The sequence below is a fragment of the Ambystoma mexicanum genome, chromosome 5q (assembly GCF_040938575.1).
Source record: "Ambystoma mexicanum isolate Mex_15411 chromosome 5q, UKY_AmexF1_1, whole genome shotgun sequence".
NCBI classification, from domain to species: domain Eukaryota; kingdom Metazoa; phylum Chordata; class Amphibia; order Caudata; family Ambystomatidae; genus Ambystoma; species Ambystoma mexicanum.
The window spans coordinates 863,450,807-863,522,895 of record NC_090933.1 but is presented as its reverse complement, the minus strand read 5'-3'; positions in this window follow the sequence as shown (position 1 = coordinate 863,522,895).

Here is a 72,089-nt window from a genome sequence, read left to right as displayed (position 1 = left end):
ATCAACGCATAAAGGAAGTAGTCAAAAGGCCCTCGGAGGAGAGTTGTTATGTTTATGCTCTCCTACCTTATGCATTGGGGAATTCTAAGATATTCATAGCTATAGAAATAGATGTCCAGACAGCTAATTGCCAAACACATCTTGCACTCTGTCATACAAGAGGTCAACTCCAGGGTCAAAAAGCATCCTTAGTATGGGTAACAGAAATGTCAGCCTCAGAAGATGATGATTATGTACAAGATTTGAAAACAAGAGAAAGACCACACACCAGAGATCATGTGATAAGATACGAACAGCCTGGAATGAAAGGAGTGGGAAATAGGTGGGAGATAAATAAAAGGCTTAGTTGCCAAGGAAAGACTGAAGAAGAAATCTGAAGATGCAAATAGGGAGGACAGATGCAGATTCGGGGAACAGTACTTTCATCAGATGGATGGGAAGAAGGCATAGTCGTGTGCACAGCAGTGGCAGTAACTGGACATCGCAAACCAGTTATAGATCATGTGGAGGCAGGATCTCTCTGGCCAAGACGTGTCAAGATACAGACCTGGGTTGAAGATAAAGGAGGCCCAGTGCAGATAGTGCCCTTAGCAAGTGCAGAACTGTTCTTCAGAAATAATGGCACAAGAAAAGTTGGAGAGAATAAACAATGCATGCACATTTTTGATGTGCCAGGAATGAAGGATGGGACAGTAGTGATAATGGACCGATACTGGGCTTGTGGACCCAGAGTTTATATGAAGCTAACTAGAGATTGGGGAGGACTATATTCTAAAGTGATTATTTATGTTCCAGAATTAGTGATTCCGAAAACGACTTGAACATTGGAGAGTTTCCAAAGGCTGACGCTCATCTAATGAAGAAGAGGTCACTTGGATTTCTCAATCGAACAAAGAGGGAGAACTATTTCTCAGCCAAGTCAATAGAAGCTTTCAATGCTATTCCATATGAGCACAGGTTGTTCAGCAAGACTGTGTCAGTATTCACGACTATCTTTATGCCAGGGATTCAGACGATGGCGAATGCTAAATAGTTACAAATAACCAGATGGGAACTTTTGCAGACGATCAGCACTACCTTAAAGGGATTCAATGTGATCAAAGAAGAGCTGAGAGCTATGAGACTGATGACACTCCAGAATATATATGTCTTGCACATGATCCAGCAATGGATGGAGGTGTTTTTACCAAAATCAGAGAATGATGTTGCACATTCATACCTTCTCGCGATGACGAGAATGGAACCTTGATCACACCAGGGCAGCCCTCTGCTTGGCAGCCCCACCGGCTAAGGACCCCGAGGCAAAGGACGGCTCCAATCAGACGGCTCCAGATCGTATCTGCAGGTATCCCCAGGAGAAGCAACAAGCCAGTAGCCAGCCGTCAACCAGCACCAACAAAAGTGCACGTGTGTTAAGGGTTGGGACTGAAGCAATCACTGCATGCCAGAAAGCCCTACCACTCTTACCCAAAAAGTCTTACTTTGTTACATCATACAGTCTCATATTAAGGTCCAACGATTATCCGCACCCTATTAGCGTCACTGTTAAAATTGAATTAAGATGGCATTCCCAACATCGTTGATTGTGCCCTAATAGCGTCAAAGTGTTAGAGTTGAATTAAGGTGGTATTCCAACATCATTGAGTGTGCCCCAATAGAGTCACTGTCCTAATGTTGAATTAAGATGGTATTCCCAACATCATTGAGTGTGCCCCAATAGCGTCACTGTGATAATGTTGGATTTAGAAGTGTGCCCTAGTTGCATCACTGTGTTAGAGTTGAATTAAGATGGTATTCCAAACATCATTGAGTGGGCCCTAATAGCGTCACTGTAATAATGTTGAATTGAGATGGTATTCCCAATATCATTGAGTGTGCAATAGCGTCACTGTGTTAATGTTGGATTTAGAAAGTGTGTCCTATTATCGTCACTGTGTTAGAGTTGAATTAAGATGGTATTCCCAACATCATTGAGTTGGCCCTAATAGCGTCACTGTGTTAATGTTGAATTAAGATGGTATTCCCAATATCATTGAGTGTGCAATAGCGTCACTGTGTTAATGTTGGATTTAGAAAGTGTGCCCTATTAGCGTCACTGTGTTAGAGTTGAATTAAGATGGTATTCCTAATAAACATTGAGTGTGCCTTAATAGCGTCACTGTGTTAATGTTGAATTAAGATGGTATTCCCAACATCATTGAGTGTGCCCCAATAGCGTCACTGTATTAATGTTGAATTTAGAAAGTGTGCCCTAATAGCGTCACTGTGTTAATGTTGAATCTAGAAAGTACTCCCAACATCATTGAGTGTGCCCTAATGGCGTCACTGTTAAAGTTGAACTTAGAAAGTATGCCTAATAGCGTCACAGTGTCAGATGAATTAAGAAAGTACCCCCTACATAATTGAGCATGCCCTAATAGCGTCACTGTGTTAATGTTGAACTAAAATGGTATTCCCAACATCATTGAGTGGTGTGCCCTAATAGTGTCACTGTGTTAAAATTTAATTTAGAAAGTGTGCCCTAATAGCATCACTGTGTTAATGTTGAATCTAGAAGGTATTCCCAACATCATTGAGTGTGACCTAGTAGCGTCACTGTGTTAGAGTTAAATTAAGATGGTATTCCCAAAATCATTGAGTGTGCCCCAATAGCGTCACTGTGCTAATGGTGAATTAAGATGGTATTCCCAACATCATTGAGTGTGCCCTAATAGCGTAACTGTGTTAATGTTGGATTTAGAAATGTGCCCTAATAGCGTAAATGTGTTAGAGTTGAATTAAGATGGTATTCCCAACATCGAGTGGGCCCTAATAGCGTCACTGTTTTAGTGTTGAATTAAGATAGTATTCCCAATATCATTGAGTGTGCAATAGAGTCACTGTGTTAATGTTGGATTTAGAAAGTGTGCCCTATTAGCGTCACTGTGTTAGAGTTGAATTAATATGGTATTCCCAACATCATTGAGTGTGCCCTAATACCGTCACTGTGTTAATGTTGAATTAAGATGTTATTCCCAACATCATTGAGTGTGCCCCAATAGCGTCACTGTATTAATGTTGAATTTAGAAAGTGTGCCCAAATAGCGTCACTGTGTTAATGTTGACCTAGAAAGTGCTCCCAACATCATTGAATGTTCCCTAATGGCGTTACTGTTAAAGGTGAACTTAGAAAGTATGCCTAATAACGTCACGGTGTCAGACAAATTAAGAAGGTATTCCCTACATCATTGAGCATGCCCTAATAGCGTCACTGTGTTAATGTTGAACTAAGATGGTATTCCCAACATCATTGAGTGTGCCCTAATAGCGTCACTGTGTTAAAATTAAGTGTGCCCTAATAGCGTCAGCGTGTTAAAATTTAATTTAGAAAGTGTGCCCTAATAGCATCACTGTGTTAATGTTGAATCTAAAAGGGATTCTCAACATCATTGAGTGTGTCCTAATAGCGTCACTGTGTTAATGTTAATTTAGAAAGTGTGCCCTAATAGCGTCACTGTGTTAATGTTGAATCTAAAAGGGATTCTCAACATCATTGAGTGTGTCCTAATAGCGTCACTGTGTTAATGTTAATTTAGAAAGTGTGTCCTAATAGCGTCACTGTGTTAATGTTAAATTTAGAAAATGTGCCCTAATAGCGTCACTGTGTTAATGTTAAATTTAGAAAATGTGCCCTAATAGCGTCACTGTGTTGAAGTTGAATTTAGAAGGTATTCCCAACATCATTGAGTGTGCCTGGTCTCATGCACTTCACTGATTACCACAATATCACACTACTATGCTTACTTTCTCCTATACACCACCACTCAACTAGAACACAGCTGTACTATGACACATTCGGTATAGCTGTTCTCATACTAACATGACCCGTCAAACTACCCATCATCCTAATAAAACATAGCTAGTTGAGCACATACCGGCTAGCTTAGACGTCTCCTCAGGCCTAACTCAGCCAGAACTCAGTCTGGGTGTCCACCCTCCAGACTAAACACATTCAACTGATCTCCTCAGCACCACACCTACCACTAAGAAGCAGCTATCATGCTACAACCACACCAGCTGCACATATACCCGGTGCGCTCACGCACTTTACGACTCTCTCTCTCTCTCTCTCTCTCTCTCTCGACTGACTTGAACTGCGGTTCTCGAGGGCATTCAACCTACCACACACCAAGATGGAAGATGAAGTAGAAGACACTGCAGATGACAGCTGGTTTGCATCGATCTTCTCATGGGTTCCACAGTGGATGGCAAACATTTCAAGTTTCTTGGAGCATTACTGGTGTTCTTGGAGCATTACCGGTGATGATAATGCTTGGATTCTGTGTGATCAGGATGATAATCACGCAATGCAAGAAGACAAGGAATAAAGCAGTAGGAATGAAGATTATGATCAATATTGAATCTGGGCTGGAACACAAAGAACTGACTTATGAAGAGATCAGAAATTGTATAAAGACCAGCATCCATGCACCTGAAGGATCAAAGTTACGCAATCCAAGTGACCACAAGAAGTATGTGGGAAGATGGATCTACTGCAGTCCAAGTGGACAATGCAAGCGTATGACCTGGGGTGTTGATGACCATGTAAAATCAGCAAGATCTTTGAAGGGTGTGATGAAGTTATGAACCCCAAAGAAGCACTTCTTAAAGAGAGGATGTCTAGATATGGAGACAGGTGAGAGAGTGGTTGATGAATCAACCAGAGGGGGGAATGTAGAGGATGAGCCAAACGCCTCTACCAGAAGTCCCGTCCCTAAATTGCCTATATGTTGGGAACCAGAAATAGCGATAAGCAAGACACCTGTAATGATACCAATAACACAAGCAGCCTTTGAAGCAAGGTATCCATTCAGAAAACCATTATTTATGTATCCACAAAGAGCTTACAGTCTCTTGGGGAAGATTCCTGAAGAGCGAGAGAAGATGGGCAGAAGAGCTGACTGGTGAGGTGACATGAAGTAAAGTGACACACCGAGAAGAAGATAACAGAAGAGAAAGAAAAGAGAACATATAGAATTTGATGACGAAGTAAGAATCGAGTACACATTCACATGCAAAATGTAGATTACACAAGTGAAGAGTACGGCAGAAAATGCAAACCATTTCATAACTGTACAGATTCTGTAAACGCAAATAGACTAAGTAATCATAAAGGCTTGCTATACGTAGTGAATCGATTGCAGCGATGCGCCAAGGTATATATATATATGCATAGGAAATCTGGATGTTCCACATCATGGTTTAGCAAACGGAGACCCCATAAGCAGAGAAGTCGAAAGTGTGGTGCAGTTAATAAAAGTAGCTGATGAGCAAGAAAGAATCCAAGAGGGCATCGTTGACCCAGTGTCAAAAGGCCAGTGCACTTGAGAACTGGTTGTCAAGTTTTATGTGATACAATGAATTCAAGAGACGGGCTTGGCTCCTGCCAAGGTACAGCAAAAAGACAATGAGTGGCAAAGTTTGATTCATTTCAAATCCATTAAATACAGAGAAGAAGTTCGAAACCTGGTATCCAGTCACGTGACCTAGATGGAAATAGACTTGGGCAGACGACATCGAGGCGAGAAGATGAGAGCATGCTCACACTGCCTTTTTGTTCCGAGGAGTTGTGAGGCTTGCAAGGCCATGTTTAAAGGCTAATTGAATGACTGAAAGTAAGAGTGATGATAGATGTTGGGTTAATTGGGTGGGGAGGCATAGTCAAGCCCAACCCACCAACACCTGGGGTTCCAGCTTGCGTGCTGCTAGCAAGTGGAATATTCCAGAAGGGTACAAATGCCAACCAATTAGAGAGGGCCACTTATCAAAGTGCCCTATATTTTGTGAACCAATAAATTGGCATGTATTTTATGACGATGAAGATGATTTGCACTAGAGGAGGGCTTAGTTGCCCACCTGACAATAGAGACCCAATCACAACCACACACCCCATAGAAAGTATATGTAGATGTTTAACATAGACCAACCACAATCCAGTTTAAGTTTTACAGTTTGCCACATAGTGTGATGTCAGTGATGACAAAGTTTTACTATAAAAGTATGTTTCTTATGTAAATCATTGAGAGACCTTGCTATGAGACATCCGTTGTTGTCCGTTGTACTCCCTGTTTTAGATAATTGTTAATAAAACGGTGTACCTTTTGCCAACTTCCTGAGTCAATCTTTTTATTGATGTTTGAGTAACTTCTGCATCTACATCCATCCCATAAGAGTGCCACCTTGTCTTAGAGGGCCCACATGGGTTCACTACAGGCCCATCTCTAACGCGCCATTCTTACTTAAGATTCTGGATCGGGCTGCCTACTTACAAGTGCAAGATCATTTGGAGAAACATCAGATACTTGATTAGAGGCAGTCAGGTTCAGTGGCATAACACAAAATGTGGGGGCCCCCCTGGAGGCCTCCACACCACCACTGCCCCCAGCTGGGCATGGGCAGCATGTGCCCCCCCTCCCCGACACCCACAGCACAGAATCCACATTGCTCGATCTTAAAGCCAACATGCTGGAAGTCGTGGATAGATGAAGCACGGAATGTCTTATGCTCATTGATTTATCCGCAGCTTTTGATCTGCTGCACCATAATATGCTGACCACCAGGCTCATCCGCTCAGCCCATTTCTCAACTTCAGCAGCAAGATGGGTGAAATCCTTTTTAACAGGTTGCATGGCGAGGGTCTTTGCTGATAATCAGAAGGCTAATGACGTTATGGTGACATGTAGAGAAGAGGGGTCTTGTTCGTCCCCTGTTCTGTTCAACATGTTCACCATGCCTCTGTTTAAACTATGCAATGCCAAAGGGGTGATATACACACGCTATGCTGACGATACTCGGTGTCTCATCTTACTTATGGGAGAATACACCAGGGACACTGAGGCTGTCATCACGGTTATCTCCCTTATTCAAAACTGGATGATGGACAATGGCTTAGCGCTAAATGATGCTAAAACAGAGACAATGAGTGTGGGCACAGCCACACGATTAAAGAGACTTCATCCGGAGTACAGGTAGTTTCATATAGCTAGCTGTGTCATCACTACCCTCCCCAAAGTTAAGACACTAGGCATGGTGATTGACCAGGACCTTGGCATGAAAGCCCATGTAAGCTACCTGGTGTCAGTCACCTTGTACTACTTAAAGCTTCTTGCTGAGCTAAGGCCTTTTCTTTCCCGCAAATATTGGGCTACCATTAACTGGGCTATTATTGGAGCCAAACTTGACTATGACTCCAATATGCTACAAGGGGCAAGCAATGGGGAAATTATGCGCTTCCAGGTCATCCTAGGTAACGCTGTCAGAGTTGTAGAAGGCCTAAGGTGGAAAAATCACATCTCAGAGGCCAGAAAAGCATTGCACTGGCTTCCCATAACCAGCATGTCTCTTTTCGTAGTCTGTGTATTATGCACAAATGTTTGTATGGAACTAGCCCTGCTAACTTGTCCAATCGCCTATCCTGGCTACTGACACAAATGACTCTGAGGTCCAATAACATAGGCCTCCTACAAACCCCCAGGGCCGAGCTCGATGCTGAGGCTCAGGGTTCAAACACATATGGTGTCCTCAAAAGCTGGAATGCACTACCCCCTGACACGAGACTGTGCAAGTCTTTATCTAAATTCAAACACGGATTAAAAAACCATTTTGTTCCACTGAACACTGGTTTAATTCTGGATATGATGCTATATTACTGAACCATTCTGTTCTGTGTTATGATGTTATGTCTGCGCTATTACGCCTACAGGACTGTGATCATGCGCAATATAAATAAATAAATATAAATAAATCAATAGTGATCAGAGATGAGGGCACTACCAGAGTTTCACTGGTAACTAAATTGAATATTGCTCACATGCTCAAAGGTTTACACCAAGAAATTGGGAAATACATCACCTCTTGTAACCAAGATCAGGCCCGCCCCTTTTCCGACCCAAATAAGACTTTGAGGCAGTAGAGCAAGGGATGTATGTGGCTGAAGACTTCATATGTGACCGGGCATACAAGCACTCATAACTGGGTCAGTCCTTCCAGATACTTGAAGAGCACCATACAACAATGACCGACACACTGGAGGACTGGGAAAGAAGAAAAGATGTTCGAATTAGAAGACTATCACAGGATATTAATCATGAGAATCGGGAGGATTGTGTCTGAGTACTGTTCCATGAGGTTGCTGGAGATGACAACACACCTGATCTTTCCCTGGAGAGACTTTTCCACCAGTGTAAGGGGCCTACTCCTGATGTGCAATCCAGGGTTAATTTCAAGTTAAGAAAGCGATTTTGGACAAAAATGTAATAGAATTTTGTGTTTCTGATTTATGGGGATCTTGCCCCCATGATGACTTAAAGCATCGCCAGATGAAGCATGTCACAACTTTGCTGCAGCAACCAGAGATCCAGTACTGTTGGGCATTCACAATTAAGTTCATATTTTCTCTTGATTATATGCAACATCACTCTTTCACCTTCGTGGCAGCTGCAAAAAGTGTTAACATTCCATCCAGTAATCTCGATTGAAGGGAAGGTACCACGAATCAGCATCTCACGCTCAGCAAGATAATATGACAAGCCAAAGAAAACAAAGACAACTCTGTTTTTCTTTAGAACCTTACCTAACCTGAATATTCTGTTGCCCATAGTTTTGTTTCTATGTCTAGACTTGCTGATGTTGCATGTTTACTTTTCCCCAAATTGACCAGTTCAAGTTGAATACTGTCCACTAGGAGAATGGGACTGTTAACATTTATTTTAGGACTTCAATTCTTAAGTTTGCCGGGGTCACTCACTGTATTATTGTCCATAAATGGACGATCACATGCTTGTTATATGAGCTTTTACATTTTAAGACTTTTACTCTCATTGTGAAATACAAGAGACTTACAAGTTAGTATGTTTATGTCAGTTAAGGGAATTGGTACAAGGTTTATACATTGGCTTTGATAGTTCCATGCTTACCTACATGTTCTCAGGTCCCAGGAGTATGTGGTAAAAACTTGACTATGGGATCTAATGAAAAAATGGTGATTTACATCTCCATAATGACTGGTTAAACTGGTCCCATTTGGGGAGACCATTTTTAAATGATTCTTATTGCATTTTTATTGCAGTCTGTCTTTTGGATCTATAAACAGGTATTACTCTGCTCCAAGAGACACATCCTCTTTTTAACTTTTTAAGAGTTCTCTAAAATGTATCCCCAATAATCCCTTTCATCCTATGAGGCCAAGAAGAGGGGAATGGCAATTGATATGTTGGTACCAGTTGGGTCTAAAGCCAGGGCCATTAGGGAAGATATTTGGTATTACAACTAAACCCTAGTCAGCAAGAGCTAACAATTCTTTTCTGTTTATGGAGGGAGACTTGACCTTGGGGTGGATGGGGGGATGTTTGAATGAGGTTTGAGACCATCATTTAGACTGGTTTCAAATCAATATTGCAGTCCCTCCGCCTCACTCCTCGGGCTCTGAAAGAGGCAATTGTAGATTTTGACTTAACCTTTTGTGACACATGCACTTGCCTACTAGTTATTCCATACATGACTCTTACAGCCACAAGATTTCACCTAGACTAGATCGCTTTTTTTGCCTCAAGATCCCTTCGTTCACTTATTCCATCCACTCAGATGGACAATTACATTTTGTCTGATCGCTCCCCTATTCCTGTGGTTTTAGGATAATTCCTTCTGGCAAGGAGACTATCTAGGCTTGGAAGTTGAATGACTCACATCTTTCTGAGCATGTAGCAGTGGCAGAGAGTGAAATGGCCGTGGCAAATTATTTTACAGAAAATAGTAATTCAGACATTGCAGGGTGTGCTTTGAAGGACATGTAAACCTTTTACTAGAGGGATCCTTATATGCTTGGTTACAAGTAGGCATAGGGTAAAATATGCTTCTCACTGAACATTATAGACTGAAGAGGATGACATAGAAGCCTTGTACAAAGAATCACAAACAAACAAAGCACTAAGCTGGCTAAGCTCAGCCAGGGCAAATAACACACTGTATGTGCTGGAGATACAGTATATTGCCCCCTTAGAACAAAACAATTTCACTTAACAAATTCTGATAAAGATAATCATTTATTGGCCTATGAATTATGCAAGCAAAACTCCCGACATGTTAAAGATTTGCATAATGATAAATTAATTCAAGTGGGTTCTGAGGAAGTTTAAGTAGAAGTAGTAATTTTATCTTAATATTTTACTTCCTTGTTTACAGAGCAGTGGTCAAACCCTGAACTTATTGAAACATTTTAACAAAAGGGCTCTCTAGATGCTGTTTCTCCCCCCACCTCCGAAGAGAAACCTTGCCTGGATAGACCAATTAATGTAGAGGCGGTATCTGTGATAATTAAGCAAAGGCCCATCAGCAATCCCAAGGTCTTGACAGATTCTCCAAGCTTTTTTATGAGAAGGCTTTCAACTGTCTTGATTGGCATTACAATCAAGATGGTCTTACCGCTAAAATGTGCTCGAAAAATGTAATTTTGGACTTAACTATGAAAAATAGATCTTAACTACAAACATCCTTTGGCATCCTGCTTGACTGAAGATCAATGCATTCCTAGATTCTGAGTAACTCTTCAAAGCTGGCCCTTGTCTGCATTCATTTTTGCATTGGTGATGGAGCTCTTACTCAATCTATATGTCAAAATGCAAATATTGAGGGAGTCACAATTGGTAATTGGAGTTTGAAACTGGCTTTTTTCACTGATGATTACATCTTTATTATGAAAATCTGTAACTGAGCCCTCCAGCAGACAGTACAAGTGCTCATATACTTTAAAGATATTTCAGGCTATAAAGTCGATCCATTGAAATCAAAACTGTTGAATATATCATAAAGGCATGCATTAGATTTGGCCTTACAATCAATATTAGAGAGACCAAGGGATATTTTTGACAAAATCATATTAAAATGTATATCATATCAGTGAAATATCCCTGGGCCGGCGGCTTCCCTTTTCCATCATTAGACGTGGTGCGGGAAGCTTGAGATATCTTGAGATGGCAGAATTCATGCAATTAGTATGAATTTCCTTCATTGACTGTGACTTAAATTGCAATCTCTCTATTCATTAATTTCCCAGTGTAAACAATCCAACAGATTTGTATTTGTATTTTGTATTTATTTTAATTGTATAGCGCAACCAGGCCCGACAACAGATTTATTATTTTTATTTGGCAAATAAAATTCCAGGAGTACCTAATAGGATGCATATGGCTTCTATAATGAAAGATTGTCTGCACATCAAAAACAGAGCTCATTTGCAATGTGATGCAAACCTTAGTGCAGCATTTGATTTGGACCTTACGCAGCAGGGACAATAACAGGCTTGCAATTGAAACATGCAACAATATGAGTTTTCCATGTCAACTAACAATCTGTTATGGGTATCTCCTCATTAAAGTCTTCTGCCGAGGGCACATTCAATCCACCTTCACTACTCTGCATTACTGGGCCATAGCCATAAAAAGTCACCCTGCACCATCCTTTCCATCCCTATTGACACCTCTACTTTGGTTTGCTTCTAGTACAAGATGGGGTCTGTAAAACTTGGGCCAACCCTTCGACTTTGATCACTGCATGTGTTGAGTTGAAATACATGATGCAGGTATTGCACTGGATAGGCATTGACCCTGTCATGAAGAAAGCAAATTTGCTCCTAGACCACCAGTCTCGGTCAGAGTACCAATTCCAAGACTTTTAAACGTACTAACTGTACCCGCCAACTCTGCAAATTATTGCTGTTTCTTTTACCTTCATGCTTGAGCCCTTGCTTTTGAAAATTGGGAGTGTGCTTGCATCTCTGGGCTGACAGTCAAAGGGTCACGTTTTAAATGATCTGCCTGTGCAGATTATTTTTTAGAATACCTTACCCATCCCAAAAAATACTTTTTAAACGTAGCTGCTCTACTGATGGCTATGCCACTAATACCAGTGGCTCAACTTTAAACAAACTGTGCTCCAAGGGTATGTTTGAGGGATGCTATGTATCATGGGAGCCTAAGGTGCTCAAATACCGTGTTGTTCTATTTGCATCATCCTTAGAAGTCAATGCCTTCATTACTGATGAAAGGATGCTGGAATCAGCTGATGAGGCCATCCATTGATGCAATCCAGTATTTATTTTGGGGCAGAGACATCTAGAAGGTATTAAAATGACTTTGGTCCCCAAGATTCTCTACCATCCATCTCATTTGGATTTGCACTCTCCAAATCCATTTTCTCTTTACTTTAGCAAGATTCTACCAGGCTGCTCATGGTATTTGTGATGTCATCAGTGTGCTTATGGGCTGTGCAATGAAGGGCTCATATTTAAGGTGACATAGCCTCCAACACCTGCTGAATTTCGTGGGATTTGTTGCATTAAACTGGCACCTTAATGTCACTTCTACTAAAGAGCTTTCACTGAATTCTTAAGGGATTTGTTGCATTGAGCTGTTTCACCTTAACTCTGACTTAACTAAATAAATGACTGAATTTCAAGGGTTTGTGATGCTTGTGAGGCATTTGTAGCCCTTCCATTTCTCAGTTCAAAGGCAGTGCCTGATCAATATTAATATTCTTGCTGCGTCACACAATGTGTGGACTAAGCACTGTGATATGGTCATTAGTCTGACCTTTTCAAGTGGCAAGGCAAACTCCTCTGGGCCTTGGGTAGGAAGCCTTCCATGGTGGAAGCAAGAGCCAGTATTACCCCTGAGTGGGAAGGTAGCAGGTGAGAGAGGTCCTGTCCCCTCTCTACATGTACATGAGCAGCACTACTTTCAATCAATCCATCATACTTTCACAAAATACTTGCCAGTCTTTTCTTCGTTATTCCAGCAGCCACGAAAATCAATAGCCTAGAAATATTGCCTGCGTGATTGCAATCCATCACAGCTTCCTATAGACTATTCCAGTTGTCTGATACCTCCATTTAGCGGAACATGAGAGAGTCGCCAAGTAGAGCAGCAGAGGATCCACATGGCTATGGAGAGCCTGCCATGCCATGCCACCAGATGTCATGAAGTTCATTCCGTGCTCCGGCAGTCACCAGCAACCTCCACAAGAGTGACTATTATAACCGTGCCAGAGATCGGCTTTATGAAAACCCCAAATCCTTCCCCACACTTATCTCAGACATAGCAACGACGCTGCGCCCTGACATGAATTGTAACATTTTCCCAATGCCACCATCTTTTCATTTACGGTGGAACCACATGGCAAAAATGAAAACGTGGAAGGCGGTGGGCTTAGCCCCCTTGTTATGCATTCAGGTGATTGTAACTCCAACAGGGTGAGAGGTTATTGTATGCTTTTTTAGGATAAGACCAATGGGAGAAGGAGGATAAGAAGATATACAGGAAACACAAAGGTGTCGGTTGTTCAGATGATGTCAGAAGAGGAGGTGGCAGACCAAGAGACCAGTAGGTAAAAGGATGGTGGAGTGGAGTTGAAGAGTTGCAGTGGAGTGGAGAGGGGATATTATTAGTGGAGAGGGGAGAGAGTATTAGTTGGGTGGAGAGGGTAGAGAAGTGGTGGGGTGGCAAGGGTAGAGTAGAACTAGAGCGGAGAGTGAAGAGGGGCAGATGTGAGAGTAGAAGAGGGTAACATCGTAGGGCGGAAGTAGAGCATAGAGGGAGAGAGAAACATTGGAGAGTCAGAAAGAGGAAGTCCTATGATAGAAGGTGGATTGGAGTATAAAGGAAGAGAGTAGTGGTAGAAGGCGAGACTAGTGGTGAGAGGTGCACATGCACATCCAGTCAACCACACATTTAAGTGTGCACCCTTTCACCATACACTCACACAGACAGCCACCTAGACATTTACGTGTGCACCATTTCACCATACACTCACACACAAACACACACACACACACACACACACACACACACACACACACACACAGACACACACCCACACACACAGCCACCCATACGTTTAAGTGTGCACCCTTGTACCAAAGACTCATACAGGCACACCCAGGAAGCCACCCATACATCATGCACTCACACATTCATGCACATTACATTATATACTTATATACACACAAACTTACATGCATGCACACACATTTAAAGAAAATATATTTTCTTACCATTTATCTGTTGGTCCAGGGAATGAGGCCTTCAGCTCCCTGCAGCAGCAGGAACGCTTGTTCCGGTCATCTGCACAGGATCTAGCAGCATCCATGTCATGGGGTGGAGGGGAGCCCTATTACTTAAAAAAGAAATGGCTTCTCTTTGAATTCACTCTGACTTCATAAAGACATTATTTCTGTTAAAGGACTGAACCGTAACAGAAATAATGACCCCCAGAACGATGGTCACTTTATTGTGTGCAGGGAAATGGGCTATAAATCCTTTCATAACTGGATTGATTAGTGGGATACTAAGTTCACTCTTGGGCTGGAGGAACTGATGAAGAGGAAAGCAGAACAACATGATCTATGTTTTGTGCCAGAGAGCGATAAGAATGATGCCTATGAGGTTACTAAGTCATTATGGGGTGTCAATGTGTCTAAGATGAGAAAAGGGCTGCTTTGTCTGTAAGGACGAGGCTGACCTCAGAGTCCCACAGAGTTCACATTGATAACCAGTTGCATGTCACATGGTTAGGATAAATGGTAGGGTGGTGCCCATTGATATTAACCAATTGCTTTACAGCATTTCATGATGGACAAGGCTGATACCCACGTGTGGTGAAGATGAGCAAGTAGACAACAGAGCCAATTGGTGAATGGGCTATATGTAATCATTAGCATGTATATAGGCAGTAGCCAATGAGGGTGGGGGATTATAGTGATTACGTCATGAGTGACGATTTGTGTATTTATAATCTGAATCTTGTACGAAAGATGTCAGAGAGCTCTGTGGCGGGTGACTTATAATACCCTGTTGCCGTTTTTCTTTTGTATTCAAAATAAAACTGTTGTCTTTCTCAAAAGGGGGTTAACCTAGTCTTTTTCCCTAGCGGGTTGTATTTGCTTGGTCTGATCGCTGGTAGTTGCCCTAAACCAGTCATCTCTGGATCACAGAAACAGAATGAAACTCATTAGTATTCTGTTTCTCTCACATTCAACATAATATCATACATATCCATTATGAACGGTTTACACTGCCAATATTAGAAAATGTCTGATATCAGCTATGGACCCCAGCAAAATACTAGGGGATATTAAACCTCCATTAACATACCATGCTTCTTTGTCAAAATGGTTCTAAAAGTCTGAGTAGGCCAAACAGATTTCTAGGGAACTCTACGGTAGCTTTAGATTTACTATTTCTGACAGAGGTGTTTGCTATACAACCTATACTCATCAACATTTCATTGTCTTGCACAGGACTCATCGTCACATTTGCAGAATTAAATACTCTACCACGTTTGGTCTTACCTCACTGTCCACAATGTTCAAAATTATACGCAAGAGCCTGTTTAGTTACTCAAAGCTTGTGATTGTGTGAAGATCTCCACGCTGATCAGGTCTACAGGAATGAAAGTTTAAAAAAAATGGCAACAGTTATATCATTAATTCAAACTACTGATATAAATCCAACTTAAGAACTCTCAGATCTAATAATACAAATCAGTTGACAGAGCCTAAATGCACTCTCACACAGGTCAATGAGTGTGCCTTCTTTGCTGCAGCCCTCAAAGCCAGGCATGCTATTCCACCAGATTTGAGAGAGGGGAAAACAGCAGAACTGTTCAGGAAGAAACTGATGACTCTGCTATTTAGATAAGACTCTTCAGTATCACCCATTCTGGCACTCCGGACTGGATGGTATGTGGACTTCTCCTCAAAATCTCCCTTGATATGTGTTGTTTGTTTTCCACCTGTAAGCCTCTGGGCCACCTGGTGCATGGTATAAATTAATAAAGTAAAGTAAAACAATGGTGTCACCTGCAAGTATCCATTTCACCACTACATACGTTTTACTTTAAGTTGTTTTAGCACCACTGGATGAGGACCTTGTCACCACATAAAAATCCAATTCCATTTATAAACATAATTCTGTGCTTTCAAATGTAAGCCCTGTAGCTGTGAAAAAACACCAACGGTAATTTTGTAAGACCTCTAGTTTGCATGCAGGTGGCCACCAATGTTAGCACTTACATGCGGTTGGGTCCTTGCATGCAATTTTAAATTTTTACGAGGCAAAGGTGACAAGGAAAGAGTAGAAGCAATGCAGACTTGCTTTTACTCTTCCATTTTCCCCTACATGGCGTGAAAAGTACTTTCTGCCTGCTAATTACACTTTTCTAACAGATCCTTATAGAATCAGTCTGGTACTGAGCAGGTGCAAAACCGAGGTGGGTTCTGTAGCAATAAATTCGGTTTGAGCATGAATGAAAATCCAACGCAGTCATAAAACCAAACACACTGATGAAAAGGCAGAGATCAGAACGATGGAGATCTTAGCACCCTTATACACCTCCATTTAACGCACAGCCCTATTTTAAATGATACAGCTGAAAAAATTGAAATCAATAAACCCTTTGCACTCAATTCAATTAAAAAAATTTATTACTATAGCCATCAACTTCTGCATCACTCAATTTTGTGTTTTCAACAGCATTCAGAATGCATGTCCACCAATAATCAGCATAGCACAGTTAAGCAGTACATCATGAGGAAAAGATCCCATTTCACATATTCACATTATTTCTAAAAGTGTAACTTTTCATTGGGCAACCTTTAGGTATTGCATACCACTCATGTAACAGTGATCTGCCATGCATAATAGGGTGTTTTGCTTTGCACAGCATCAAATAACACAATAGCCGAAACGTACTGCTAGCGTGGTCACATGATTTTAAGGCACTTGACTGGTTTTCAGTGTCAAATGGAATCCTTGGTTAGTGAATCCCAAACAAAATAACGAAAGAGAAACGATTTTGCTAAACATGTTTAACTATTCTGATGCGTGGAATTTTAACCAACCTTACTTCAAACAGCAAAGCAGCAAAGTGAGCACTTTCCAGGCCTTACAGAGATGGTCACAAACCAAAATGATTGTCCTCTGAAATATTTACTGATTGACGTGCATGCCCTTTAATATATCTTCCCTCCCATCACCGTAGCTTTGCATTCTGCCACTCAACACACCGATTCAGACTTCTAAAATAATAATACACAAGGTATAAACTATGGGGGGGGGGTTGACCAGCTGTAAGTGATTTAAAAAAGGCACACACCCAAGTATCGCCCAGCATGTAGTGCGCAAATGAAACCCTTATTTATTTGTATCTATAAGTTCAATATTCTGAATGATATACCACTCATATCACACCCTTCTCAAAAGACCCCCCTGGTCACACGGAACCGGGAATCAGGCTAGTTTGCAATGTTTAATATTTATTCATTTACAATTTAAAATCTCAATGTATTTTTAATAGGTAACAACAATCACCAATGGGTGACAAGAACAATGAATAATATCTTTAATGCACTGGGAATCAGGTAATGAACACAATAAGAATGCAGCACAGAAAATAATACTTTTGGGTTGGTTTGGAACAGATAGCACTGTGGTTAGAGATTCCCCCTGCAACACCCCTTAACCCACCAATAGGCAATTTAAATAGATGTGAGGAGAGAGCAGGTACTCTGGAATAATACAGAACAAACAGAAGATCATTCCCGTCTTTCTCCCTTGAACACAAGAGAAAAACAGATTTGACATTTGAACTGTCAGAATGGCTTTGAAACTGGCTGAGCAAAAACACTAAATTTGGTCAAAAATGCTTAAATTTCTACGGGAGCCGCTTTGAACGGATGCAAACAAGCAAAAGCAATAATTTAATCAAAAAGAAACCATTTGGAATCTCAAAAGCAAAGTGGGAAATAATTTAAAGGCAATTCACACGTGTAAAACTTTTGCAAAACGTAAATTTGCGGCAAACTTTTACTTATGCGATTTTTGATATAACGGGTCAACCGCACTGTTTCAAATTTATGGTTTGGTTTTCACACTCCTTAGAAACCTCCCCTAGCCACTAGTATCAAAATCGAATTTTGTCCTAAACACATGTTTACACATTTGTAACCTCTATGAAAACCACATACAAGGATTACATATGTTATGGAGTATCTGTTCCTCAAAATCCCACAGATATGAGACCTTGTGTCAGCATTTTGGCCATTTCTCCATGAAAACATTTTCCAAACTTTCTCCAAATGTTCACAAATGTGCGTGTTTACCATAGGAATGTGTGTGCAAAGTTTAACAATTCTAGCATAAATTCAGTTCCCATAAAACCACATATATTGCCGTTCCTGTTCAGAATATGCTACACAGTTCCACTACGTTTTGCAATGTAGGGCCAGAAATTAGAGTAACAATTCAGACCATTTTATACTTTTCACCATTCCTGATAGTGAGTTATAAGTCTCTAAAACATTTTCATTACATATTCTTAGCAGCAAATGGTCCACCTTTTGTCTGTCTCTGGAGCAAGGAATAGCCCCACCTTTTTGGGATTTCCTTCTTCAGGTCTAGTTTCCGACCCTTTCACACGTCCATTTCCTGACCTGGAGAATCTGCCATTTTTCCGTCCTTGGGAGCAGACACAAGTCTGTCCTACCCCACAATGATCATATGTCAGTGAGCATCTGCTGAGAGGAATGTCCTTCCCTTGGGTGGACACCTGTTTTGCAACTTCTTGCAGGCTCAACCAGCCTAATTTAAAATTTAATTTCGTGCCTGGAAATCCAGCACAAAACAAACTTGTTGCATCAGATGACATAGATAAATTACATTCTTAGCTTTAAACCTGGGGGATCAAAACCACTGAGATCCATGTTCGTTTCAGCAACAGTCCTTTTATATTTGGTAATCCGGCAGATCTTTAGTTTTAGACAACTTTAAAGTTTCATCAAGAAAGCCCATTTGACAGGGGCTATCATTCACAGGCAATCCAGTTTTACTGCGGAAATGTTTTGCTTTTAACATTTCAGGACCTTGTTACTTCACAGTGCTTCATTAGATTACATGAATTTTAGCGCCTAGCAAGATTTTGAGTGTTGAAAGTGTTTGGTACAGGCATTTTTAAAGTTTCAGCAGCAAAGTAGATGTCATTTACAGGCGAATTTTGGAGTTTCACTTGCACTTTTTCTGCATTGTGTGCTCTGTTCCAGCACACATGCACCATGGTTGGCAGGTTGTGCAGCCATCTTTTTGTGTGTTGAAAATGTGGTTTTGGAGGTTTTTGGTGCGCACAAGGGTTTTGCCGCCATTTTACTGTTTCTCGCACCATAAATAGCAGAGTTGGATGTATAGTATAGCAGAGTGGGTCAGTACATCCCACACTCCCTAGGGACTCCCCTCTCTTACTTAGGGCACTCAATGTTATATTGAAAATGAAGTAGTAGTAAGATTAGGTTTTGGAGGAGTGACAACCATCCCTTTTAAAGTGCAGAAAAGTGTGCACCATGGTTGCGTCCTGTCGCCCACACTATTTAGCCTCTGCAATAATGGCATGATAGAGACCTTGCAGTTAGTAATTAGTGATGCCCCATCGTTATGCAAGGACAAATGTCCTGTTTTGTAATTTGTTGAAGACGCTGTACTGGTCACAGTTGGCCTGCAAAAAGAATTGGAGTTATTTCTAATATTTGGTGAAAATAATAGTTTATTAGTTAATCGAGCCAAAACGATTTATGGTATTTAGACAGTTAAGAAGGGAAAAACAAAACTAGATCTCCAAATTGATTGTGGCCCAATTGAACATGTATGCTTCTTTAATTACCTAGGTATTAGGTTTGCAGAAACAGATAGCTGGAGCAAAGTGTTCGACACATCTCTTTTAGTTCTTAGCAGATACACCTCAGCCATAGCTAGATTTACGAAAGCATGGTGATAGTGGGTTGAACCCAGCAATCAATATCTATAAACTTCAGGCTCACCAAGCAGCGCTTTGGGAATATTGTTCCCTCAAAGCGCTGGCGGTCACAGAGAACTTGTTTCAAAATAATGAATGTGCCATGGAGAACTACGACTATTCCCCCCACACGAGGAAACCGACCTTAGTTATATTGGCAGGTTTGCTGCAATTAAACCTCTCCTTTATTGGGTGAGAGCTTGGAGTACACCCTCACTTGTTAAGTACGCAGAGGCCTTGCAGGATGTCCTATGTCAAGATGGAGAGAGTAGCCTACCCTGGTGCATGCATGTGAAAGATGTTTTAGATTAGTCATGTTATAGTAGGTTTTGGTTGAATCCGACTTATATTGTTCCTAAATCCAAATCCATTTTATCAATGGAACTCCGAATGAAAGATCTGGAACAGGTTATAAACAGGAGTGTCAGATTTTCTCTTTTTAATGGCTATTGGGACTTTAAATCGCAAATAGGTCATGGACAATATCTTGATTATGTAAGATCTAAAATGGTGTGCGTGCATTATTTTAAGTTTAGGTGTAGTGTTTTACCATTAGTCACACTTACACATGAAAGGGACTTGACTTCAACACATCATTGCCCGCATTGTCCGGAAAAGAGAGCGAGGAATATTCATTTTGTATTGATTTGCCCCAAGTATGTTGGGGTGAAGAAGTGTTATTTAAGACCACAATTCATCAATGACACTATCTGTAATACAGCAGCTGCTATCTTTACCTACAAAAGAATAGCTAATGAGGCATTTGTTGATTGCTGTATCTTGGTATATACATTGCACCCGGATTATTAGGGAAAATGTTATCAATAACATTTATGCATAGATGTTTTATGTAAAGAGGTTTTGAAGTTTTAAAGGTTGTTACATTTGTTCAGTATGTTGCATTTTAACCACACACCATGTGCTTCTTGATTCTATTTACTTCATTTTGCCCAAGCACATTACTATGTTACTAGAAATCTATTTCCGTTTGGTTTTATAATGATGCCAGACTTGAAATGTCCTTTTATACACTTATAGTCAGTACAATGATGTGATCTGATTGTTGATGTTATGTGGCCAATTCAATGTATTTATCACTCTGATGATTATGATATTGATGAATATGTTATGAGTACACTTTCATGGCTTCGCTCTGGCTTTTAACTTGGGCTGCCAGGCTGTTAACACCTGTTCTAATCTCTGGAACGGGTGCTTAACACCACATGATAGTTAGCTATGAAATGTTGTAACAAATGAACATTGACAATCCTATCTTTGATAAAACTGTGATAATTCGGAATTTATATTTAATCTCAAAAACTGGGTTAATAGCAAATTCTCTCATGTGTTTAGTATGGTGGATTCTCTACTGTAAAAGAGCATTGCATTTGATTGGCTTTTTAAAGAGCTTGACGAACCACTGACTATCACAATCATGATAGACTGTGATGCCCCAAAACATCCAATGTGTCCTCCCATAAAGAATGTGTGAATATGAAATATCTTTATTTATTTTTATTTAATATAATGTGCTATTAGTTCAAAGAACTATTTCACATCACCCTCATTGATATAATTACAATAACATTACATTTCATACTTCATTAAAATCTATTTACAAACTTTCATAACCAATTACCATCTCATTGTCCTTACAATTATCTAACATTTCATTTACTACTTTCCATACATTATATAAGGAAATCAATAGGCTACATTTACCAGAATTAATACAATATTTCCAAAAAGAATCAGTAGTGATTGTCATGAGATTATGTTCAAAAGGACCCAATATTTGCACGTATACTTTCCACTGATTTCCACATCGTGTGAGCATGTGCCGTGCACTTTCTTGTGCCAAAGAGTCTTTACATATTCTACATGTCCGCAGTGAATGAGGAATATTCTTAATCAGGCCTAATGTGGTTAGGATACGTAGATCGTCAATCCTTAGTAGCAGATAAAAGTGATGTACGTGCAGAGCCAGACATTTCTTTGAGTACAGTTGGGGTTTGCGCTGTTTATAGTGCATCAAATTGTGTGTCGGTATCTTCACAAGGATAACATATGGGTGTAGTTGTTAATCCAATCCCAATCTTTCAGTTTTTTTCAAATTTCTTTCTTAATACAAAGTAATCTTGAGACCAATCTGGTGGCCATTTCATTTTTTCAAATAGTTACAATAATGGGCTAACCAAGGCATAAAGACAAGTTCCTTTGACTTGTTTCATCATTACTTTGCCAATTTCATTCATCAACGAACTGTTCATTTGTTTTGGGCATTGATGTACATTATACTCCTTTTTTTCAAAACAACTGCTCCAAGTGACATTAAATCAAACTCTAATTGAATTATTTCCATCGAAACCGATCTTGCCAAGCCAAGGACTGATTTTCAAAAATGCCCTTCAATTATCTTTAGCCATCGTAGGCAACTCATATTCAGTGCCTCTAGGCCATAAGGAATGGCAGGCACAAAGCTTTGTCTGTATAACATATTTATTCCTGCATAGCTATATCCAGCCGTATTAATGGGATTTCTTTTTAATTGGCAACATCTGGACAATAGCTCTCTGTTTTCTATGGATCTTTATTTCAGTGTACTTGTCGTCACCGTATTTCACTCCTAAATACTTATATAATACTACCCTTATAATCTCACCCCCTCCTACAAATAAAGGGGCTGCACTACAACCTTTCCCATAACACACCAATTTAGTTTTTTTCAAAATTGACAACCAACTCATTGGTATTTGTAAATGCATACAGTTCAGTAGCTGCCCTATGAAGAGCCACATATGCATGATTGAATAATACAATGTTATCCGCGTAGGACAGCCACCACTCATGCTCACCCCCCAACTTGGGTGGGCTACAATTAACATCCTCCAACTGAATGGGAAGATCTGCCAAGTAGATGATATATAGTAGGGGGCCCAGAACAACCCCATTTCACTCCCTTATTGGTACATATGTCATCCGTGCTGGCTCCCCCACTGTCCAACCTCACATGTATCAGAGTTGTTTCATAAAAATGTACAATTTCCTCCAACAGCCAAGGAGCAATGCCCACTGTCTGCAATTTCCTCCACAATAACATTCGATTCACTCTATCAAAATTCAGATCTTAAGCCCACATATAGAATGTACAGAGGCAATGCCCATTTACATGTGGCGTTACCCAGCAGTGAATCCAGCAATAGTATGTTGTGAGATGTTGATACCCCACTCCTAAATCCTGTTTGAAAAATTCAGAGCAATTTGTTCTTCTCTATCCCTTCTTGCAGAGCATTCAACAATAGTAAAGCAAAAAATGTACCAGTGATGTCCATTAAAGAAAGTAAACAGTAATTAGCTGGTAACTTTCTGCATCCCTTTTTGAAGATAAGCATCAAAACCACACTCTTAGAGGAGCTTAGGATCACCCCATCACAGCTGACCTCCTGTAATAAAATTAGTAATATCCAAGCCCATTGTTCAGGATTTTGTTTTAAGACAAGAATGGCCAAACCATTTGGTCTAGGTGAATTAGATCGTTTCAACTTTGATATCATTATTATAATATCTTTCAGGTCAAATTTTAGATCGAATGATATGATTGGCCGTACTACTTCAGACCTTACACATTTCTCACCATTGAAAACTTTTTTTCTTATATATGTAACACACGTTAAGGCTGGGATCAGATTAATCATAGCTCTGAGATTGATGCTATGGAGGAAATTTAGTGCTTCCCACACCAGTCTCACCTTACCCTTTGCCAATGTTTTCAGCATATTTTCCCTTTGACTATTCTTCAATGAGCTTAGTTAATCTGTTTTTTTCTTGATTAGATCCTTCTTCTCCATGTCCTCTAAATACTCCCTCTTAATAAGTCTAATGGGCAGTCTCATTGATCGTTTGGCGAACACAATCTCTTTGTCATATTTTTTTCGATTCTGACCAGTCACCTGAAGAGGCACAGACGTAGTAACCATCAAACCTTTCAGTACATTTCTCAATCCATTTGTGGGATGTATTGACCCACTCCGCTATGCTATGCGGCATCAACCTGCCAGTTGTCGGGAAAGAAACAGCAACAATGGCGGCAAAACCCTTGTGCGTGCCAAAAACCTACAAAATCCGTGTGCTTTAGCACACAAAAAGAGGGATGCACAACCTGCCACCCATGGTGCATGTGTGGGGGAATAGAGCACACCCTGCAGAAAAGGTGCCAGTGGGCTCCATGACCAGCAAACAGAGTGCAGAGAGAAAAGCAGCACTTTGCAAGTGAAGCCAAAATGTGCCTACAATTGTCATGTGTTTTGTTGCTAAAAACTCCAAAATGACTATAACACAACACTTTTCAACATTCACAATCTTACCCGGTGCTAAAATCCATGTATATATGTACCTGGGGTGACCTGAATGACAGCTGTCAGAGGAGTACTAAGGCAGCTTTAAAATGACCTAACACTCAAAAGTCTGCAGAATTAGCAAACATGTAACAGGATTGTTGCCAAAAAGGAATGAAGATTTTATTTGTGTTTTTGATTCCACAGATTTTAAGGCCAAGAAAGGCAGGATCCCTGAGGCATGCCGCATGTGATGGGGATGGAGTCTGCTGCCGCAGTGGTGGAGAAGACTCTCATGGTCCTATTATTGAGGAAGGATTGGATCCAATTTGTGGCTTCTTTGGAGTAGTGTGCAGCCATGTCCAAATGCCAACAAAGGACCTTGTGGTTAACAAGGTCAAATGCAGCTGATAAGTCCAAAAGGAGGAGCAGGGCTGGTTTTCCTTGATCCCTTAGCTCATCAATTTGTGCTTTTAGATCTAAAAGGACTGTTTCAGTCCCGTGCTGGGGACGGAAGCCAGACTGCCGTGCTCCTAGCCGGTGGTTGGTTTCAAGGTGTTTCTGAATTTGAGAATACGCCACTTTATCTTTATCACTTTAACTTTTGCTCGCCAGTCTGGGAGCATGGAGTCAAGCGGCCATCCGAGTCGGCGCTTAGCCACACCCCCCAACAATATATTCTTATGGATCATGTTTTTTGAGAAGATAAAGCCAAAGCCTTTCTCTAAAACAGCCTTTTCATCATCACTAAGATGGTTGTGAGTTGAATTCCCTACCAGCATTCTCTCCTTGCCGTTATCTGATCCTCCTCGTATGTCTCTTTTCTGTCCACTGCCTAGAAAATACCTTTTATGATTCTTACCTATCGATTATCAAAACCCTGTTTTCCACAATTCGAATCACCTTACTTGTTTGAACATCTATGTGATCAATCAGATAAACGGACTCCTTGATCCTCACATGTACGTTGCATACTTTCTTTACTACAACTGTATGAAATATTGTGAAAGTGCACTTTCTTTTTCTTCCTATTTGGCTGATAAACATTCTGCTTAGAAGAATCACTTCATAATCCTCTGCTGGTTTCTACCCCTCCTTACTGTAGGGAAACAACTTCCCATGTTTAAAAATATCAAAATCCTTTTCAAGCCTCTTAATTGTTTTAATCTTAAATGATTCTGACTATACTACCTTTTTAATTTCTTCTTCTAGTTGATTTTAATGATTTTAATTGTACTACATTCTATTTAGACCCAGTCATGCCCACTCTTGTTCACAATGTAGCTGGACTATGATTTTAAAATTCGTATTATCAAAAACGAGTTTGGGCTTATTGTCTACCACCAAACTTGAGGCAACATACACAAGGTGTCATGTACTTTTGCATAACCATGTAAATCTGTCCTACTCATCCTTCTTTATTTGGGCCACCTCATTCCAAATACTGATGTTTTTTCCTGAGGTTCCAGACTCACCCAAGGTACCGATCCTCAAGCTAAAAGCTCCTTAATATAGTCATCACTGAGATCCCCCCACCCCACTTTTGTAGCCATGCAATGCCAGAATTATGAGTAATGGAAATACTTATACTCAAATTCATTCTTCCTTTATAGTGTAGAAAACCGTGTGCTGCCTTATTACGACTAAAAAACCTATATAGATACACCGTTGTTACCGGGATTCCCATGACCTATGGTCACTTGCGACTACACAACTCAGGGAGCGAACCCTGTGAAATTATTTAATGTTAAAGTGTAGTCTTACGAGTAGCTCACACAAACCTATTTACAAAATGTATTATCCACACTTATTTGACCACTTCTGAAAGCACATGCTTACTACCAAAGTTGCTTTTATCAAATCTGACTTTTTTCTACAAAATTAATTTGAAAACATATACACTTTATTTATTAAAAGAACTATCAAAAATACATTCATGGAATGCTTTCTGCATAGACAATTAGTGCTCTGTCAAACTCTCTTCAACTCCATTCAATGGTCAAGCATCACATAAACATATAAATACCATTCACAGATGAAGTAGAATGCAAGTTGTTTGTTTGTTTTAACACATGCTTCTTTTTGAAAATAACAACACACTGTGAGTCTAAACACCAGCACTGTAACCAATGTACGATTTTACACTGATGTTCGATTTTACACTGGACTACCCAATCAATAGGCATCTCACCACCCTACTGTACATGTTTCATCCCTGTCTCCTACAATCTTGGACTTTCTTGAGGGATACAGAAACATTTTTGAGACCCTTTATTATAAAATTATCAGAAACTGAAAGTGTTTGGTGCATAATATTTTGAACAATCTTAACTGGTGTTCATTAGCAGCCACATGCATTCTTGTTATCTGTAGCTCAGACGAACAAAAAGAAAATCATTAGTGCTCTGTTTCTCTCAGGTTTCACTTGTAAATCACAATCTGATCAAACTAGTCATCCAGGTCTGCTACTTGCTGCCCCCACACCACCCTTCATTGCATTCATGTTGTGCACAATACCCAGGCAGCCAGATATCGCACACACTCAGTCAGACTGACTCGACACGCGCACATACACTGCTGTTTTACTACACACACACACTGACACTAGCAGGCCGATTCATGTAATTCCTCACAAAAGTGTCGCACGCGGCTGGTGCACAGCGTGCCCGTGCGAATGTCTGCGCCAGCCGCGTGCGATAAAATCAATTTCCGCGCACAGCGTATTCATGGATTCTCACCTCCAAAAGCAGACGTGGCGCAGAGTGGCGCAGCGAGCCTGCAGCAGTGCCAGTTACGCCCCCAAGAACGCCTTCGCGCAAGGAAAAGCCATCAAGATCGCAAAACCATCGCCAAGGGCTGCGCCAACCCTGGACCAGTTCACCGGACTGGCAAACAGCAAACGCAAAGCGGGGAACGTGTATTACGGGTCTCGGGAACACGCGTGCGCGAGAAGTTTCACACACGATCGGGCCTGGGTGAGCGTGTGCGTGTATTTCAGGGGTGCGTGAGAAGTTTCACACGCGATTGGGCTGGGTACGTGTATTTCAGGGGTGCGCGAGAAGTTTCACACGTGATTGGGCTGGGTACGTGTATTTCAGGGGTGCAGGGAAGTTTTACACGCGATTGGGCTGGGTGCGGGTATTTCAGGGGTGCGCGGGAAGTTTCACACACGATTGGGCTGGGTGCGGGTATTTCAGGGGTGCGCGAGAAGTTTTACACACGATTGGGCTGGGTACGTGTATTTCAGGGGTGCGTGAGAAGTCTCACACGCGATCGGGCCTGGGTGAGCGTGTGCATGTATTTCAGGGGTGCGTGAGAAGTTTCACACGTGATTGGGCTGGGTACGTGTATTTCAGGGGTGCGCGAGAAGTTTCACACGCGATTGGGCTGGGTACGTGTATTTCAGGGGTGCGCGGGAAGTTTTACACGCGATTGGGCTGGGTGCGGGTGTTTCAGGGGTGCGTGAGAAGTTTTACACGCGATTGGGCTGGGTGCGGGTATTTCAGGGGTGCGCGGGAAGTTTCACACGCGATTGGGCTGGGTGCGGGTATTTCAGGGGTGCGTGAGAAGTTTTACATGCGATTGGGCTGGGTACGTGTATTTCAGGGGTGCGCGAGAAGTCTCACACGCGATCGGGCCTGGGTAAGCATGTGCGTGTATTTCAGGGGTGCGTGAGAAGTTTCACACGCGATTGGGCTGGGTACGTGTATTTCAGGGGTGCGCGAAACGTTTCACACGCGATTGGGCTGGGTACGTGTATTTCAGGGGTGCACGAGAAGTTTTACAAGCGATTGGGCTGGGTGCGGGTATTTTAGGGGTGCACAGGAAGTTTTACACGCGATTGGGCTGGGTGCGAGTATTTCAGGGGTGCGCGAGAAGTTTTACACGCGATTGGGCTGGGTACATGTATTTCAGGGGTGCGCAAGAAGTCTCACACGCGATCGGGCCTGGGTGAGCGTGTGCGTGTATTTAAGGGGTGCGTGAGAAGTTTCACACGCGATTGGGCTGGGTACGTGTATTTCAGGGGTGCGCGAGAAGTTTCACATGCAATTGGGCTGGGTACGTGTATTTCAGGGGTGCGCGAGAAGTTTCACACGCGATTGGGCTGTGTACGTGTATTTCAGGGGTGCGCGAAAAGTTTCACACGCGATTGGGCTGGGTACGTGTATTTCAGGGGTGCGCGGGAAGTTTTACACGCGATTGGGCTGGGTGCAGGTATTTCAGGGGTGTGCGAGAAGTTTTACACGCGATTGGGCTGAGTACATGTATTTCAGGGGTGCGCGAGAAGTCTCACACACGATCGGGCCTGGGTGAGCGTGTGCGTGTATTTCAGGGGTGCGCGAGAAGTTTTACACGCGACTGGGCTGGGTACATGTATTTCAGGGGTGCGCAAGAAGTTTCACACGCGATCAGGCCTGGGGGAGCGTGTGCGTGTATTTCAGGGGTGCGTGAGAAGTTTCACACGCGATTAGGCTGGGTACGGGTATTTCAGGGGTGCACGGGAAGTTTTACACACGATTGGGCTGGGTGCGGGTATTTCAGGGGTGCGCGAGAAGTTTTACACGCAATTGGGCTGGGTGCGTGTATTTCAGGGGTGCGTGGGAAGTTTCACACACGATTGGGCTGGGTGCGGGTATTTCAGGGGTGCGCGAGAAGTTTTACACACGATTGGGCTGGGTAGGTGTATTTCAGGGGTGCGTGAGAAGTCTCACACACGATTGGGCCTGGTTGAGCGTGTGCGTGTATTTCAGGGGTGCGTGAGAAGTTTCACACGTGATTGGGCTGGGTACGTGTATTTCAGGGGTGCGCGAGAAGTTTCACACGCGATTGGGCTGGGTACGTGTATTTCAGGGGTGCGCAGGAAGTTTTACACGCGATTGGGCTGTGTGCGGGTATTTCAGGGGTGCGCGAGAAGTTTTACACGCGATTGGGCTGGGTGCGGGTATTTCAGGGGTGCGCGGGAAGTTTCACACGTGATTGGGCTGGGTGCGGGTATTTCAGGGGTGCGCGAGAAGTTTTACATGCGATTGGGCTGGGTACGTGTATTTCAGGGGTGCGCGAGAAGTCTCACACGCAATCGGGCCTGGGTGAGCGTGTGCGTGTATTTCAGGGGTGCGTGAGAAGTTTCACATGCGATTGGGCTGGGTACGTGTATTTCAGGGGTGCGCGAGAAGTTTCACACGCGATTGGGCTGGGTACGTATATTTCAGGGGTGCACGAGAAGTTTTACACGCGATTGGGCTGGGTGCGGGTATTTTAGGGCTGCACAGGAAGTTTCACACGTGATTGGGCTGGGTACATGTATTTCAGGGGTGCGCAAGAAGTTTCACACGCGATTGGGCTGGGTACGTGTATTTCAGGGGTGCGCAGGAAGTTTTACACGCGATTGGGCTGGGTGCGGGTATTTCAGGGGTGCGCGAGAAGTTTTACATGCGATTGGGCTGGGTGCGGGTATTTTAGGGCTGCACAGGAAGTTTCACACGTGATTGGGCTGGGTACATGTATTTCAGGGGTGCGCAAGAAGTTTCACACGCGATTGGGCTGGGTACATGTATTTCAGGGGGGCGCAAGAAGTCTCACACGCGATCGGGCCTGGGTGAGCGTGTGCGTGTATTTCAGGGGTGTGCGAGAAGTTTTACACGCGACTGGGCTGGGTACATGTATTTCAGGGGTGCGCAAGAAGTTTCACACGCGATCGGGCCTGGGGGAGCGTGTGCGTGTATTTCAGGGGTGCGTGAGAAGTTTCACACGCGATTGGGCTGGGTATGTGTATTTCAGGGGTGCGCAGGAAGTCTTACACGCAATCGGGCTGGGTGCGGGTATTTCAGGGGTGCGTGAGAAGTTTTACACGCGATTGGGCTGGGTGCGTGTATTTCAGGGGTGCGCGGGAAGTTTTACACGCGATTGGGTTGGGTGCGGGTATTTCAGGGGTGCGCGAGAAGTTTTACACGTGATTGGGCTGGGTGCGGGTATTTCAGGGGTGCACGGGAAGTTTCACACGCGTTTGGGCTGGGTACGTGTATTTCAAGGGTGCGCGAGAAGTTTCACACGCGATTGGGCTGGGTACGTGTATTTCAGGGGTGCGCGGGAAGTTTTACACCCGATTGGGCTGGGTGCGGGTATTTCAGGGGTGCGCGATAAGTTTTACCCGCAATTGGGCTGGGTACGTGTATTTCAGGGGTGCGCGAGAAGTCTCACACGCGATCGGGCCTGGGTGAGTGTGTGCGTGTATTTCAGGGGTGAGCGAGAAGTTTTACACGCGACTGGGCTGGGTACGTGTATTTCAGGGGTGCGCGAGAAGTTTCACACGCGATTGGGCTGGGTATGTGTATTTCAGGGGTGCGCAGGAAGTCTTACACGCAATCGGGCTGGGTGCGGGTATTTCAGGGGTGCGTGAGAAGTTTTACACGCGATTGGGCTGGGTGCGTGTATTTCAGGGGTGCGCGGGAAGTTTTACACACGATTGGGTTGGGTGCGGGTATTTCAGGGGTGCGCGAGAAGTTTTACACGTGATTGGGCTGGGTGCGGGTATTTCAGGGGTGCACAGGAAGTTTCACACGCGTTTGGGCTGGGTACGTGTATTTCAAGGGTGCGCGAGAAGTTTCACACGCGATTGGGCTGGGTACGTGTATTTCAGGGGTGCGCGGGAAGTTTTACACCCGATTGGGCTGGGTGCGGGTATTTCAGGGGTGCGCGATAAGTTTTACCCGCAATTGGGCTGGGTACGTGTATTTCAGGGGTGCGCGAGAAGTCTCACACGCGATCGGGCCTGGGTGAGTGTGTGCGTGTATTTCAGGGGTGAGCGAGAAGTTTTACACGCGACTGGGCTGGGTACGTGTATTTCAGGGGTGCGTGAGAAGTTTAACACGCGATCGGGCCTGGGGGAGCGTATGCGTGTATTTCAGGGGTACGTGAGAAGTTTCACACGTGATTGGGCTGGGTACGTGTATTTCAGGGGTGCGCGGGAAGTCTTACACACGATTGGGCTGGGTGCGGGTATTTGAGGGGTGCGCGAGAAGTTTTACACGGGATTGGGCTGGGTGCAGGTATTTCAGGGGTGCGTGGGAAGTTTCACACGCGATTGGGCTGGGTACGTGTATTCCAGGGGTGCGCGGGAAGTCTCACACGCTCGCCTACAACACGTATTCATGGAATCGAACGTGGCCAATCCGGAAACACGTACGCCAGCAGGAAGTAGGCGTACGTCGACCCGCACAGCATAAAAGTGCACGCAAACAACAAACAAGCTCAGATGCCAGGATGAATATATCGTTCCTAGCAGCAGTGGCCGTGGGATACCGCAGGAGGAGGAGGAGGAGGAGGATAGTCAGGGCCAGAATTTTTACACCCAGAACCAGCCTTTTTGGGATGCCTGATGACCATGTGTATGGGAGGTACAGGTTTCCACCTCACATAATATTCGACCTGGTCAGTGAGTGGGAGGATGACCTCACATCATCCACCCTGTGCTCCCAAGCACTCAGCCCCCTGGAAAAGGTCCTTAATGTACTGCACTTCTTGGCCACTGGATCATTTCAGCGGACAAGTGCCATAGTGGGGGGGTGTCACAGGCCACGCAGTCACGCTGCCTACACTAGGTCTTGGCCATCATCACTGTACGCCCATCAGTCCGCAGGCACATATACCTGCCCAGAACACCTGTAGAAAGGCAGGCTGTCGCCCAGGATTTCTACAGGGTGGCACAATTCCCCCAAGTGCTAGGTGCCATTGATTGCACCCATGTGGCTCTACGTCCCCCCAGGGCAACTGAGCACATCTATCGAAACCGCAAGCACTGGCATTCCATCAACGTCCAAGTAGTATGTGATGCCAAGGGAATCATCACCTCAGTATACGCCAACTATCCAGGCTCCACCCACGACAGTTTCATCAACAGAATGTCTACCCTAAACCGGGACATAGAAGCTGGGCGTGATGGCGATACATGGCTGCTCGGTGAGTATAAATGCCACTGCGCATGCATGCATGTCAGATACTGAGTAATGTCACAACCCCACTAATGATACCCATCACCACCTCCCCAGGGGACAGTGCCTACCCTCTCAGCACCCACATGATGACGCCAATTCGGAACACCACCACGCCACCCCAGGTAAGATACAACACAGCCCACATTGCAACCCGGGGCATCGTGGAGCGCACATTCGGAGTGCTCAAGTCACGCTTCCACTCCCTTGACCGTTCTGGCGGGCAGCTGTTATACGCTCCCCCAGTAGTGTGCAGGATCATAGTGGCAGCATGTGTCCTGCACAACGTTGCAACACACCGGGGCCTGGCCGTGGACATGGTGGTGCCCCCACATCCCCAACCACATGCATGCCCGCTGCGCATGGGAGGGGAAAGGGCACGGGGTGAGGCATCCCGTACGCAGCTCGTGGCTAATTACTTCACATAAAATCACACCGCTGTGGAGTGCACACAGCCCTGGCACATACCAGCTGACAATCAATGATGATTGTAACTGACAATTATGATGTGTCAATGGACAGTCAACTGTCACAACCATACCAGCCTGAGATTGTACATCTGGAAGTGTTCCATTGTGTGCTTCCCTATCTACACAAACACCACCAATTCTGTGTTCAAAAGACACACTTCTATGCTGCTAAAATCATGACCCCCTTGCAAGATACAACATGACAACAGTGCCATGTCACCCAACCCCTCCCCAGCACCGCCACCCAACACACCATGGCATGACATGCCATGTGAGAGCAAACAAAGTCATCCCCCAAACATGACACGTGTCACAAAGTACAGTGTCCCTAATGGAAACTGGCCACACACAATATGCCCACATAAATGTAGAAATAACAACACACATGACCAAATACTTACCACAATACAATCGACATAGCATAAACATGACAGTACTAAGGTAAAGGATACGTAGTCTTACAACATGAGAATGCCAGCACATCCACCACCTCCAACTGTACAGTGTTGTTGCCACGCACATCTGGAAATCCACTGCTCACAACATGAACTCCATCTCCAAAGTGGACGGCCTTGTGAAGACATGAGGAATGAACCTGCAAATTAGGAGGGAGACATGGATGCACAAGCACACATCAATACACCATGCAGTGCACAATACAACAACAATATGCACTAGGAATGTATACACAGATTTGACTACAGACTGCCCACACATGTGTAAGTCACTGTCACTTGGGCACACCCTTTGCAAGCCCATGGAAACGGGAAGCAGGAGGGGTGTGTGTCTCACGAACCCAAGCATCTAACCCAAACTCAGGACAAGCCTGCATGTGCCCAACCGGAATACAGTGGATGCCCATGGGAGGCACACAAGGCAACACACTGCAACAAAAAATCAAAAATCAAAAATCAAAAATGGCCATGTGTGGGCAAGGGGGTGTGGGGGAGGCCACCCAGGAGGTCCGAGGACAGGGTGCCCACCAACAGCCACCTGTGTGAATGTTGGGAAAAAAAAACACCTCCATGGGCTCATGGCCTGCACGGCTACTAAATCGTGGGCGATTTACTGCTGGATTCGCTCTCCTCAACCTCTGCTGCTGCTGCCACAGGAGGTGGTGGTGCTATGGGAGGCAGCCCACGCAAAGCCCTAGTTTGGTCCTCCATGGCAGCAAGCATGCGGGTGTGGAAGGCCTCGTTCTGGAGGGATATGGTGCGGAGATCCCCATGCAACACCCGACGTGTTGCCCGGACCTCCGTCCGAGTTGCCCGGGCCTCCGCCCGAGTTGCCTGCATCTCTGCTGAGAGCGTACGGGTGACGCGCTCCAGCAGCTGTTCCGTCCTGGTGACAGTGGAAGCCTCAAGGTCCACAAGAGTCTGCCTGAGGTGCCGGACCTCTCCCCTCAGGGCTTCCCTCTGTCCCTGGGCATCTAGAGAAATTGATTCCCTGAGATTGTCCAGGGCCGCCTGTCTGTCCCTGTTGGACGCCGACATGTCCTCCCTGACTGATTGGCAAATGGAGTCTGTTGTCTGCTGTAGTAGCTCCATCTGCCTTTCTGGGGGGACAATGGAAGTGGCCACCCTCTCCATGGCTTGAGCAATCATTTCTGATGATGGTTAGCCATACCGTATATGGATTGCTCCCATGCGGTATTGCCCGGTGGCGGACGGCCACCGCGTTGGCGGGCACCACACCTGTCAGGGGCAAGGCGAACTGCGCCTTGCTGTGTCAGCACTGCCTGAGGCTGCAGGACTGCATTTCCCCTCTGATCTGCTGGCCCAGGAACAGGATCAGATGTTGCAGAGTGTGGCCCTGCATCCGTAACCACCACAGGCGCACCTACCAACACTGACATCCCCATAGTGGGCTCTACCCCTGGTGCAGGTGGGTCAGACAGAACAGTATCCCTTCCATGAACACATACCTGCGAATCCACATAGGTCTCATCCGAATCAACACCTGAAAAGAGTTCTGGGGAGGTGCAGCCAGGGACACCCCTGGACAGTATGGCCTGCAGCAAGAGAGGGTTCTCCCCCACCACCAAACCACATCCCCCACTGGTGCCTGGTCGTGCTTCAGATCCCTCCTGGGCCTGCACCATCTCCTCACCCTCAACAGCATCAAGTGCGTCATCCTCTGCAAAAACATAAAAGACAAAAAATGGAAACAGGCATTAGCACCATGGCACGCAATTAGGCCAGACAAGCTACAGTACCAGTACTTGATTTACACATGTCCCACATGACTATAACCCTCCCATGCACTGTCCATGAGTTGGAAGGGGAGGAAAATGTCAGACACTGATGACACCAAGATGGAAGAGCAACACATTAGCTGCATGCTGTCTAGCAGTGCCATCACACATTGGCCTGGGAGTGGCATGTCCAATACACATACATGACACATGCCATCACACAGATGGCATGTACCATAGGCATGTCATATATGTGACAATAGGGCAGAGTGATTCGCAGTAGAATCGGGTGAATTTCAACAATCAGCCTGAATGAACACAGCTAAATACGGAACAATGTTGTTGCAAGATGCCACTTCAAGGGCAACTGGCGCGATGTAGTGCAAAATGCCTACTGTGGGCAGAAGGGATACTGTAATACCCAAATCCCGGGGCGCCGAATGCATTGGATGAAGCACATGGGTGGCCCAAAGCACTCAGGCACACACACCCTGACCTGGCACTCAACCAGAACCCCTCCCACAAACAACATACACATGGATCACACACACATGCATGTGCACTCACCGGACAATGCCTTTTAATCTGGCAGTTCTCCCACACCTTGGATCTGCACCTCTGTGACGTAGGTCCCAGCAACATGCTCATGTAGAGTGAGTTCAATGTCCTCTTGTGGAGACCCACCTCCAGTCACCAGAGTTGCGGCATGACTTGAGGCCAGCTTTTTCTTTGCCCTGCGCTTAAGGTCGTTCCAGTGCTTGTAGCACTCAACAGCTGTGCGCCTTACAAATCCAAGGGCACTTATGCTGTCCGCGATGGACTGCCAGTGTGCCTGACGTCGAGCAGGTGTGATCCTACACCCTGAAGTGACCAACATTTCGGCGTCATGTTTGGACACATACTGCACAAGTGCATCCAGTTCGGCATCATTGAAGCTAGGCTTCCTTGGCGTGCCGGACCGTGTAGCCGTGTCGGGGTCATCAGCCTGTACTGGACGAGCACTCTTCCTCTTTCTTTTTGTGGGTGGTGGGGATCCGGAGTGCCCTACACCGCTCTGGACACTAGAGGCAGGAGCACCGGTGGACTGTGTAGTAGTAGTGTGCGATGGCACACTGACCACATGACTTTCTGCAGGCATTAGCTGAAGTGTGATGATGGCAGGGGGAAACTCAGTCTGATGTACCGGGACCAACACTGTCCTGGCTGGGAGAGTCAGAGCTGGGGTGGATGGAGCTGCAGCTGCCCCTGCAGCCTCCCCACCCCGCCTACTCGGGGCAGCAGATGACATGGCTGCCCCTGTACCACGTGGCCTGGTGACACTGGCTTGCGCTGCCACCCGTGGCCTAGACTTGGCGACCTGGAAGTCAGCCTGGGAGTCACCCTGTGCTAGGTCAGGTGCCACAACGGGCCGGTCCAACAAGGGCTGAGCAGGGATGGTGTCAGCCACGTTTCCCTCAACCATGGGGGGGGATGTGTGTCCCTGACTGGTCCCCCACACGTGGGGGGCTAGGGGTAGTCTGCAAATCCTGGCCACGTCCCCTACCGCGCCCACCAAGCCCACCTCTTGAGGCTCGGCCACCTTTGCCACCCTTACCGCTTGCTTGCCTCCCAGCCATGGCACTGATGGAGTTGTGCGTATGGGAGTTGGAGTAGACAATTGTCCTGGGCATTTGGGGGTCAAAGGGGTAGGGTACTAGATGGAATTCGTACCCAAGTGCTCTAGCAAGGCTGTATGGAACCCCTGGGGAAAGATGATGGGTCACACAACGCACAGGCACCCCTAAAACAGAAAATGACGTGCACGCGACCCCTCGTAGACCACGTGCGTGGTAAAAGGAACCCGCACTACGCTGTGGCACCCAGAAACACAAAAATTAACGTATGCGTGTCACATGCAGCCTACAATGACCTCTGAAGGGGTACGCTACACACGGGGCTAGCACAGTTGGTAAATACGTGCGCGACTCACCGTCTGCCTGGGAAAAGAGCGTAAAAAATATGCGCGTGTGCGCGTTGGCAACACCCCCGCCAAAAGAAGATTTGTACATTGTCTGAGGAGACAGGACAAAAGGAGAAGTCAACGCTGTTTGAGGAAACAGGTCGAAGAGAAAATCAGAAAAATACTGACAGAGGTAACAGGGAGTACGAACTAGAAACGCTGTGAAGTAAATCGCGTGTGAACCGACAAGAAGTACAGATTTCACCCACTCGCTCTCCACGAGAAGCACGTACAAGGAAATGACGTACTACACGTACCTTTTAAACCGCACCACACGTTCAACGTCACTTCCGCGTATACGCACTGAGGCCCTATCATCCAATTACGCGGGCTGACACTCGGACGTGCAGTTTTTGGTCTTGTAACATTCCCCCGGGTACAGGGAAACGACCGTGCGTGTCACGACACAGACGCGCCTGCGCTGTCAGGGCCTTTGGTCCAATGGAATCGCGTACACAGGCCAATCGCGTGAGAAACTTCTCGCGCACCTCTGAAATACACGCGCCCAGGCCAATCGCGTGTGAAACTTCTCGCGCACCTCTGAAATACACGCGCCCAGGCCAATCGCGTGTGAAACTTCTCGCGCACCTCTGAAATACACACGGCCAGGCCAATCGCGTGTGAAACTTCTCGCGCACCTCTGAAATACATGCGCCCAGGCCAATCACGTGTGGAACTTCTCGCGCACCTCTGAAATACACGCGCCCAGGCCAATCGCGTGTAAAACTTTGCGTGCACCCCTGAAATACACACACACGCTCCCCCAGGCCCGATCGCGTGTGGAACTTCTCGCGCACCTCTGAAATACACGCACACGCTCCCCCCGGCCCGATCGCGTGTGGAACTTCTCGCGCACCCCTGAAATACACGCGCACAGGCCAATCGCGTGTGAAACTTCTCGCGCACCTCTGAAATACACGCGCCCAGGCCTATCACGTGTGAAACTTCTCGCGCACCTCTGAAATACACAGACACGCTCCCCCAGGCCTGATCGCGTGTGGAACTTCTCGCGCACCCCTGAAATACATGCACACAGGCCAATCGCGTGTGAAACTTCTCGCGCACCTCTGAAATACACGCGCCCAGGCCAATCGCGTGTGAAACTTCTCGTGCACCTCTGAAATACACGCACCCAGGCCAATCGCGTGTGGAACTTCTCGTGCACCCCTGAAATACACGCACCCAGGCCATTCGCGTTTAAAACTTCGCGCGCACCCCTGAAATACACGCACATGCTCCCCCAGGCCCGATCGCGTGTGGAACTTCTTGCGCACCTCTGAAATACATGCGCCCAGGCCAATCGTGTGTGGAACTTCTCGCGCACCTCTGGAATACACGCGCCCAGGCCAATCGCGTGTGGAACTTCTTGCGCACCTCTGAAATACACGCACACGCTGCCCCAGGCCCGATCGCGTGTGGAACTTCTCGCGCACCCCTGAAATACACGCACACACTCCCCCAGGCCCGATCGCGTGTGAAACTTCTCGCGCACCTCTGAAATACACGCGCCCAGGCCAATCGCGTGTGAAACTTCTTGCGTACCTCTGAAATACATGCACACGCTCCCCCAGGCACGATCGCGTGTGGAACTTCTCGCGCACCCCTGAAATACACACGCACACGCCAATCATGTGTGAAACTTCTCGCGCACCTCTGAAATACACGCGCCCAGGCCAATCCCGTGTGGAACTTCTTGCGCACCCCTGAAATACACGCACCCAGGCCATTCGCGTGTAAAATTTCGCGCGCACCCCTGAAATACACGCACACGCTCCCCCAGGCCCAATCGCATGTGTAACTTCTCGCGCACCTCTGAAATACACGCACACGCTCCCCCAGGCCTGAACTTCCCGCACGTGTAGAACTTTGGCGCACATTTTTTTCCTGCGCAGGGACGCTACCACCTGCTTTCGTGTGGCGGACATGTATGGGCCTGTGCGCGTCTTTGGCCATGCGCTGTTTTTCCCTATTCCATTCCATGAATACATGTTGTAGGCGAGCGTGTGGGCGTTCCGCGCACTTGCCTCCTGTACTTCCCCCGTGACGCCCACATTTTCACAAGTTGTTCCCCATTCTGCGTGTAACGCCCCGTGTTACGCCTACTTTTGTTATGTGCACCGCGCTATGTGCGAATTCGCTGTGGCCTTATCGCACGGCGTTCAATGACCTGTGCGCCGGCGTGCGACAGCGTGCGCCGCTCACTTTTTCAGCACACATCCCACATTTTGCGCATGCATGGACTTCCATAAATAGATGTGCGCTGTTTTCTATGCGATAATCGCACTTGCACTGCGATTTTCGCTATTTCACTGCGAATCGCACGTTTTCGCACGCGTGCGCCATTTTTTCAGCGCACATTCATTCCATGAATCGGCCTGTTAGTCACATACAACATGCACCACACTCACAGATTCATTAAAACATCTTGTGTTCACACAGACACACACACTACATGCATTCCATTTCAAATACAAAACATGTAGGTCTTCTGTTCCGTCTTCATTCTGGGATCAAGGACTGAAGTAGGCTGGAGATGCTATGAGACACAACTCATGCAGCACTGGTGTGCTGCTGAAGGACTGTAATGTGCGGCTCCACACAAAGTGACTGCCTGGCAACCAGGGGCAGGGCACGTACAACTCTCGGCACGCATGCACTTAAAAAACTGCTAAATGTAATTACGGCATGAAGCAGGCAAGACACATTGGCATGGTGCCATCAGTGAGGGCGTAGTCCCCCAAACTGAAAACCTCCGGAGCCCATGTTTTTTAATGCCACTTCCCCCAGTAATCTCGACCTTTTCTACCACTGAATATGATTTTCTAGATGTATAACAGAGAGGAGAAAGGTAGTGCCTGGTCAGAGGGGATTAGTTGTGGGGATTTACTGGAGGGGAACCCCTAGCGCACTTGCCAATGTTCCTATTATATGGGGGGGTGTTAAAGTGCACTCTATGCCTCAGAGCATGAATCCCAAGGCATGCCTATCCTACGGCCTAGATTGCTCCACTGTAATCCCACAAAAGTTCTTTTTGTCGTATCGTCAATTCGAACGCTCCAGAAATGCCCAACACAGTGCATTGGGTGGAACATTCTTGAAGAACCTTTCCTGTCAACAGTTAACCGCAAGCTACACTTCAAACAGACTGCCTGTGACCGTGCATCACGATAGCAATGAGAAAACATGATGAAAACGCTCACTCACAAACGTGTTTAAATTGAAAAGATTTTCAACTATCTACTGCATCTTTTCGTCGTATTGTCCTTCACTATAATAGACTAATTACCTGTTGATTTCACAACCGTTGATGCCTCATTCAGCCAGCTCGCGCTCCCAAATAAGCGCTGATTGCCCTTTCCATAACTGACAATCCAGACCATATTATATGCTGAACATAAATTAATAGGAAGCACATGTTTACCCCATCAGTTTTTGGTCATAATTAGCTAGTGGCGACTGTCGAAAAGAATGAAATCAGCCATGGATACAAGAAATTGAATAGCATTGTGATATGGAGTACCTGAAGCACCACACTGGAACACATGCCTACTGCCACAGAATAATAATGAATATGCATAGAAGCCCAACATCACATTATGTCTGTTATTAAGATGATTATTATTATTTTGCACCTCTGCTTCCATCTCAAGCTATGCATGTATTTACATACTTTATCTCAAGCATCATGTTTCAGGACTTGTTCTGTTTATCAATCGCACAATGCAAACAGGCTGCACACTCAGTTTATATGTCTCAGCTTACATGTTTCAATTGGATATCGTGTTATATTGACTGCCTACCATCTCATACAGTACCTGGCTTCTTGTAGAGAGAGCAAATGTTTTCCCCCATACTCTTGCTGATTGCCCAACATCAAGAGAAACAATATATGTGTTACCAGTGCTAGCATTAATCTTTCTGTCCAATATCTTCGATCCTACTTATTTCCATCTATTACAAAAACATCCTAGTTTATTTCACAATATATTTGGATGAATCCCTTAATAAAAGTCGTCAAAAGAATTATCTGTTGGAAACCATGGCTCTCTCTGGGTATTAAATATGTTAAACAACTGTTTACTCAAGGAGCTCCACTGACCTTTAACGAGATTGTAACTAAATTCTGTATGCCAATGTTATTTAGCCAGCAATATTTGAGTTTGATTGATGCAATTCTGGAAAATTATAATTTATTAATATGAAAAGCTATTGTCTCTCAGGTTGAAAGAGTACAACATATGTCAAACTCAAATTTGACAGCTTTCATGTTTTATAAGATATTGTCATTGATATCAACTAATGAAGATGCATCGTAATATCTAGTAGCATGGAAGCAAGACTGCTTAAAGATACCCAACTATTATGGCCCTCTGTGTGGAAAACATATCCACAGCTATCACTTTAGCAAGCCTACTTTAAACCTTGTACTTCTTCCACCATAGAGCCTTTATTACCCCGCTAATTCTCTTCAAGGGAGAATTATACAAAATTACAATTGTTGGAGTTGCCTTCATACTCAAGCCTCCTTTAAACACATCATATTTGAGTGTGCAGATGTTAAAGTATTTTGAAAAAAATGTCTGGAAAATTCTTAAGCGTATTTTTAATCTACAACAAGATTTCTGCCTTAGCTTTCTTTATGTTGGTAGCACAAGTATACAACCAGAGATTGACAAAATAAATGTTATCCTTTTTCACCTCTTAATTGTAATAGCAATTCAAGCTAGAACGCCTCATCGGAAAGATCTTAAGTGTCTACATTTTAAAATATGGTGGAACTCTGTGTATAATATCCATAGAATGGAAAACTATAATGCGACAACCCCATTTTTACAGTTCAAACATGACTTGAAATGGCAGTCATTCTTAGAATTTTTAGAGAATACAGTTTCTAGTCAGTAGACATGACAATATTCTGTTGACATTGTTCATCTCAGCAAATACCTTACCCCCACCCTTCCTTTTGTTTTTTTTTGTCCTGTTTGTCATTTGTCTGTTAAAGTTTAGGAAACATGTTATATCACAACTATTAGTTTACCGTAAACTGCATTCTTGTGCATTAGTCTACTTATTGTCTATTATACCATATAAAGCTCTAATATTGTGTAACACTATTCTAGATGAGTTATTTGTTCCATCACTTGTATATCTTCATTTGTTCCATTATATGAATTGGATGTCCTATGTGCTTATTGATCTCAATAAAATATTGAACAAAAAAAAAGTACTGTTGGATATCAGGACAATATTGAGAATATTTATTTAAACAATGCTTTGCAGAAAAAGAATTTTCAAATGAGTATAATTACAGGATTCTTTAGGTGAGACTCTACTTTTTATCCTCCAGTGAGCTCATATATACCTGTGTCATTAACATTCAAACAAAATGTTCTTTGTGCAGTCAGGAAATAAAAGGAAGACCAAGGTTGTAGTGCACAAATTTAAGTGGAAAAGAAAAGAGGGCTATTTATTCTAGATAAAAAGAGAAGATTGCAACAAGAAAGGCAGACAAAGGATTTTGAATTTTTTATTTTGAATCAGGATATTATTCGGAGGAATACAATAAACAGAAAATTAGAAGAGGATCCCACTGAGAAACTGAAAGATATGACCCAACGGAAATCGGAAGACCACTGGAAGAGTTTAGGTTTTGCAAACAAGAATGTGAGTTTTCGATATGCACTGAACCCAGAGTACTGGTATTCTGTACAAAATAGATAATTAATGAAAAAAGAATTAAAAAGCCTGGCCATCCTATTGTATCAAGTGTGTTATTTTGATTGGATCAGATATCTTCATACATGTAAATCCTACAGGTGAAATCCCTAGGCCATACAGAAGAAACATTGCTACACAGAGAAGAAACTGAAGGGATATAAAATGCATTAATATTGTGGTACACTGAGATGTTTTTGAAGTATAATTATTTTCAATGTATGTGGACTTCATTTCTACAAATAAAAGTTATGCGATGGGCATTATGATGACACCTAATCTTGTGAACCTTTATGTGAATATGTTTCAGATTAAGACCATTTGACACAGTCGATAGTCCCTACACGGCTACCATCTGTCTATGCAAAAGATATGTATATGAAATCATCATTGTATGGAAGGGAGCTGAAGCTTTTCAGTCTATCAATTTGCTGAATACACAAAACTGTTATGTTACCATAGTTTTGTCGGGTCACCTAAATGCATATTGCTATGATACCTGTGAGATTGAGGTGAATGAATGGGTGATGGCAAAAGTCAAGCTACTGCATTATAATATAAATAAGGAACATCTTGTTCCTTTTGTGAAGGATCTTAAAGCATTACCAAACAGTGGTTGTGATCATTGCCCATTAATACTGCACATGATAAGAGCTGCAGAAGTTAAGATTAGGAGGTGGAAGGAGAGTTGAATACTGGGGGAAACAAAATAAACTGGAGTGATCAGACCCTATGTCAAATGAACATCTATATGTGTACTAGAGCCATATATTCGAGAAAAGAGATACAGTTAATAAAACAGCAGGCGCAATCAAGGAAGGTGTGAGTGATTTCAATCCGGCACACACCCAAGTCAAAGCTCAGCATGTAGTGCACAACTGAAATCCTTATTTATTTTTGTCTAAAAGTTCAATATTCTGAACGATATAGCACTCATGTCACACCCTTTTCCTGGAACCCCCCGGTCACACTGAACCAGGAATCAGTCTGGTTTGCAAAGGTAAATACTTATTTACGTATGGAAAATTTAATCACAATATGTTTTAATAGGTAAACAACAATCACCAATGGGGTGACAGAACACTGAGTAATATCGTTAGGACACTAGGAATAGGTAATAAGCAAAACAAATGCAGCACAGAAAATAATACATTTGAGTTGGTTCAGATCGGATAGCACTGTGGTTAGCAGTTCCCCCTGCAACACCCGTCAACCCCCAATTGACAATATAAAGGGATAGGAGAGAGAGAGTAGGTAGTCAGGAATGGTACAGATCAAACAGTGTCTCACTTTTCCTGAGCAAACACAAGAGAAAAACTGAATTGACTTTCAGCTGTCAGGCTGGTTTTCAAGACTTGTCTTTAGAATGAACTGGGCAAAAACACCAACTATGGTCAAAATGCTGAAATTGTTATAAATTCCTATGGGAGTGCTTTGAACAGTTGCACACAAGCACAAGCAATAATTTGGTCAGCAGAAAACAATGGAAATCTCAAGGTCCAAGTCGGAAGCATTTTAGAGCTATTTTACACGTGTAAAACTTTCAAATCTTTAAATTTGCGGCAAACTTTTCATTGCGCTATATTCGCGATAACGGGAGAAACTGAGTTGCAGCGATGAAACATGATGAAAACGCTCACTCACAAACGTGTTTTAAATTGAAAAGATTTTTGAATATCTAGTGCATCTTTTCGTCGTATTGTCCTTCAGTACAATAGACTAATTACATGTTGATTTCACAACCGTTGATGCCTCATTCAGCCAGCTCGCGTTCCCAAATAAGCGCTGATTGCCCTTTCCATGACTGACAAACCAGACAAAATGATATGCTGAACATAAATTAATAGGAAGCACATATTTACCATATCAGTCTTTGGTCGTAATTAGCTGGTGGCGACTGTAGAAAAGAATGAAATCAGCCATGGATACAAGAAATTGAACAGCATTGTGATATGGAGTACCTGAAGCACCACACTGGAACACATGCCTACTGCCACAGAATAATAATGAATATGCATAGAAGCCCAACATCACATTATGTCTGTTATTAAGATTATTATTATTATTTCGCACCTCTGCTTACATCTCAAGTTATGCATGTATTTACATACTTTATCTCAAGCATCATGTTTCAGGACTTGTTCTGTTTATCAATCGCACAATGCAAACAGGCTGCTGCACACTCAGTTTATGTCTCAGCTTACATGTTTCAATTGGATATCGTGTTATATTGACTACCTACCATCTCATAAAGTACCTGTCATAGAGATTAGCAATCTCTGATGACGCACCGACACACTTCCTTCGTCTTGGTGAGCATGCATTTTAGATTCAAATGCGTCCTAGAATAACAGGACCACATACGTGAGACAATATAGTTCTCTATGACAGTGGTTTCAGAGAAAAGTAGGCAAATAGTTTTTCTCCAAACTTTATCTTGAGAACTGTTTTGTCATCAATCAATGTCATAGTGTTTGCCGGTATATTTTGGAATGTTCTAGTCCATCGTCTAGAATAGTTATTTATATTTGCTGTTCTATATATGGGTGTTTGTGAGAATTGAAATGAAAACATTTGTGAGACAACAGCAGACAAGTTGCGTCTTTCTTTATGTAGACAAGCTGCAAATATTAATTTAAATATTTTGTGTGAATTCCCAATGGAAGTTAGGGGACTCATTTTCATTCCTTAATTATTATTTTTTTAAATAAAAATGCAAAATGAGACTGTTTCTTGTTCAGGATTGTGGGTTGGAATTGTCAGGGTTGGGGTATTAGATCAAGGATATTTCTCTGGAAACTTAGCAATCATTAGAAATGTGAATCCAGTATATTTTATTACACTTCATCATAAACTCTGATCATGAAAAGCTCAGCATACTTCCTTATTTCTGTGTTCTCAATGATCGGTCTATCCCCACATCGCAGGGACCGGTGACTAATATGTTTTTTGGCTGCAGTATTGTGGACTCCCAGCGTTGGGGACACACTAAGGGTTAAGATGCAGTGACAAACTCATAGAGTGATTCATTTGTAACTAATTTCCTATTCCAGTTAAACAGGGGGCTGAATATTTATTTATTTATTTGCATTTGTATAGCGCACATGTAGCCCAAAGGCATCGTGGCGCTGTTACATGAAAGTGTAGCAAACATTTTGCTTTAAGTGGTTACATGTGACCGTGAGGTCTCTTAGTTGCAGGTACATAAATCAGTCATGCATGGATTCAAGCAGACATAAGATAACATTCAGTTGGTATTCATATGAAGAGTTTGGTTTTGATTGCTTTGCAGAAGGCTTGGTGAGACTCAATCATTCTTAGGTGGGGTGGAAGGGCGTTCCATTGTGTGGCAGCTATCGTGGGAAAACTTGATCCCCTGCACAGGCCTTTTTGGTCTTGGGCACGAGGATCAGGTTGGAGTACCCCTCCCTGAGAGGTCTTGTGGTGGTGTGCTTGACAATTCTCTGGACAAGATATGGACAAGATATGGGGGAGCAACATCATGAAGGCATTTGTGTGCCGGAGAAAGTGTTTTGAAGATGATTCTCTGTTTGACAGGGAGCCAACATACCTGCCTCCTAATTTCAGAGATGTGTTCTTTCCTTGAAGTCCCAGTGGCTGCCCTAAGGGCATTGTTTTGAGCCAGTTGTAGTTTGCCCAGGTTTTTGCAGGAGGTCCCAGATAGGAGGGCATTGCAGTAGTCGAGTCTGGAGCCAATTATGGCCCGGGCAATGGTAAGGCAGTTCTGTCGTGATAGGAAGGGTCTGGCTATGTTAATAATTTTGGCATAGTAGGCTCATGAGGTGGTAATAGAATTCACTTGTCTGTCCATGGTGAGGTCCGAGTCTAGGTAGACACCAAGTGTTTTAACGTTGTTAGATACCTTAATAAGTGTGTTATCAATATGGTCTATTCAGACAAACAGTATGTAAAAACAGCATTCAAACAGACGACATTGAAGCTCAGGCCATCCCTCGCCCTGAAGCTCTTTCACAAGAGTATGGATGTTGGCCCACCTCGATAATCGCTGACATATGCATCTTCATGGACAGGCTCTTAAAAGACGAATAATGAAAGTTAGTACCTCTCCCAAAATGAATGCACTTCCTGGCATTGTTTCCTGTTAGTTGCAAGGTTATGGTCTATCCAGATCAATGAGGTATTTGCTAAACTTGACAGGAGAGAAGGGGGAGGCACTGGAAAACTGTATAAGGAAGGTACTTCTGGTCCCAGAAAAAAGAAAAATGCATGCATTTGTGCTTCAAAAAAAGTTGATCAAATGGTCCCAAACAGCAAAACGAGTAGACGAAAGACAAGCAGGATTCGTGAAAAATGTCAGATGCTCTTTAAATCTATTAATCTTGAATCTGTTGAAGATGGAAGCTTTACGTACTAATACAAAAGTATATCTTTGTCGATTTTTCTTACGCATTCGAAATGATAGACTGGGAGATACTCTGTCAAAAGCTAGGCTCTTTGGGTTGCCCGGTTGGCTTGTTATAGGCAATTAAATAGCTGCACACGGAAACTACAATCAAAATCCGCTTAGACCAATTGGGCCACTTGTCCACTCCGATTAAGACGCATAAGGGGGTGAAACAAGGGTGCCCTTTAGCGGCGGCAATCTTTAGTCTCTTCATTTCAGACATTGGTGTCATAATAAACGCTGTGCAAGCATTTCCGCCAAAGCTCCACTTGTCGCATGTTAGCTGCCGCTCTATGCGGAAGATTTGCTCATATTAGACGTGACCCCTATCGGTCTGAAAAGAAAACTTGTGGCAGTGCAAAAATACGTGACCCTGAACAAATTGAAAATCAATGCAACTAAATGTGAAATCGTGTTGCTTAAAAACCTAAGTGCGACACAACATTTAACAGATTCAAAGTTTGTTTGGAAGTTAGGCTGCGACTCTTTACGCGTTTCTAAAAGTGTAAAATATGTAGGTATTCTGTTAAATTCCAGCATTTATGATGGCCCGTGGATCACGGAATCTAAGAGGAAATGCGGTCAATTGGCCTGTCAGGCACTACTTTTGCATAAACATTCGGAAAAGTTCTCATTGATACCATTACGAAACTTCTATGAACAGATGGTGTCTCCAATTCTAACTTACGGAGCAGAAAACGAACTGGGTTGTTTGCACGCTCACTGGGCAACGTTAGAGAATACCTTTTGGTCAAAAGCTTTAGGCTTACCAAGTGGAATATCAACAGCTGTATAAGGTATGAATTAGCCTTAATATCCTTACATGCACGAATTAGCTGGAACCTGTTGGCCCTATTTAAATCACGAGCAAGCGAGAAAATCCTTCAATTTCAAATTCTTCACGATACATCCTCAAACAGATCCGATATCGTCTCAATGTGGGTCAAACGCTGCGAGAATCTTCTATTAGAGTATGACATCAAGTTGCAAACACTACATGCCAATCTTACCGCAGCAAAATTGAAGATCTGGCGGGCAGATTGGGAGATCACGTGCGCTGAGAGATCTGCCTCCAGATCGATGGGAAATTCACCCACCGAGGCAAGAGGATTTAATGTGCTACAAAAATATGTACACCTGTTCCCAAATTCCAACGCGAGAAGACTTTTCATGCTGTTTCGATTAAATGCCTTGAAAACTAAAGAGCGGACAAGCACATGGGCCTGTAACCCAGGCTCGGATTTATCCTGTCGTCTCTGCTCCGGTGAAGTTGAGTCACTCAAACATCTGGTGCTGTTTTGTACCGAACTGAAGGACGTGAGATCAGTTCATTTGCGTCATTGGAGTGTGGAACATCCATCTTTGTGTGCTGAGGATTGGTGGTCAAGAATGTTCAACGGCACTGATATAAAGTTAAGAATGCCTTTGACATCTCTGTTAGCTGTGATTGAAGGCAGGCTAATAAATATCTATTGAGACCGAACTGACTTGGGAACAACGGTGTAAGAGAGGAAGACGGTTTCTAACCATTTGGCTGTTGTAAGGTTTGATGATGGGATGTGAGGGATGTTTTGTTTTGTTTTGTGTAATATTTTAAAGGTTTATATTGAAACCAATAAAAAAGAAGAAAAAAAAAAGAAAACAGATTTCTAGTTGGACTCTAAACTAGCATTAACTAAAAGGAAAAACAGCCTTTAAGCGACTGTTTATTCATTTGTGCAACTAATAATTTTGATTAGTTCATCGATTCATTAATTCACTTTTTTGTATACTAGCAAATGATTCCACTTTAAAGTTCAATTCTGTTTGTGATAATTGGTCCTTGGTTAGGTGGGTGAACTAGTGCATGAGCAATGATTCCTATCTGAACAATGCAAACTTTTACTGATGGCAGTATCTCCGCCCTCTACCATGAATTTATCAGCAAGCATAAAACAGATTTGTTGTTGGACTATGAACTATCATTACCTAAAAGGAAAAACATCCCTTGAGCGACTTTGAAACAAAAATTAAAAACCTTGTTTTCCAAAAGGATTTTTTTTTAACACAATATAGACAGAACTGATTGCTTACAAAGTTATTCCTGATGGTCTGAATCCCTATATCTACATAAATGTCCCTGTAAGAAGCATCTTGCTGTCCCTTAGTGTGGCTCAAAAGAGTCCCTAGGGGGTGCTGGTGGAATGCCTATCTAGGGTGGGGGCCATGCAAGAGGCTGAACCTATCCTCTCTCACTACTTTCCTGTGTTACTAAAAGCAAGTGCACACTCTTGGGAGGTTGATTATATGTTTTATTCGTATCGCCTCCGAAGCTGTGTCTTATAAATTCCTAGTACTTAATCAGTGTCAATTGAGTTTTTTGTAAAATATTTGCCAACAATTCTTCCTTTTGTTGCCAGTTATTAAAATGCTGCTGAATTGATGTTTTTCAGCCGAGCCCACAACTTATTTATAGTCGGTATCGGGGTTAGGATCATCACTCCCAAACCTATTGTTCTTGTGTCGACCGGTGACAGCGGTTACAGCGGTTATTATTCTGTTTCCGCTTTCTTCAAAAAGGAATGCCTAAGACATCAAAAATGCAACTATGCTGCCATTTTACAAAAACAAAATCATCCCTGCAGAACCTAGGAGACTAATCTCTCAGTCAAATTATTTCAGGTCTATGGGGAACTCAGATCCCAAATGAAAGGCATTTCTTCCCTCAATGCACCCCAAGTCTTAGCAAATTATCTGCCATCCTTCTTCTCTGAGAATATTTAATCCATCAATCTGTCTATTTCTGGCTTGTTCAGATCACCTTCTGCACCCATACCTACCTTATAACTGATGATTTTTTTTCTGCCTTCACACCTATCTACCAAAGTCGTCTCGGGGTGATGGTAAAAAATCCTATTTAGGACAGGTTGATCCCTGCCCTGCCAAAATAATCAAAGTGGAACAGGATCCAACAAGCACTGCTCCCAAACTGGTCCTAAGTGACATGTTCCTGAATGTATCACCCAACCAAACAATCATGCACAAAAATAGATCTGGACCACATATGAGTTCTGCAACATTATTATATGCAGTATTCCTTTCAGGAACAAATCAAGAGGTGGAAGGAGCAGAGCAAAACAGAGTAATTGGAAAAGTAAAATAAGAAGAATAGCACTTCTGTATCCTAGGTTGAAAAGGTTAGGTCAGCCATACTTACCTTATGGCATGGGTGTCACAGCGTCTATATACTGCTTGAAAAAAAAAATATCCTACTATGGGAGTTCACTGCAGAGTTTGCTGCAGTCTCTTGGCTGTATTGGAGCAGTACCTCTGGCAGTGTTGGTGTGGTCTGTCTACCATTTCTGTGGCGCAGGGAGGCAGGGTTTCTAACAAAAACCCAGACCATGCACGGAATGCAGCAGAGTTTCACTGCAGAGTTTTCTGCAGTCTTGTGGCAGTCTAGCGGTGGGCGAGCGGAGGCGAGTTCTCAGGTGAGACATATCTGCTGGGATTATTTAAATTCAGACATTGACGGCTGTTTGGTGCATACTTTAGTTAGATTGTATGGCCGGAGGAAAAAAGAGGGGCAGACCACTAATAAAGTAGATCCAATGACTACCCCAATGGTTTTTACAAATAAAAAGAATTGCCTGAGTCTTGCAATGGAATTGCCCCTACCTCCATTAGTCCCGGAAGATACCCCAGTTTCTAATTGCCAGAAGACAACAAAAAATTAATCTACAATCAAGGACAAACCCCCCGCCACCCCCACCTCTGTACTGAACACTGGACAAACTAATTGGAATTTTAAATATCCCATCAGCACATTACCGTCAACACTTGAAAATCTACTCACAGGGATAAAACCTCTGTATCACTTGCAGCTTTGTATGCTGTTACTGATGAAGGAGACAATCTCAGGCTCGAATCAAGGGACAGTTAACAGTATTGACCAATCATCTATAGAGGCTTCCCTGTTGAATACACCCCCATTTTCACTGGGGAGTACCTGAATGTGTACAAGATCGACGAGTCTGAGTTGGTTTTAGCAAATAATGAAGCCAAGATGGTAGAGAATGAGCAGCTAACACTTAATGTTCCAACTTGGCCAGATTTAGACTCAGTCTTTGTGACAATAGCAGATCTATGCAGTAAAATGTATGGTGAACTAAAAGGGCAAACTAGCAGCCTGAGAGAACTTGTTAAGTGCCTAGAAATGACAGGATCTCCAGGGAGGAGCAAACCAAAGGTTAAGGATCAGGGGAGTAATACAGAGTGTGCCGCCCCGCTCCTGAGATTGTGGGACAAAAGGCTCCTACAATGGGAAACAAAAAATGGATACAACAGAAACTGCAAGTGGATAATTCCGGAGTAAAAATTAAGATGGCAGATGTCGCTTAGCAAAGAAAGGGAAAGCATATACAACTGGGCATCATCTGCGTATTGCTGGATAGCTATATTGGGATTTTTGAGGATTGTGTCCAGAGGCTCCATGTAGAGGTTAGAAAGCACGTGTGAGAGGTTGGAGCCTTGGGAGACTCGACTGAGGAGAGTTGGTGAGAATGCAACATTTTCATCTTAATGGCCCAATGCCTGTCTGAGAGTTAGAGGGTAAACCAATTCAGGACATTGTTGAGAGAATCCCATCCTGCCGGCAAGGAGGGAGAAGAGGATGCATTGATTAATGCTGTAGAATGCAGCTGAATGGTCAAAGAGAACGAGGAGGCATGAGTCACCCATATGCATGATTTGGGGGGCATCACCACCTTGGATGGTGGTTGTTTCAATGCTACTTTTGGGGCAGAAACTTGCCTGATAGTCATTTAGGAGGTGTAGTTGTTTGAGTCTGGCAAGTAGTTATGCTGTGACTACTTTTGCCAAGATTTTGCTGATAAAGGGGAATGGGCTGGTAGTTGGCCAGGTCATCAGGGACTTGTGTCATTTTTTTGTAAAGGAGGATGCATGAGACCAGTCTTGTGGGTCTCCAGGAAGGACCCTTAAGTGAGGGGGGCCTTAATGATACTGAATAGTGTGTTGACAGCCGGGAAAAATTAAATTGTCTGAATAGGAGGTAGATTTGAGGGAGACGTGCATTTTTAGGTGGTCCGGGCGAGAGAGAGAGTAGAGAGTTGAATCCAGATATGCAGTGTGCATGCTGGGGAGAAGGGAAGGTTAACATAGGGGGAGGTTGATTTGATATTCTGTTGGATTTTATCTTTTTTTCAATGAAAAAGTTGGCATCTCCATCGCATTATTCTTGAGTTGCTGATGCCTTTGGACGAGGTGAGGGTTTGGTACAATGCTCTACTAATTTGAAGAGGGCTTTGCTACTCTTAGAGGCTGCCACAATAGTGGTGAAGTAGTAAGCAGGTTTGGCCCTAGTGATTAAAATCCTATGGTTGGTACAGAGAAATGTGAGTTATTTTCAGATATCTAAGGTTACAGTTTGTGTGCCACCATTTGTCTAGGGCCTGTGGTCGAGTGGGTGATCGACAATGGAATGGCACTGTGGTCAGACCAGTTGAGTGGGATACGGCCTGCGCAGGTGAGGGAGGGGAATGTAACGACTAGGTCTAGAATGTTGTCTTTGATGTGCATGGTGGGTGAGTACAATTTACTTAAGATGCATGAAATCAGTCAGTGCAAAAAATTCAATTCAAGAGGGGTTGTTGACATAGGACATTACACTCTCAGAGAAAGATATGACTACGGTATGCTTTGGCTGAGAAGCATAAGTTGGTGATGTCGTCAATGAAAGAGTCACTTTTGTGAGGTGGACTACAGATGAGGTGGAAGGTGAATGGGTTCCATGTGAGATACAGGGGATCAGCAGGCGAGTAGTTCAAACAAGCTTGTTGTGGGATTTGTTGTGGGATAGGGGATGATGGAGCATGTCCAATCACTCCTGTGGATGATTGCCACTCCACCTCCTGCCCTTCCCGATTAGTAAACAAGTTGGATGAAGTAGCTGTGTGGAAGGAGGACATTACAACCATGTGGGGGGGGGATGGTGAAAAACATGTTTTGGTGATGAGGAGGGTGTGAAGGTTGTTGCACGAGATGATTATGGCAGTCTCTGGGGCATGAGCTACTGCTGAGTGAGCACTGATCAGCATGAGAGGATGTTTGTGTGTGGTCTGTGGCTGTTGAATGGGGGCTAGAGCGATCTTGATGAGGTTTGTTAGGCTAGCTTGCCTAGGTTCCCCAGGACGTTCGGCCTTTCAAACCTTAGCAAGGGTGGGGATAGGCTGTGGAGGGAGGAGACAGATGGTGATGTCTTTTGGAAAATTACTTGTGACTAATATGTAGATGAAATTAATGTTAACTGGTTGTGCCATTGGAATGGCAGGATCCAAACAGCCATTGATTGCTCTAAAGCTGAATTCTATTAACAAAGGTTGAATAAGAAGTCCTGTTTAGGACGCCTTTTGCAAGCAAGTTGGTAGGACCATGTTCATTTCAGTTACCTCCCATCCATATTAACCAAAAGTCTCCCATCCCACAGTGTTATCTGAAATCAACTATAAACGACTTCACACATTCTTTTGTATCCAATGTGTTGACCGTTTGTTCATACCATTTCTTTAAATTTAATAAGATGTTCTTATCCTATGGTTTACTGTTATTGAATTTTGCCAAAGTGAATTTCACACCATCCCTATTGTACAATACACTAATTGGAATATTTTCAGAAATGGAGAACTATCTAACCAAAATTAAGCCCATTGCCAACCACCAGACTTCCCTTTTTGGTGATTTTAACTGATGGTAGCCTATACAATCAGAAACCTTGTCAACCTGGTCAACAGCCCATGTTTCTTTGAAAAGGAGTATATTAAATTGCTTGAAGTTATCCATTAACTTTCTAGTCCAGAATTTGTAGGACAAACTTGCAATATTCCATGATAGGATTTAATTTGCTGGTGATCAGCTCAGACTCCCCTCATGTTCTCTTGCAGTTATTACCAACTGGTTGCTACACCTCAATGGAGCTTTTACACCGATGTTTATTCCTCAGGCTTGGGTATATGTCCTATCTGTCATACCCAGATGATCAAAAGGCTGTTTCTGCTAAATCTGTCAAGAAGACTGTTCCCCCTCTTATGTCCCTTTAATAGCTATTCCTGCTTTGGGGTCCTCAATATACACTTGACGTCTTGATTCACTAACTAATGTTATCTGCTCATGTTACTAGACCATGTCAGTCTACTTCTTGCTGACCTATTAAAGCTTTATTAGGATGCACCAAAAGTCCATAGGTATTAGAATTATTTTGGGCAGGCCTAACTCTAGACAACACATATTCGCAACTTATAAATGGACAACATGGGTCCTATTTAGGTGGCACTTATGCTCAGGGATGGTCTATAAAATAGGCTAGGAGTCATATCCTCATAAAGGAATCCTGCTTGTCCAGTGCTATCCTTTTAAGTATCAAATTAACAATGTATTTACAGCTAGAGGTCGGTACAATACAGCCTCCCACAAATTCCGTATTGCCCTTACTGATAAATTCACAGATCGTTGCCATCAGTAAATCTCTCCTAAATTGGAGATTTGTAAATAATTATTGAGTGACCTAGTGCAATTATCTATATACATCAAGTCCATTGTCTCAATATGTTGAAGTAGTCTTAAAAGTGAGCCATTCTCTAAAACAACTGCTGAAAGCATTGGGCAACAACCACATCTCCTCTAGTTTCCTACACCCATCTTGCTCTTACATAGCGTGCCTCCATGTCAGAAAGTGTGGGTGCAGAGTGGTTGCATGCATTGTGGGGGCCATTTCATGCAGAAGATGCCATCTCTGCCCCCATTGTAAATGTGGTTGATGTGTGAGACTGGCACCTGCTGAGAAGAAGCCAAAGAAACCCACAGAGAACAGGACCAGGAAAAGAATACATTTCCCAGCATGCTTAGCCCCAATAACTACAGCCCTGGCAGCCCAGGAACCTCTTCAAGAACAATCAGGCATAAAGGCCTGCAAACGTGGCGGCCGACACCTGAGCCAATGCCCAAGCCAACGCGCATGCGTGCAAAGACTTGTGCGGATATGATTCTGAAGAGATCCAGCTTTTACACATTAGTTGAGGCCAGCCCTCACCTGAAATGCTTCCTACGGCCCCGCGAACAAAAGATAAGTGCTTATTTAACTCACTTGAGCGAGCAAAGCCTGATTTGCATAAACCCACATGGGAGGGACCCCGGTGTTATGCCGCATTGACAGTTCAGAAAACCCTGGGAATCCACGAATGGGGATATTAGACTGCTAAATTACCTGGACACTAACCGCATGCAACACAACATTAGCTCGTTCAGCACGCATGTTTACTTACTGAACTTATGAATCTAAAAATCACTGACAGCGGAATGAGCGCACACTAATTCTTTTCTTCTTGGCAGGCATCGACACCGTACCGGCGCCCTGTGGCCGCAGGGCTTTGAGCTCCTGGAACTTTTTACAGACTGACACAAGCACAGAGGGAACCAGAGCTAAGTGCTTCCTTTTATTTCTTCTGTTAACTGTGCAACCGTGTTTAGCTTTGGTAGGGGCGCATGGTAGCGCACAAGCACAATTGTATTCCCATGTTACTGCAAATGATTTTATGGTGTTAAAAGTGCGGGCTGGGTAACAGCACCGTGTTATCTTGTGGACACTCCTTACCAACAGAGAAGGGGCATAACTCAGTGCAGATACTTAACTGAGTGCAGTGCCTCAGCAGGGAAAAAGTGTGGTATGCAAGTGTGAGAGTGAATGAGTGAGGAAAATTGAGTTGCTGACTAATAAGCAATGCAGCACCACAGCAATCAGCAAGAGAGGCTCACAGGACAAGAGCACAGGAGCATGTCTTCCCTGTAACCCCCTTTCCCATCCATTGCCTCTTACTATAACCTCTATCCGGTTTCCCTAAATTCCCCCAACCTATCCAATCCAAGGACCCTAACCTTCTTTCCCCATGGGGGTCGCGGCGGCCTGCGTTTCATGCAATCCAGGTGCCAAGACTGCCAAGGGGAGGTAGGAGTGTGTGCTGCTTCCGCGCTGGAGAAAGCTGAACCCTGACACCCCATCTGCTTTAGTCATATCCATGATTGGGATGTGCTTGTATTACTTGCTCCAATTTGCTTTGGTCGGTTCTATGGATAAAGTAGACAGACAAGCTTTAACCTCTCTCTGTTTTCTGCTGCAGTATACATATAATATGCCTGGTGTGTGGCACAGTATGTCTGGTGTTACCTGGCACTCCCTGTTGGACCTGTTAGTCGGGTGCAGCTGAGAAGTTTGTTGTTACTATCCATTGGAAGGCAGTCTTATTCTACATAAACACCATGCCGGCACGGAGTGCCATGCCGTGTGTGGCACAGTGTGTCTGGCGTCTGCTGCACTAGGTCACAATATGATCGACTAATTTTCGACACGACCATCTGTTGCCTATGACCGCTATGAAGCTATGAAGTCGCCTAACTGACATCAAACATGAGTAAGTGTCCACAACCCGCTCTGTCCAACAGTGGGTTAACCCTGTATGCGACGAATGCCGTGGCTGTTCTCCCTCTCTTTTAATCTGTGTCTCAAACGTAGCCTTGTGGAAGAACAAGATGCCATTTTAGCCAACATACACTCTGTGATGGGTTCTCAACAGGCTTCTAACAGGGGAGTAACTGCAGGCTCTGTCCTTTGAGCTCCCCTGTGGTGTAATTTATACCTGTTGCCAACTTCCACCCGTGTAGACCTCAGGCTAAATATTCTTTCTTCTTTGTATGGTGTTGGACTGGAGGAGTGACTGTGGGATTCTTTCCTGTGAGCTCCACACATGGGACTTACTGATAGCAGCTTTAGCTGACCTTTGCTGCTGGCTCTACCGCACACTATATACTACGTGTGGACCTCAGGCTAAACAATCCTTCCTCTTTGTTTGGTGTTCCACCAGAGGAGTGACTGCAGGATTCTTTCCTTTGAGCTCCTCACATGGGACTTACTGAAAGCAGTTTTACCTGACTGTTGCCGCTGGCCCTGCCACACACTATATATTACGTTTTGTTTAATTTTCTTGTGGAGCGACTGCAGAAAGCATCTTTTCATCTCCACATTTGAGATATTTTAAGATACTTTGAATGTCAGTTTGTTTTTTGCTCTATGTTTTATGTTTATGTGAACAAGCGATAATGCGTTATTATAAATAGTAGGAACAGGAATTTCATATTTATAGGGGGATCCCATGAAACTGTGAATTCAGATATTTTTTTACGTTGGACTTCTGGGGGAATGTGGCCGAACGCCAAGGAAGATGGCCGCCTGATCCAGCTGCTCCGTCCCTACTTTGTATTTACTTGGCATTAAGTGTTCTTACCTTCATATTCATATCATCTTTTGCCTGCCCGAGCATTTTGGGCCTGCTTGACAGGCATTTGTTGCAAATCTGACGCTGCTGTGCCCTTTTGTATTATGCTTTGTGGACCTGTGCCATTCCACCATTGGCCGCTCCTCACTTTGTCCACCTTCCGTGAGGAGACGCTCGGCGGAACACCTTACGTGATGCGCCGGCTTCAGCCCAAGCACCGCCTCCTCCAGCAAACGCCACCTCAGGCGTTTCTCACTCATTGCATGGAAGAAAAATAAATAAAAGTACACGTGAGACCATTTCGCTTTTCGTTTCTTTCGCTTCCCTTTTCAAATAACGCTCCATCAGCCAAATTTAGTACTAAGTGTGTGCAACCTTATTTATAAGGTCCTTTGGTACGCCACGTTTCCTTATTTCATTTCAAGACTAGAAAGCTGTACTGCATATTTCATTGGCTTCATTATGATGTTTAATGTCTTTGCACTATGGTGATGATTTAAGAAGACCACTCTAGAAAATACAATTTCCCTGTCTCCACATTTAAAGAACTTTGTTGTGTCACGTAACGTGATATACAATTGTCAACACAGTAAGCGATTTTACTGGATGTGAAGTAAAGCTTTGGATTCAAATTACGGCTCTTCTTTCTACCACTTGGTTGCTCTTATTGAATTAGGTTGTATTTTCGTGCCTTCTCACTGATCCCAACTTACATCAACGCTGAGGCCGACTCTGTCACTGAGGCGCTGGGGTTCTGTGTCTCACTACATCCTAATGAGTGGTTATGTTGTATTACCCCTTTGTATATAAGGAGTGTCCCTCATTATAACTTAGCTTCTCCATTTGCTCTTCATTTGTTCTCTAACAATTGGATGTAGGCATTCAAAATAACCTGGAATAAGAAAGACACAATTACAAGGTATAACATTAATTCAGCTGACCAGTTACAAACCTCTCAAAATAAAGCTCGTAAATGTATGCAACCCTAAGGACTAACTTCAGACCTAGGTGTCACAACATGCTTCCTTGGCCCTCAACTTTCTGGATCTAAGGGCTGGTGTTTTTATCTGAACATTACTCTACTGCTTTCTGCTACAAAAATGGCCACCAGCAAAAACTCACAAAGAAATGCACATGTCACAAAAGACTTCAACATCCCCTCAACTAATCTTAAAAGACCCAAAAGTGATTCACCTCCTCCGCTTACCATCTTTGACCCTGCTATTGAAGCCATATTACTGGAAATAAGAGAGCTTTCATTGAGATGACGAATCAAAAGTTGCAGCAAGTAGATGACAGATGTTTGGGCTTTAAAAATAAAATCAAGGAGGTGGAAGGAAGAGTAGGTCTGATAGAAGATGTATCTCCTCGAGTGGCGCAGCTTGAAAAATCCATCAAAGACCTTCAAAGACATAATGAAGATTTAGAAAATAGGAGCAGACACAATAACCTTTGAATTTCTGGGCTGCCGGAGGGCTGTGAATGTGCAAACCCCATTGCTTTTTTGCAAAAATTACTGCCAGCTATTCTTCTTCACTTACCCTTGGAAACGCCTTTTAATATACAGCGAGCGTACCACTTTGGGCAACCCAAAACCTCTGTATCTTCTCAACCCCCTCCACCCAGGCCACTCATATTTTATTTACTTGAGTACACTCAGCTCCAACTCATTCTGTCTACATCCAAGGAACATAAATCTCTTACCTGGCATGGGAGCAGACTCTATATATCACAGGATGTTGCTAGAAGCACTGCTCTATGTAGAAAATAATTTCTTCCACTTCACCCAGCCCTGAAACGGCTCAACGTATGGTATGGCTTATATCATCCGTGCTCCTTCATGGTCACATATGAAGGTCGCTCTGTCATATTCGATGACCCACCTGACTTGAAAACCTTCATTCGCACCATCAAAACAGATACCATGGACACCCACACTGGTTCCTTCAACCTCTTCTGGAACTTGAGTTGTCGTCTCCATTTTGCCTGTTCTTGTAATCCTCACTTAATGTCATTATTATCTTCCTATCATAACCTAGGAGGGACGGGTGCTGTACCAGCGTCCCTCGTCCACTGTGTGCCATTTTTTTCTTTTTGATGGCTTTGCTTATGTAATCTGCATCTACAATTTCTTTCACCCTTGTTTTCCCATCTCCCAGTCTGATCTCCTTTCTATAATGTTGAGGTTTTTGCTTTTTCTAAAGTTAAGGTTTTTTCCTTTTTTTCCTACCTCGGATCAAACATGTCTTGATCTCCTTTCCCTGATTGCTCTTGTGTTTCCGTGTTGTAGCTTCACCCGCGGGGATGGTTATTGTTTCTTAACAGCATTGAAACATGGTGTAGTTATGAAACATCTTCCCATAAGATATATTTCTGTTGTCTGCTCACTATGGCTCTTTACTAAATGTCTATGACTAGCAAACATACATGATGGTTTTAAAATATGTGACTTGGAATATCAAGGGTAGCAACAATCCCATTAAACGATGTTAGATTATATCTCATCTAAACATCTAAAAAAATTAAAACCATCTGTAGCTTGTATACAGGAGACCCATCTAACTACCTTAGAGGCCATGAAACTTAAATCTTTATGGGTCAATGAAGTTATCAAAAGTTCACCTGTACGGAAGAAAAATGGAGTAGCCATTCTACTTAGTAAAAAACTACCCTTTAAAATTGTCGATCAGGATGCTGACACCCAGGTGCGGTGGGTATGGGTTCAAGTCTTGGTCAACCCCATGCATCTATCCATCTTGAATATCTAAGGACCCACCCTACCGGACCCTAGTTTTTGGACAACTGTCAAACAAATGATTCTCAAGAACAGCTTTACAAATCTTATTGTATATGGAGATGTCAATCAGGTCCTTGACCCGTTTCTAGATCGTAAATCCAATTGTGCATTCAAAATTAATACATCTCATGAATCCTTCTTCAGTTGCCTTGCTGAGATGGGCCTAATTGACTTCTGGGGACTATCCCATCCTACACAACTAGATATCACATTTCATTCTTCTCTGCACAATACACTCTCTCGTCTAGATTATATCTTCACCTCCAAAAGACTTACAGGTAGTATTGTTGATTTCACAATCTCTAATATCATTATCTCCGATCATGCCTCTGTATGCACCTCCTATGAGTTGGAGGATATTAGTAAACCCTCATCCCACTGGAAATTCAACAATCACTTATTACAAGACCAATAGTTTATTGAATCTGTCCAAGCATTCATACAACAATTTTATCAAGAAAACTCTGATAGTGACACAACTACAGAAAATAATTGGGATGCGTTTAAGGCCACACTCAGAGGCCATATTATGGCTTTCTAACGAAGGAGAAAAAAATAGCAGAAAAAACAACTTGATGATCTTTACTCTCAGTTGTCATCTGCTGAACAATGCTATTATCAAAACTCTAGTCCTATGAATCTCTGGCAGGTCATGTCATTACGCCTCCTAATTAACAAAGAACTTACAGATTTAGCTTCTGGTGCCATTCTAAAATACAAAACAAAAATATAACAAACTTCGAATAAGGCCAGTAAGTCACCTTCTGAGAATATTGAGTCTTTCTCAATAAAATGAATAGATCATCCTATCCCCTAATTGATCTCTCCCACCTGGACAACGACATTACACTCTCTGAGATCACACTTGTTATAAAAGGTTTGGGTAGAGGTAAAGCCCCCGTTCCAGTTGGTATTTCTGCTTAATTTTATTACACTCTAGCTAATTCCCTTGTACCAAAACTCAAATCTTTATTTTTATACTTCATCCCTCAAAAATCCTCTTCTGGCTCTTTCTCTGAAGCTTTGCTCATCCTATTACCCACACCTGAAAAAGATCCTGCACTACCATGTAATTATCGCCCCATATCCCTCATTAATGTAGAAAACAAGATCTTTGCTAAACTTCTGGCCAATAGAATACGGTACTATGTCCTTTCATCGCCTGCCTGTTCATCCCCAGGCTTTTTAACGTGCACATTCCATCGAATGTGCTCATCGCATTTTTTAGGGGGGTGGGAAAGGGTTTGGGCGGGTGGCCAATAGCAAAAAATAAGTGTGGGACAGGGGTTTGGGGGGTACCCCCCAAAAAAACAAAAAAACCGAGTACATTCGATGGAATGTGCACGTTAAAAAGCCTGGGGATGAACAGCCAGGCGATAAAATGACATGGAACCTAGAATAGAATCCTCCAAGTTGGATATGTTAAGGGCCACAACATCTTCTCCAATGCTAGATTATTAGGTAATGTTCTTTACGTTGTCTCTAAAGAAAAAAAAAAGGTAAACAGGGTTATGCTGCTATTGCTCTAGATGCAGAAAAGGCCTTCAACTGTGTCAATTGGGACTTTATGTTTCAATCCCTTCAGTGGCACAGTTGTGGGGAAAAATTAATATCCTAGGTTAAACTCATCTACTCTTGCCCCAAATTTTATGTCAATATCAACTTCTTCCTTTTTCCCACTACTTAGGGGTACACAACAGGGCTGCCCTTTTCCCCCTATCTTATATATCCTTTCATTAGAACCCCTGTTAGAACTCATTAGATGTGACAAAAATATACCAGGAATTCCGGGTGGGACATCTTGAATCAAATTTGCGGCATATGCTGACGATATTCTCATTTTTATAAAAAATCCAAAGCTCCACCTTCCCCACCTACTTACATACTCTCCACTTATTTAGCCTTGTTTCTGGATATAAACTCGACAAAGACAAGTCTGCAATCCTACCCCTTAACTCCTTCTGTCTTAAGCACGAAGTAGATGTCTTTGGCCTCAAATGGTGTAGCGACTCTATCAAATATCTTGGTATCCATTTTGCCCCCACTATACATGACACTATTAAACTCAAAACACAAATACTGCTGAACAAACTTAAAGATCTAACCACTAAGTGGTCCCCCCTTTATCTTTTGTGGTGGCGCCGGCTTGATACAATCAAGATGATGCTCTCCCCCATCATTTTATATCACCTACAGCTCCTTTGGGTTCCACCCCCTCTGTCTTTGTTCAAATCCTTCAATTCGGTACTGCTTAATTTCTTATGGGTGCATGGAAGGAGTAAAAGAATAGCTTTTGCTATGCTAAAAACTCCCTATAACATGGGCGGAGTTAGGTTTCCTGACTTTAAATTGTATCACATTGCATTCCTCATTAAACAATCTTGTTGTTGGTTTACTCCTATTAATATTTCAGACAAGCCTTCTTGGTTTACAATTGAGAAATGTTTAGTCTATCCATACGAATTAGCGGATCTCATTTACTTATTGAACTATGCCTCTATCTCTCAATCTGATCCCATTACGGCCTCCATTTATGCCCTGTGGGTTTTTCTTTCCCCTCATACTAAAACCCCAATAAAACATATCTCTTCTATTTTGGCACGATAACAATATTGTCAATAATATTAGAGCCCTGAGTCGAAGATCCTGGTTAAAAAAGACATCGCATCAGATTCATCCAACAAATTATAAATGGTCCCTCCATCATTTTCTTCCAACAACTTAAGCATTTATTTTCCAGACCTAATTTGGATTGTAATTTTTTCAATACATTGATAAACTCCTAAATTGGAATTATGTATGGCTAACTATCAAGACTCTATTCCCAAATTCAATGCAAAATGAACTTTTTATACTCATTATCTTAACTGTTTCAATGCTTCCTCACATGGTACTTGAACTTATCCTCTGTTGATCTGTATTGGTGTTTCATTAGATGCTATATTCTATTTTGTCAATACTGCATGTAAATATTATATTGTTCTACATTATCCCTTCCCCTTCTTTTTCCTCTCTTACCCTATGTTTTCATGTCTGTACCCTGTCTTTGTTCTCCTGTTCGACTAGACTTATCAACCTTGGTATTATCTATGCAGAATGTATGAATTATGCACCACCTCTTATGTTCAAAGTCTTTGTACATTTGCTAATACATTTGTGTTACTGTTCCTCTTTAATTGCTTTTTTTTTGTATTTGCTTATTACACTGTATGGTTCGATTTTCTCTCCATTGTAACTCATTATCCTCATGTTTATCTGCATTGTGATCAACTGTACTATTGTTATAATTCCAATAAAAATGATTAAACAAGGACTTGAATTCTATCCTTTTTTACATCTGGACATGGTAAACTTATGAATTTGTGATAATTTTGTTAGATACTTTTATATTGGAACTGAATTTTATCCTTTATTGTACAGCTAGAAACTGCAAATTTATGAACTTGTGATAATCTGTAAGAGGGACCTGAATTCTATCCATTTCTATATCTGGAAATTATAAACTTATGCATTTGTGATAATTTATTTTAGATACTTTTATATTGGTACTGAATTTTATCCTTTTTTTAATCTCGTAGAGATTGGGCCTCATTACAAGTTGGCGGTAGCCTTGCCGGTAAATAAACGTGCGATTTTTTCCCCGGAATGGGCAATTACCGGGTCATTGCGGCCCCACTGGACCCAGTAATTGCCCATTCGCGGGTGCCGGAAATACATGATCCCCATTCCCATTTAAGCCACATAGGGCTCAATGGGAATGGGGAGGTCGGATGCACCGGCACCATTCTGAATGGTGCCGGTGCATCCGGCATGTTTTTGTTGTGCGCGCCGGTACGCCTGCCAGATCCGAGCAGGCGGGCGGGAAGGCCCCCCCGAGCAGAACTCGTAGTTTGCTGGACCGGTAACAATGGTACCGGCAAGGTTACCGGTACCATTGTTACCGGACCGGCAAACTTATAATGAAGCCCATTGTGTCTTTGTTCAGTTATTGGGCCAGTCTTGCCCACCTTTGGTACCCGTACGTGTTGAGAGGTACTTTTCTGAACCTGCTCCCTGTGGATTAATCTCACCTAGAATGCTGCGAAAGGGATTTAGGAGTCAATTGATTATTGATGATACATTTGATGATAAACAAGGTATGGTAGCTACTGAAGACCCTATCATTGCTTTGCCTATGGCCTCAGATCCTTTAGAGGATAATAATATGGCAGATGTAATTCAAACAACCGAGCTGCAGGTTGTTGATGAAATTTGCTCCACTTGCAAAGACAAATGTATAGTAACAGCTCAAATTCACAATGTAGGCTCTATTGATTTCAACCTAACTGCCCCAGTTCTTCATTTAGAGGCACCTACCCCTAATTTAGAGCCATTGGCTCCTTTGGGGGTTGGTGGTCATATAAGTAACAACAAGGTACTTAAGGGGCAAGGGGAAATTTGTATTGATCAACAAGAAGATCGCTTAGTGGCAGTGCTTACCCATAATGGCAGGATTTGTTATGCAAGTGGAGGATGGTAATGCCTGCGTTCTCTCCTCCATGAGGGAAGACCACAAAACAGTGAAGGGTAAGATGCCAACAAATAAATTGAAACAATTAACACTCTTTAATGGCTACTTAAAAGATTTGGCTAGAGGATGGATGTCTACACATGAGGATGTACACATAACCCCGAAGGCACGTGTTCTGGGAAAAAAACTAAATCTCAAGATATCCATACCTTTCTCTTCTATTGCTGGACAGAACATTATGAACTATTTTGGGGAAAATACCTGTACCAGTACTGAAATTAAATCTATAATTCCTGTGAGGGGATCACAAAACTGGAACATTCTATGAAGGATGATGCAGCACGGAACCCATGAGGAAATGAGCTCCATGTCTTAAGCATCATAGAGTTTGCTGACCTTGCTATGGAAAATAATGGAAATGTTAACTTTTACTCTTTGTCCTATAGCGTGGTACAGAAAACCTGTGATGCTTCATTTGCGGGGTCACCTACGGAATTAAATAAATTCATTGATGAACATACAAAAAAACAGTATTTGCTTAGAGAATGGGGCCTCATCTCAGAGGTAAATGATGAACACTCTGAAGATGACCCAGTTCATCACACCCTCAGGAAAGTAGTCAATAGGCTCTGACTAACGCAACCTATCATATCAGCCTTAAATATGGTCCTTAGTTTGTTTATGAACCTCTATGATAATATTTGGGCTGAAGTCAGAGCACATTTCTGAACTCTTCACAGAAATGTACAATAGATTAGAGGGACTAGAAAAGAGTTGTGGGTTAGTCCTACAACAAAGTATAATTCTGGAGGTTAACTGCGCACTGAGGGACAGATTGAGGGAAATCAATAAAAAATTGGAAGGGCCTCAGAAGTCTTGTGCATCAGTAGCGAACTAGCAGGTACCTGCTGTCTCGGTTTCTGATGTCCCTTGTTCAGTGGGTTTGCTGAGAGATGACGGAGCACACATTGTAGGAATTATGGGTGGGCTGTGTTCTATAACTAATGGACCTGCACCTGAGCAAGATGCCCTAAAGGCTGAACCTGATATTATGACTTAACCATCGAGGATGTCCCTAAGAAAGTAGACATATATGGCACCAACAAAAAGGGGTTTAAGGAAAAGAAATGTTAAAAATATTTAAACAAATGGAACAAATATCTCTGCAACCTTTCTATACTGGAGTCCCTGGTTAAGAGAAGAAATAGAGGCAAAGGTTTACATAATGTGATGACACCTGTTTTGGAGGAAAGTATTGAGGAGACAATACCTGAGGTGGGAGAGGTTGTTACCTGTCTTGGGGAGAGGCAGCTAACCCCTAGGAACTTTGACCCACAGGATAAGAATGGCAAATATGGTACACAGCCCACAAAGTCTGAGATTGGTATTCAAACTGATCCTATGGTGAGAACATTGGTGGAATCCAATGATGGATTGAGGATTGATTTGGAACCATCCCAGGTGATACCGGAGTAGGTGGGAATGTAGTTTAGGTGGGGCATGGACCACCACCGGGTGCTGTGGTCAATGGTGAGAATACAGCACTAGTTATAAATAAAACAATTGTTATCCCTGAATGTTTTAGGAAGGTTGTTGCTTTGGTCGAAGAGGGCCACTCAATGATAGAGTGCGAGACCAATAAGCGACTGTGAGAAACTGTATCTCCCAAGTTTGTCCTGTCCACTGCCCGATCCGGTATCGGACCAGGCTATCTGCCCCAGCAGGTGGCAATTTGGGTGCATTAGGTAAGAATGCTGTACAGTGCCCGGAGCAGGTTACATTTTTGGGGAAAATGTATGTTCCGAATGTCACACAGAATCCTGTGGTCTGTGATCGTTATAATGGAACCTTTAGTTATTGAGATAGGAAAGTCCGGAGCTGTGGGATCACATAGTATTCTGAGGGGGGCAAAGGGGAGTAGTGTTCAATCCATGCATGGCAGCTATAGTGGAATTATGGGGCTATCTGATGGCATCAATGAAAATCATAGGAAGGGACTGCAGGTTACACCACTTACACAGATGACAAGCCTCTGGGGCCCGAATAGATCAGTGTGTCTGAACCGGGGAAATGGTGTTAAATCTTTGTGGAAATCCCAAACCTGAGTCTCTTATCCACCTGTGAGCTTAACAGGATTCAATTCTCATACCAAGATCAATAGGAGAAATGTAATATTTATTTTAACTCCTAATTGGTTATGCATCTTGTTACGGCTGAAATTGACACTTTGGGAAAACTGGGGTTTGAGGTCAAACTATTGGAAGGGGAGCATCAACCTTTAAAAGGCAATTTTAACTATGGTGGGAACCTGAAAGTTGTGTTCCATCTCAATAGACATAGGCAAGCGAGGCAACAGTACAGAGGCTTTAATAAACAGAATGAAGATTGGGCCAAAATCAAAGCAGCTCTGTGGAATTGATTCCACCCCAATAAGTATAGATCCTAAATGGTTGACAGAGGAGGATATAAATCTAAAGTTGCTGTCTTAGAATACAAGGGAGAATGCACATTTGTTATCTAACCCCCGAAACCGTTGCCATGCAGAAAGAAAGTAATTGTATTTTTCTACAAGAAACATGGCATTTGGACAATCCCTCTATAGATGGCTATGAGGTGGTCTCCAAACTTGCAAAACGTCATAGGGTAGGAAGGCCCTCGGTGTGTCTTATGATTGCTATTAATGGGACATTAGGATTTTCATCTAGGACATTGCCTAATGTCCTGCTCGGGATCTTGGGTGTGAAAGTCTCTTCCTCAGTGGGTGACCTTGAAATTCTCCTTGTCAATGTTTCTTGGCTGCTGAACTAAATGTTTTTTTGGGAACAATCACTACCCTAATTCAGCACTGGCAAGGAGCCGCTCCTAATTGCAGGGTTATACTGGCAGGAGACCTCAATTCGGACTGCGGTCTGTTTGAAGATGATAATGGACCCTGGGAGACCCTGCCAGGTATGATTAGGGGAAACCATAAACAACAATAGGGGAGCATGTGGAATCGATCGCTAGAGTCTATGGGTTTGGTTTGTTTGAATGGGGAATTGGATACCACTAATTCAACAATACCAACTTGGCGTAGAGGAGATAGCTTCTCCGCCATGCAATATATTTTTGTAGATGCAATCTCCTCCAATTTTAATACAGGGGTCAAGAGTTCCCCTAATCGCTGGAGTGACCACAGTATTCTGAAAGTGGACTTTGATATATTACTAAGTCGATCAAAGGCAACTTGACTAATTGTAGAACAGTGGGACAGGGTAAAGGGATTAGCTGGTCACCCCAAAATATAGGGACCCTCAATAATGAATTGTCCACTGTCATGAGTACTAGTACCCTGGAATGGAAAACTCCACATTTTCACCCCTGCAGGATTTGATCATTTCTTGGGCTGCTTGATTGATAGAGCTAGCCCTAATTTGAGGATAGGGTCATCATGCTATAAACACAGGTATATTTTTAACCATCATCTAGCCTGTGTGAAAGCAAATATTTCTCCGAAACCTGAGGTCGATTCGCTGCTCTAGCTGGGACCAAGTAAAAAAAAAGACTAGAATCAGATTGGTCAAACAAAGGTATAAAAACTATTGTAGATCCAACAAGGCAGCGATGCCGCAAAAGGACGCCTAAATCATGCTGTGTATCCTAGTTAAAAGAGATTTAAGGGCATTGAATGCAGTATCTGAAACCCAATGGGTGGATTTTTTCACTGATTTGTATGGGGTTTCCCCAGGGGCTCTGCCTGTCCCAATATGGTGGGGGTGAATGGCGGCCAATTATTGACTATGAGGTGGTGTTAAAGCTTACTAAAAGTGCTAAAACCTCCCGGGCGGCAGGACCCAACAGCCTGACCAACAACACCTTTAAGAGCATCCTGAAAAACTGTGAGATTCCTATTTCCTGGCAAACTGCCCATGTGGTTTCTATCTTTAAACGTGGGGATAGAGATCAGGCCAGAAACTATTGACCCATAGCATTAATTGACACTGACTGTAAACATTTTGCCTCAATCTTGTTACCCCACTTAAATGAGTGGATGTCTACTTCACACTGATTAAATAAATTCCAGACAGGTTTTTGAGCAGGTCATTCCACGAACTTGAACGGATCAGTTGTGAGGGCGTTACAGCAAACAGCCTGGGGAAAGTATGGTGGGGAAATCTATGTGAATTCGATTTATTTCTCGACTGCCTTCGACCGTGTTATTCGGAGCCGCCTGTGGGCTAAGCTTGCAAAGTGGGGCTTCTGGGGAATCTGTTGCAGTTCATTATGGCTCTCTATGATAATGCAGGCATCAGTGTTAGACTCAACCTGGAAGGGAATTCGTCCTGTAGGATTGTCACCCGGGTGGGCCTGAGACAGGGTTCTGCCCTTGCCCCCTGTCATTTTAATTTATATGCATCTGATATTGGGGATTATCTGGCTGAAGTTGGCCTGGTTACCCAGAATTGGGAGAGCTGCACATTCCTTTGCTGGCTTTTCCCAATGATAATCTACTCCTCGACTGTACCAAAGTGGGCCTTAAACGTTTAATTAACAAATTTGCAATCTACGAGGCAGATAATGGATTGATTGTTAACCCTCGGAAGACCCGCGTTTTAGTACTGTTGAACGGACAGAAAAGGAAAAGGCAGAGTTGGAGTATTCAGGGGGTACCCATAGAGAACACAACATGCTCTATCTGTGGTTCCCCCTGCTTGCCCAGGCTCCGGGCTCAAGACTTCGCTCTTTCCTCAAACATAAAGCCTCAGCCCTATCTAATCAAATGACCAAATTGGAGCAAAAACGTGAATGCTTTTCTTTTAAATCCTCGATCTGCATCTATGAAGGCAAGGTTGTGCCTAAATTGATATATGGGATGAAGCTACATTATCATGAGCTGGTGAAATTATGGGAAACATTGAAGGGAGTGTTGTGGAGACGGATGCTTAAGCTTCCTAATAATATTCCAGTGGCAGTTATCAGATACCAATTAGGAATAGCATCCTTGGAGGCCCTGGTGAGATGGAGATTGTTATACCTATTTCGTAGTTTGATAGCCCAGCTGTTCAAGACGCTTGTTGCTTATCTGGGTAAATTGGTGCCAATGTGTGGATCGGGGCATGATTCAAGTATGTTTTTGAGTGTAATTCGGGATATTTGTGACCAGTCTCTGCGCGAACGTAATAAGGATAGGGAGACACTGGTCACAAACACTGAAAGGGTGAAACGATTATTATATGAGAAAAACTGGATCACAACCACAGATAGATTCCACTCCTATCCCTATTTGAGTCATTTACTGTGAGGTTATAAGAGACGTGGGGTTATTTCACCTCTTCTACTACAGTTTCCAAACCAATACTATCAGATTATTCTTTTAAAACTGCATTGGAACATTTTGCCTACCCACGATGTGTTACTACGCAAGAAAATGATAGGCTTTGAAGATTCATTTTGCCGATTTTGGGAGGAGGGTGAATCTGAAATTGTGAGGCACTTACTTGTCTCTTGCCCGGCACTATGCAAAGAAAGGTCTACTCATATGGCAAAATTTGCTAAATGGGGAGACAGTGGGAATGATAACTATATATTGTCCCAGTGTATTAACATTCAGAACATCTTGGAGGGTTTAGTGATTGCATCATTTATTAAATCCCTGGACTTATTTAATGAATGGCATATAGTATGCTTTTCTATCCTGAAAACACAGTAATTAATGTATTGGTTCTCTTTATGAAACCTAATTGGGGCAGAAACACTGTTTAATCTCTTCACATGACTTTTTTCTCTTTTTCTACCATTTATCGCTGGTTCCTTTGCAATTTGTGATAGAATGGGTGCAATCTAATGGTTTTAATACCTGCTTTTATAAATGCTGATTGTAAGATATAGATACAATTTGTGAAATGTGTTAAATATGCAATTTGTGATAGAATTTGTTGAATTTAATGACTTAGTGTTATAATGTTGATTGTATGATATTGATAACATTGGTGGAATGTGTTAAAAGTGCTGATTGGAGATGGTACAAGAGTACTGTAATGGTTTTTAAACTTGGTTTTATAAATGTTGATTGTGTGATATCGATGATATGTGCTAAAATCATCTATCTTGTGGAATAACGTCACCTTTTATGAATTGCGCTGTATGCAATTGTTTTAGTATTCGGTTCCTAGGAATTGGCAATATTTATGAAAATGTTTGTATTTGTTTTATTATTCCGGTTCTATGAATTGATAGTATTTATGAAATTGTTTATTTTTGTGTAATAATGCTAACTACGATGAATTGAGATGCATGTAACTGTTCTAATATCCATGTGTGTCTTGTAAACCTGTGTTATAATGTACTTCCTTTTAGTCCTTTTATGTATTTCATTCAATACATAAAAGGATTGACTATCCTGCCCTCCTCACAAAATCTGGTAGGAAGAAGTTTAAAAAGGACATCCTGGTCAGGCCTCCCTATCGCTGACACCTATACCAGTGCCTCCTCTAAGGAAACTCTCACCGACATCCTCTTTGTCGTTCCTTCGCCAGACCTATGGACCCTTCATATGGTCTCTGTGCTCTCTCCTTTCGCCTCCTCTCCCATTAATGGTGGCACCCGTTGGGATGCCCTCCTGGCCTCCTTCCATTGCTCTGAGGTCATCATAAATGTTTACTCAATTGGGATAGTCTTGGTCCAAGGCACTCAGGCTAACCTTCACCTCTTTGATAGATGCTTCCCATGTCTCATCAATTTCCTTACCTCTCCTGCAGTCCCCTCTCCCCTTTCCGCAGCGACCTCGCCCCCCCTCTGTCTCCTCCTCCGCTACCTTGCCTTCTCCTTCCCTCTCTGCTCCCTCTCGGGCTCCTTCTACACCTCCGAAGGGCGTACCTCTGACCTGTACCCCTCCCCGGAAGTCCTTCAAGGTTGACAATCTTCTCCATATTGCCGCTCTAAACTCTCGCTCTGCTGTCAAACACTCCTCTGATATCTGCCGGCTCCTGGAGGAACTTGACCTCGATGTCCTTGGTCTGACCAAGACATGGTTCTCTGCCAGCTCTGCCACCTGCTTTGACACGCTCCTACCAGATGGCTACAAGATCCTTTCCGCACCCAGGTCCAACCATTCTGGAGGAGGTGTAGCTCTGATCTTCCCAGAGTGGATTCCCACCTCTATCATTCCTATGCAGTCCTACTCCTCTTTCGAATGCCTCGTCTGCAGGCTCTCTCTATCCCCCAGCCATTCACTTACTGTGGCGACTATCTATGGGCCAGCTGGTCAAATCTCCTCCTCACTCCTGGCCTCAACCACTCAACTCCTCCTTCTTGGAGATTTCAACATCATCCTGGATGCCTCCTGTCCTCCCTCAGTACTTTTTCATGACCTCTGCGACTCTCTCTCACTCACCATTCTCCCCTCTGGCCCAACTCACTCTGCAGGGCACACTCTGGATGTTCTGGTTTCATCAGACCTTCCCCTCTCTGTCCCTCTCTCCACTCCTCT